Source organism: Lutjanus erythropterus, chromosome 2 (assembly GCF_056507025.1).
Source record: "Lutjanus erythropterus isolate fLutEry1 chromosome 2, fLutEry1.hap2, whole genome shotgun sequence".
NCBI classification, from domain to species: domain Eukaryota; kingdom Metazoa; phylum Chordata; class Actinopteri; order Lutjaniformes; family Lutjanidae; genus Lutjanus; species Lutjanus erythropterus.
The window spans coordinates 42,580,804-42,652,892 of NC_139318.1; the positions used below are offsets into that span (position 1 = coordinate 42,580,804).

Genomic DNA, 72,089 nt, shown 5'->3' on the forward strand with positions numbered 1-72,089 from the left:
ATTTGACGGTCTGCATGACTGACAGGAACTGCTCCACTGTGCACTCACTCACTGAGCTGGAGGATCAGTGGGAAGGAAAGAGCCTGAGGAGACAGATATTTTCACATCCGACATGGTGAATTAAGGGTTTATTTCAACCCAAACCAGAGTTGGTGATTGCTTTAACAGTGGAAAGGCAATTGGTTGTATTTTTAAGTTTGACAAGGAAAAAAGGTGTAGGAATATTTCTTTTCTTGACATTTTGTGAGTTCAATTTCTTATCACATTTAACTATAGTTGTCTTCAGGTTTTTTTTGACTGGCAGTGGCAGCAGGTATGTGATAAAACTTTTACTTCCTCTTCTCTTCTTTCCTTTGTTTTTCCTCCTTCGAAAACTGTGATGTGATCGTGATGTCGGCTCTGAAAGGATCTATTTGGTGACATCTGAGGTTAGGGCAAACAGGAAGGAGCTGAACTTAACAAAAGGGAAGCGAAGAGGTGTCATTTCCAAACTTTGTCTGAGGGGAGGCCCACAGTCTCTGACCCTTGGTATAGGCACTAAATAAAACAATAACACTAAATATAATACTATAATAATACATTTTATTTGTACAAGGCTTCATAAGATATTTGATATCCATTATAATCAAAGTATGAGTAAAAAATAATGTGTACAAATAAAGCAATATATAAAATTGTTTGAGCAAACTTATGCGTGCTAAAAGCTCAAAGTAAAATACAAACTTTTTCACACTTTTATTTGTGTTTTCATTGCAGTGCTGAAAGCAACCCTGTAAGATTTTAATAAAGTTCACTGTGGTGCAGTCCTCTGTGGTAAAGTGCCTTCATGCAGTGAATTTTAAACAAAGTTACAAACCGAGGACTGGAAGTGATTCATCTCTCACGGCGTTCACTTCGCGTGGTTTGCTTTGGGACGACGCTTTGTTCTGCTAGCTCGGAGCCGGGTCGGGCCGCAGCAGCCGTTCAGCAGCGAGGGTTACCCATTCGGCAGTAACAGACAGTTCTGAAGAGCCGACACTGGCAAAAGGCGCAGACGTCACAGCACACGTTGCCCGGAGATTTACAGTTTCCCCCTAAGGCGGTGCAGTTAGCAGGAGGACGAGGGTGCTTCTTCACACCAAATTTGTTCTGAGAGACAGAGAAAGAAGCAGTTACAATACATGAGATCGTAATGCAAGAGCTGTTAGCTTCTTTTGTTGGAACAGTAAGCAAATAAGATAACAGGGAAAATATGAGCTCAGAAAAAATAAAGATGTGTTTTGAGTGAAACTGCTGGTATAGCAGGATTGCGAAAGAATATGAGATATGCTTGGTTTTAGTAAAAGGGTGACAAGATAATCTCAGTAATAAAGTTCCACTTACTAGCTTTATCTCAGCTTTCAATTGCATCTTACCAGTCAACTCCATTGAACATGTCATGTGGACCATCTGCAGAGCAGTAACTGCAACATTGCACCTCCATAATAATGAATGAAACTGGCCACCAGCCACATTGACATATGCATAAAAAGATGGCAGCTCCATACAAGTTATGCCAAAACGTCTACACTTCCTGCCGTGGTACAAAACTAAAGCCAAAATATCCCGGATACGAGCACTGCCCTCTTGGTGACATCCTTTGGCGCCAAAGTGTGCGTCGTAGTGGCGGCAGTGTCGCAGCCGTGCTTTCGGGTTCCCGCCCACACAGCCAATGGGCTCAACAGTGATCAGAGCTCAGCCGTCAGTCGCGGCATGAAATCCTGACAACCAAACAGAAAAGCAGCCAACCCAACAAACATCAGTGTGATAAGAGCTGTCTAAAAAAAAAAAAACATCTTTGGGAATAAAAAAACATATTTGATGTGTACTTTGAAGTTTTAGTTTGGCTCATCGCCCACATTATTAACATCGGGAAGGAAGGATTTATGACTTGTACTGCAGCCAGCCACCAGGGAGCAATCGACATGTTTTGGCTTCACTTTTGGGAAGCTGTCATCTTGTCTATTTCTACATATAGTCTCTGCAAAGTATATGTTGAATGAAGTTTTTCCCAAACATGGTTTCGGTCCTTATCATGCTGATGTTTGTTGGACTGTTCGTTTTTCTGATAAGTTTGGTTTTAATGAGTTATTTGATGGCATAAAAAGCAGGTTCATCATCATCATGATTGACAGCTGAGCTGTCGGCTGGCTGTATGGGCAGGACCTCCAGTCTTCATCACCACTGCACAGACTCTAAAGTGGGACGAAGTATATGTGGGGATCTTAGTGGTGAAATTGTGCCACGCTCTATAAACATAACAACAGGCCAGTTTTCTACTTATAATTTTTACATAAAGTGTGCACATTCCTTGCACGCAGAAATGTATATATAAAGATAGATGCAAAGCGATATAAAATTTCTATATTAAACTCCCAGTATACAGGAAACAACCAGCTTATTGGCAGTTTGGGTTCGGGGGATTATTATTTATTGTTTCCTGTCATCAGAATCCATTGATAACACCTGACGAGAGAGATTGAAATGACTGAATGACAGGGAAATAATAAAAATAAATTAAAAAAAAAAAAAAAAAGATGAGTGATGTGGCATTTATTTTGTCGGTACAAGCAAGAGGTTGCTTAATAATTTTATCCCTTATGTAGCCTGTAGATATTATAACTATTACATAAACTCTGGGTGAAGAACTGAAGACAAAGCTCACCGTCTTCTTGTTTTTCCTGTGACTTACTCAACCCAAAACGTGCACTGCAGGTGTGGCCAGTAAAAAGATACAGCCTGCTGAACATATGCTCAGAGAACAGTCTGCATACATCATACGTGTTTAATGTAACCAAAGTGTTATGATCAAGACCATGAGCAGGACCATTACAAACAGCTTAAAATTTAGAAAATAGTTAGTAAGTGGAACTTTTGAGAAGATATTGGTACGTTGATATGACATATTATTGTTTATATGTAAGGTTTTTTAATGAACACAGCTCTTTTGTCACATACCTTTTTTGGTTTCTTTGTTTTCTTGTTCTTCTTTGATGCTTTAGGCAACTCTGAAAAAGAAATTACATAATGAAGATGCTTCTTAAACTTTCACAGCAGAAAAGAGGTGTATCATCAGCATACATGCTGATAATGCTACAGTGATAATGCACTTATATAATGCCATAATTCCACCAGGCACAGCTCTATCACATTGCATCTGTGACCCAGTTTTGTTCCATCCTCCACATACCATAACACCCCACCTGTAGTGTTTCAGAAGCTGAGCTTTTTGCCTCTCCAGTTTAGTTGACTTGTTAAATTTTTCATTGACTTGTGTGCTTCTACCATGGACAAGTAGGCTTTGCAATTGAGTGCTTGTTTTTCCTGCACAAGGTGTTTTAGCCTATATACAATAAATCAGATGCACCATGTCGTTCCTGCGTCTAACTTCCTGCCAAGCTGAATCTGCTCTCTGCAGCTTGATGCGACTTCCATCAGACATAGACAAGGCGTGCATTAGAAGCAAAGTACAGAAGGATGCTTCTGAAAAGAAGATCTCGCAGCCTTAAAGTGACGCTGCCAAGCCTGTTGGAATCAACAAATACAAATCACAATGGGAGAGATTCTGTTTGAGATCATCCTACAGGACTGTCCCAGAGTACAGAGAGGACACAGCAGCAACTCTCACTTGTTAAGTAACTGACTTTGCATCAATCGATTCGTGCTAGAGGTTAGCCTGCCACAGTTCATGTTGGCACAGTTTAGCTTTTCTAATTAGTTCACTAATTATCTTGCATTTTGTGCACACTGTTTACAGCGGTGGACACTAACAGAGTACTGTGCTTTACTTGAGTATTTGTTTTTTTGGAAATTTATGACTTTCACTCCAACTTTTCATATTTCAAAGACAAATCCTGTACTTTTGACTTCACTACATTTCTGCAAAGGTTGTAATTGCTCATTACTTTTAGGCGAAACAAACAACAATCACTTGTTTATTTCCAAGACTAGCTGGAATAGCTGCCTTGCAGTCTTGTGCATTTGTCAGTGTAGTGTGTGTAAACATGACCGGGAACATAAATCATGAATTGCATAAGTTAAAAAACATTGCGATATTTAAACAATACTATTCAATCTGGACTGTGACTGTAAACATAAAGTGAAAATACTTAGTTTTAAACTTGCAAACTTACCTACAATAACTACAGGAGGTGGGCCTACCTCAAGGCTTTGGGACAGAGACCCAGATACGACCCTATTAGTGGAGAGTCTGTCATCTGGAATCATGTGGGCGGAGCCAAGGATGTAGTCTGTCACAGCGAGAACGAAACAGCCGAGTAACAGGAGGGCATTCATCTTTCTCTGGAACGAAAGTTACAACAATGGATGCTTAGAGTTGATGTTTGTTTTTGTACGCAGGAGGTTAAATCTTTCCAGCAGGGGTTTGTTTTTGTGTTTTTTTCTTAAACCAGCGAGTCACTTCCAATCATCATCTTAGTACGAAGTTTGGTCACCAGTGAGAACGCTTTTCTACCAACAGGAGAAAAAAGAACTTGTAGACTTTTAGACGGAAGAACAATAAATTTGTCTAAATTACCATATTAGGTAACCTGTGGCTCTCCTCTCTAGTGGCTCTCTGTGGTTTTGACAGAAAATTATACGGAAATGAATAACGGTTCTTTTTCGCCATTTTAATTTTCATTTATCATTGTTACAGGCCAGGGGTCAAATACCTTTACTATCAAAAGAGCCATTTCTGGCTAAATTTCTTTTTAAAAATCTGTCTAGAGCTACAAGTACTCTTAAATCTAATTCTAAATCTTTATTTTCCTTGAAGACTTATTTTTTTGGGATATGGTGTCTGTAGCTTTGGGAGACTTAAAACTAGTCACCAACAAAATTCAGAGGAAAAGGTGCCAAGCTGAATGCTTAGGCTGGGACTCACATTTTAGTTGACGAAATATTAAAACATTTTTTATTTAGTGTATAAGCTACCCAGTTTACAAATTACAATGATAAAATATTGATTTTGTCTCCATATAATCATCATTCATCATAGGTCTATGGCTTAGCACCTTTTCCTCTAAATTTTGCCGTCAGCTGGTCTTGAGCTTCCCTTCCCAGCTATGTATGCCAAATAAAAAAAAAAGAAAAAGTAAAAAAATCCAGTGGAAAAGAGAGACATTAACAATTGTGTCTCCTGACAGATTCTTTCTTCTTTTTTGGTTGAAAATTGCTGTTTTGATAGTAAAGGTTGCTGACCCCAAAAAATGTCTTGGTTGAAGTTCAACAGTTCAGTTGAAGATGTTTGCTTTCAACATTGCTAGAAAAACATGAATGTCTGGACCTCATTTCCTGCCAATCCATCCAACAATCATGTCACATAAAATCACAAATGTTAACCTCATGGTGGCATGTGATGAACAGTCAGAGTGTCACCAAAGTCAGCAAGTTTCTAAGTGGTTCACCAAAGTGGTGGACCGACCAACAGACTAACATTCCCATTCCTACACTCTTAGAACATAAGAGTTACTGAAGGGTTCTTCCTGAAGGGCTGGGGTTCTACTCAGTACCATTTGTTTTTGAAGAGCCCCTTTTTGAAGACAGAGTTTTTGTTTGTAAGACTAAGGGTTCCATTAAGACTCTTTTCATCCAGACAAGCCCTTTTGGAAGAAAGAGTTCGTCAAGAATTGTTGAAACTCTTTCGTCAAAGATCCATCAAGACTTCCATTGGAATATAAAAAGGTTCTCACGAGAAACCCCTGGAAATGTTCTTGTTAGCACCCTTAGAAGGTGGAAGGGTTCTGGATAGAACCCTCATATGGCCTTTTTCCACCAAATTAGCTCTCAGTCTTGAACCAGTTCCATTCAAGATCCTTGGAACCATTGTAATCAAGGATATCATCAACAGAGGGGCGCTGAACAACGAAAAACAACCTGTTGAATATGACACACCCACTTTGGTTCCTGAGAAAAAAAAAAGCTTGTTTTGGTTCCATCTAGGAACCCAACTTTTCAGGTTCTGAACCAGTTTGGTGGAAACGCTATGAAGTATTCAAAATTAGGAATTTGAATCAGAATGGGGCCGGTTTCACGTTGGGGGAAAAAGGCCATAAGAAAGGGTTCTCGGTGGAACCGTTACACCATAGAAGAGTTCTCTATGGACCCTTTCATAGGGGCTTCTGAGTGAAACCTTTCCCAGATGGTTCCAGTTGTAACCCTTTATACTGAGTTCTAGGGAGAACTCTCTGACAAGGTTCCAAGTAGAAACTTTATAAGGTAAAAGGTAGCACCGCCTCCTGTAAGAATGTAGCACAGTAGTGCTAGTGTGGCTACTGCGGGTTATAGAGCAGATAAACACGCAAAGTAATAAAAAGAAATAATGTGACTAACCTTGTTTAACCAGTGTTCCCCAACAAAGGGCTAACTCATTTATACGAAACAAAAGATCATTGTTCTAGGATGTGTTTGTAGTTGCTGGACATATTTCAGCCTGGATCAAAGTAGTAGACCAACATCCAGAGAGGAACGCTATTAGAGTGGCTAAAATAGCATTTAAAATTTGATTTGATTGATTCGGGGTGATGTCATCTGTTGTCTTTTGCAACAGATCGACATGATTAGGTATCTCGTCTTTGTGTCCATGAATGTCACATCGCCGTCAGAGAAAGTTCAGTAGAAACCTGAATGTCTTGTTCAGGATTGTGTCAATCATCTGCATGTCTTCCTGCTCACCTGCTCAGCGTTGCATCAACCATTTGTTTGCTTGGAATTTGGAGGCATGTTTACAATGACAGTTGGATTTCTGCTGTTTCTGGAATCGCTCCAGTCTGTCTTGCTATCCACAAAATCTACCTAATAAATAGCAGGTGGTCCTTTGTTGAAAAAATAACCAGGCTCTGATGCGTCTTTGCTAATCTGACACAGTGCTTCTCAGTTCATCTCGTAGACAATTATGTGTTCAAATATGCGACAGAGTTCTGCTTTTCCTTAACAGCTGCTGTGTGATGATGTCACTTCCACAAGCGACGGTGCTGCCTGCAGGGGCTGCCTCAGACGTTGGAGAAATTAATACTAATCTTGGGTGCAGCTGCTAAAGATTGACAGCTAAAGCTAGAAAAATACTCTCTGCTTTTGTTGTCTTGTGCTGGCAACGACTGCAACTTTAAGTCATGCATCATGTGACTGCTTTAATTTATCATGACTGAACATCCGATCTGATTTCACATTTTGCTGGACAAGCAAACAAAGTCTTTTCTTTGGGTTTATTTTGTTGTATTTTATTTTAACAAGAGAACCACCAACATTCCAATACCCCCTCAAACTGCCGAGGGGAAATTTTTACTTGGGTCCTTTTAAGTCTAGAGTTCTTCACAGTTCTATTGTCTAAATGGACCAAAACAGTACCATGAAAGATCTACCCAACACAGATTAAGGGTTTTTTTTGTTTTTTGTTTTTTTTGAGAGACCCCATCCTGAAAGGACAGGAGGACAGTATGACTTTATCCAAATGCATTGTAGAATGGAGGATAATTAAACCCAATCAATGCACCAGCACTGGCAGAAGCATGGTTCTTCTCCATTAGACTTTTAGGACGTGATTTTTGTTATTTTGACAGTGACACAGTCTCATTCAGCTGCCCGGTTCACATGCACACAAGTGAGAAACAGCTTGTAGATCCAGATTATTTTCGCATTTAATGCAATGAATTAAGAATTTGTTTCCTCATACAAGGGTTGGTGTTTGTTGGAACACTGGAGAGACAAACCAAATCGTTTATTTCTAGCGTTGTCCCCTGACGGTTGATCAGATCATTATTCGGAGACGCCTCATTCGACTGAGATTCTTTCAGTTGAGCGTTCTTTTTTTTTCCTTTGTCAGTCAGTGTGCGTTATAATTATAGGATAAAATTGACAGGTTACAAAAATGCACAGTGAGGAATTAAGGGGAATCATAAATATATTTTAATGAGACAAGGTCTCAAAATCACCCTAAACCACAGAGCTAACTGTGATGGACACAGGTGACATATGGTCAGCCACTTCATCAGAGTGCACCGGTGGACCACGCAGAGCAGGTAATAATCGCTTGTTTGTGTTTGTTTTTCGCAACTGACAGGCTCAGCCAACATAAAGGATCGTGACAGTGAGATATCTTTTTTAAATAGTAAGATATGTTTTGTTTCACCAGAGACAGTTGTTTCATCGCTCTCGCCAAACTCACCAGACTCCTTTTGCAAATTCAACAGAAACAAAATAAAACTCACCAAAAATATCTTAGCTTGCATTTCCACTGTTCAAACGATCACCAACTCTGGTTTTAATCAATGAGGTGAAGGACCATGAAGCATGCATTGCAGGTGGCTGTCTGAGTAGAGAAGCTCTGCAGCTCCCCTGACTTAATGCCAGACTAACTTAAGGAGGGCACACACTTTGATTTTCTATGACTGTATGAAAATCTGATGTTTTCACAACATAAATGATGAAAAAATGCACTTTCAACTTTTCACTGAATTAAGAAAAAGGGCTGGGAACACTTGGCAAGTTTAATTTTTGTGTATTAACACATTCTAGCACATACTGTACACATAGTGAACTCGATGTTTGCACACAGCTGAAACTCATGGTGGTGTGGACACATCTAGTATAGCATCAATACACTGGCATGTGGGGTGGCCAGGGAACCCAGTTGGCAGAGCATGTGCCACATGTACTGAGGCTGGGACTCCTTTGCAGTGCCTGTGGGTTTGACTCCTACCTGTGGCCCTTTGCTGCATGTCATCCCCCTCTTTCCTGTCATATCTACAGCTAGCCTAACCCAATCCTCCACTTAATTTTTTTAAGGAGTAATATGCAGCATTGCATGTGCAAAAAATGAGTATTGCAGTCTAGATAGTGAGTTGGAGCCATACACTGTATTAAATAGGCTTTAATCCTGTTTAATATACGATCTCTGGCTGAGGCAAGTTTTTTTCCCCTGCCACCTCCTCCCGAGACATGGCAGAGACAGTCAGACCACAGGAGCCCCACAGGAGTGTGGGATGTGTGCAACATCCTACATTGACAATAACAAGCTGCGACAAGTCCTCGACTGTAAGTTTACAACTGTCAGTTGTCTATCATTGCAAAGTCAGACCTGTTATTCTCAAAACAAAAGCCCACTGCTCTGAAAATTACACACTCTGGACTCTGGCTGCTTGTCTCACTGCCTGCTAAACTCCATTAACAATTTGCTTAATTGAATAGGAAAACGCATCTGTCCTTTCAACAAGATTAATAATGATCTCTCAGGACGCATAAAAAGACACTCACTCATTTGGCGAAAAATTTGGCATTAATTTGAACTCTGAATAATGTGAAACAGACGTGCAAAACAGTTATTCAGAAATTTCAAAGGGGGACATCGAAGTGAGTATTTCAACATATTAATCTCTGGTGACACATCATGGTCATTTTATGATTTATTACAGTAAATATGTTGCAGATTTGACCTCAACCTTTATTTATTCAGGGGGTTTCACTGAGGGTAATGCTCTCTTTTTCAGGAACGCCCATTCACAGTTGCTCACACCTGGAAGCTGTCCAGATCAACCACAGCCTGATCTGCCAGCCACCGAGCAGAGCTGATGCTGCTTCACGTCAAAAGAGGCCTGTTGAAGCGCGTTTTGGCATCTGATCGTGAAGGCACCTCCCTTTTGAGGTTTTCTGGGTACATCCAATAGGTAGGAGACCCCGGGAAGACCTAGAAAACACTGGAGGGATTATTTATCTCATCCTCAGAAGGAGCTGTGAGATGTTGCTCTGGATAGGAACATCTGGATTACCTTGCTTGGCCTGCACATGTTGGTCTGCACAGGCTGTTATTCTGTCTTTTGACAAAAGGTGATGAAGCTAAGCAGAAGGTTGCAAGTGTTGCTTGAGCTGCTGGGTCGGTTTACTGCTTTCAGGCCAATAAAAAAGGTTCAGCCAGGAGGTGTTATTTCCTTCTTTTCTGTTTTTCTGCAGTTTCAGACTCTTGAAACAACCAGTCTCCCTATTAAGGACCAGTGATCTCCTTCCAGACTTTTATTTTCAGTTTTCTACGCTTTTAACTTTAGTGGTGTTTAGTTGTTAAATCTCCGCTCTTGTTTATCCTTTTCTTGGCAACAGGATTTTCTTGCTGTGCTTAATTTACTTTGGTTCCTGGCTTGTTGGCTGCAGGCCTTGTTTTGCATTACATATATTACCAGAGGGTCGACAAAATAAAAGAATGAAGGAACTTTTAGTAATTTAAATGTTAGGTGGCAATCACCCCTTTGCCAGTAATAACTATTTATTTATCTGTAGTTTTTTATTCAAAATGAAAATTAGCTAGAATATTTAATGTTTAGTTGCTGCATCTTTGCCACAAATCTAAAAATTTCTGGGAAAACAAGTTGAAAGTGTTCAGGTGGGGCTTTTACACGGTATACACGGTATACATATATTTATGTAAGGAGACAGTGATTTTCAGACTTAATTTCTGATTATTAGTTACAAACTGTGGACTATGGAGCTTGTGTTTGTCAGACAGTATAAGGGGGGTAGATAAGCATTTTATGTTTGCTGTACGACATCTGTAGCAGTGATTATTAATGGTGGGCTGCACTATCTGATTATTAACATCAAGGATATTATGTAAAAGCCAGGGGTACAAATAACTAGTTGTATTTAAAGTCTGTGCAAAGTAATTACCGTTTGATTCTACCAAGTACGGCGTGTCGGCCCCATGGTTCTGATCCATCGTCCGCACGGCTGCAAACCCCACCAGCGGCGTTTCAGAAGCATTTCAGCAGCGAAGCGTCTTGCCCGCCTGATTATGTTTACTTGCCCAGATTTTGTTGATTAGGTCCTCTTTCCTCGCTCTTTGTGCTTCTACCATGGATGAGCTGGCTATGTGGTGAAATGGTTTCTTTTCTGTCTGTCTTTATGATTGTGGGGTCTTTTATTTTGAAAATTAACCAGATTTTTCCTGCCTTTTCTGTGTCTGACTTATTGCCTGTTCGATCTGCTCTGTGCTATTTGACGCGGCATCCGTCAAAAATAGACTTGTCAGGTATTTGAAGCAGAGAGAGAGTTTCTAGGACGCGCTGAGATGCTGCTGGTGGAATCACAAACATTGTAGAATGGCTGTGATCAGCTCCAGCATAGTCGTAACGCGACGCAGCCATGAAACATATTATTGTTACATGTTATTAACCACCCTGCCGAATTTGGATGATTAGAAAAAAATGCCAAGTATATTGTTTAGATCATTTTAAATCATGAAAAAAGGGCAGATGCTAAGGGCATGTTTCACGCCAATGTTTCAGTGTCAGACACCACTATGACCTGAAAAAGACCTGAAACTTAAACACTCTAGCAGCTTTATTGGTCCTGTACAAACATCTGAGCCATGAGGATGATATTTTTGGGGGTTTCTGAAACTGATAGAGTCACTGAACACGTCACCAAGCCGTGTTTTAAGTCTGCCTAAAAAGTGCTGAACACAGAAATTGTAAACAACAAATTAACGGTCTAACTCCATGATTCACTGTTACAGAGTTCTCAGTCTTTTCACATTTTCTGTGACTATTTTCTAACATATATAATATGTTTTGGAGAAAAACTCCCTTTACACAGGCTTTAAGTATGGATTACACTATGTAATTGAGTACTGAATATTTTTTGAGAAGAATACTTTGCAGTTTTACGTAAGTATTTTTATAATACCAACAATTTTACAAGAAGTTGAGTAATATTCCAGTAATAAAACTTATTTCCACCACTGCCAAAAACATTGCGCATAAATTGCAATTTGTAACAAAAGTTAATTCCTTTTGAAATGTTTGGAACATTTTGTAGTGTTGACTCATGCAGTTCAAAGGTGGAAAATGTCACTACCAATCTGACAAAATCCTCCCCCCAAAAAAGCCAGATATACTGGGCCATGTATTTTATTCACTTTAGGGGGTTTTCTTTTTCTTCCATGACAACTTTGGAATGATTTCTATCTGACATGAAGCTGACCACATGTTTTTTAGTGAGACAGGAAACAACACAAGTCTTTACAGCACCTCTGAAGCCCACAGGCAGTGTTTGAGACTACAGATTTTCAACAGAGCATCACTTTAAGCATTAAGCAGTTCCTTTGAAAGCAGTATAAACACTGAATGTCACACACATTGTATTTGTCAAATAGCATCTCGGTCCACCTTGATACGTCTGGATCAACTTTAAAGCATCGAGCAAGGAAGATCAGAGTGACTGCTTCTCATGAGGTTTTGGAAACCCCACTTTAGTGTGTTGATCCGTTTCAAAGCAGAATGATTTGAAGAGGTGAAACAATTACAGAAAACTCTGCAGGGAATTTAACAAGCGGCAAAAATGCGTCCAGATGTGTGGTCATAAGTCTAGTTGCTCTACATGCTGACCAGATATGAGATGCAGGCTGTAAAATGCTGCAGAGATAAGAAAATATATCATTACAGTATTTTCTCAGTCGAAACATTAAACCACCCCAAGCGATTTGCAGATTAAAGTTTAGTTTTATGTGTTCATCTTTTGACATGCAGGCTCAATTCTTGTCTCAGTGTCTAATGTTTCAGACTCAGATGTGATGTTTTCCAACTCCTTTGAAGAGCTAAAAGCTGCGGAGAGTCTCATTTCAGATAAATCTGGACCAGATGGACACGGTGCTAAGACATTAAATGAAAATTTGATTTCTTTAATTCCCTGCGCTTTGTACAAGTTTCAGTGAAATTACGCGGTACGTGCACAACAGGCCAGCCATTAGGAATTATGGACAGGAAGACAAAATTTTCTGAACCGGGCAATTTCAAGTAAGCCTTGAAATGACACTGATGGAGTCTAACAGCCATTTCCAAATCCAGTGTTATAGACCCATCCAGGCCATGCGCTCTGTAGACTGTACAACCAGCGCCGCTCCCACTGCCTTTTCCAATCATCCTGTGACCAACTGTGATCTGATCTTACACTGCACGTGGCATGAATCTGCAAACAGCGTGGGCACAGTGAAAGGAGATGCTTTCCTGGCTGAAAGAAGCTTTGCGCGGCCTGTCTCCCGCAGCCCTTCATCTAAGATCTCACCGTGGCTGCTGCTTATTATTCCATTACTCCCTGCAGATATTTCAGACTGATCCGGTGTCATGAAATGCAGAAAATGACTGTTGTTTCATTTTATCGACGCACTTATAATGGACAAAGACGCTTCTGAAAGAAAAACAGCTGCACCAGAACGCTGTAAAGGTACAATGTTAGTGTTAGCATTAGCTTTATGTTAGCTTTTTCAGCTCAGCTTTCTTCAGGGCTAAACTCTTTCACTTTTACAGCAGTTTTACACTTTCACAAAACTTTTCTTGGTCTTGAGAAGGTGCAGCATTTATTAGCTGACTGATAAATTCAATTTGCCGTGCCCAGGGGCCACTTTCGTATTATGATAATAGCCCAGGGTTCAATTTATACACAAATATTTAATTATATCTATCAGGACCATGACTTGTCTTTCTTTAAAATTCTACATTTTCAAATGAAATGACTTGTTAACTCACTACAAGGATTGACACTAGGCCTATATGACACATAAATCAGATATTTTACTGCATTTAATAGCCACAACTGGATTTTAGTTGCAAATGATTTGGTTGCATTTGAATGAGTTTATATAAAACAATAAACCTCTTCCATCATGTAATCACTGACGTGTTGGAGTGATTCATAAACTGCTCCTGGCAGTGACAAACTTAATAATAACAAAATTTTAATTATTTTCATGTGTGTAGGATGATATGCAATTGCCCAAGCAATGGCCAAGAAACATTATTTAACAATTACTGATTGTCCAAACACAAAAATTCACAGAATAAATAAATCTATTGTCACAGAGAATTGCCGTAGCCAATCAGGCCACCTGCCATCTTGTTGGGGGCCAGATTTGCCCCACAGGCCAGAAGTTGATTATCACTGCTGTAACCTGTACAGCTCGACAGTTCTCTGCTCTGCTTCAATCTCAGTCTGCTGCTCGCTTTCACTCACACATTAAGCGCCAATCCATTCTTTAAACGAGTCTATGCTAATAACTGTACGCTTCAGTAAAATACAATCATATTTATTTGTTAAGGAAGTCACAATAAACTGCCATCTCGGAGGAAAAAGTCCATACTGTCACAGTTTGACATTCACAGCAAAATGCCACTTTTGTCAATCTTGACGGGAGACGGGTGAGTGCACCACGCTGCCTGCAAGAAAATCCAGAAAGTAGCTCTTGTGAACCAAAAACGGTGGCACTGTTACGGTCACCTCAGACACAGTGGGACGACTGCAAGGTCAAGAAAAAAGAAAAATTCTCTTGGATTCTCTCATGTGAAAATGAAGTGGACTTGTTGTAGTTATGTGGTGCTGAATGGAGAGCTCCTGCAAAGAGTAGTTTACATTCAGTTTTTAATATGCTGCAGCGTCCTTTGTAATTGTACTGTGACATGCAGAGAAAGAGTAATTATATTATGTAATTAAATATAAGTTTTCATAAAGTACCGTTTTTCTCTGTGTACCTTTTTCTATGTAATTTATTGACTTGTTAATGTCTTTTGCACGGATGGACTAGAGGGTCTTGAAAAGAACGACACAAAAATAACCTCTTGGACGCCCCGATAGTAGATAAAGTGCCTTCTAGGGTGTCCTTCAAGTGGAGAAACACAATGCAGTGCCATACAGGCTGCCGTACGTTAGTTAGCCTCTAAATGGTTAAACATTTAGTTGTTCCCTCTATGTTTTTATTCGAGGTATAGTAGTTGTTGTAGTTCAATTTTTAATTTAAACCAGGGATTAGAACTGCTTCACCACAAATGTATAAAAACTTCTGCAGCACCTGTGCCCTGCCTCATATAGGTGGTGCCTTTATTTATTTTTTATTTTTTTGCCCTCACCCCTCAGACAGCCTGCGTTCACCACTGGGTTTTCCAGATGTTTATCACACAGGATAATTTGGGTGGTTAACTTGTCAGCTTGTCGTACTGTTGAGGTGCATGATGTATAAATATGGGGTGGTTTCCATTTTGCAAACATTTTCATCTGATGGGATCAGAGCATTCAATATCATTATCAAACTTCTGGGGCATGAAGTAAGTGTGCAGGGGTTACCTTTGTTCTTCTTCACTGTGTTGAGACATGTCATCACTGTTATAGTGCTAAAGTTATTACTGAAGAGTTCATCATATTCAGGGAAAAGTAGTCTCTTTTTGTAGTGATTGAATGGTACAAGGTATTATTGCTGCAGCTTATGTTTGTACAGCATTTGACTGTTTTTGTTGTTTTTAAAGGGAAAGTTCACCCCAGTTCCCCAGGCCGTATCTTCTAATGCAGCTTTATGTAAGTCACTGTACAGGAGAACATCCTCCATTTCAACACCATCCACAGCTATTCGATTTGTATTTTTTTGTCCATCTCGGCTGCTGTGGCTGTTTTTTTTCTTTGAAACCATTTTCGCATTATTTCACCAGCAGTATGAACCTCAGGTAACACGGCATTAACATAATTTATTTTTCCTGTTCCTCGGCTTTCACGGGTCACTGAACTCCACTGCTGATGCTGTTTAAAGTAAAGCAGAACTTCAGTCTCCAAACTTGAAAAGTTCTTTTTATCATTTGATGTCAGTTACGTCACTGAACACCCCCTGACATACAGTACAGGGCAGGAAGTGTAGCCTTACACAGTATAATTACAGCCATTATGGTCATTTACAAATCTCATGCACATGCACTCAAACACACACAGATGGATCATTTACACAGTTATCTTAAGTTATGAGTGTTTGCTAAGTCTGACGTGGCCCAAAAGACCCCATCATACAAAAAAAGTCTAAGAAATTTAAGATAAAAATGTTTCTGCACGAGGCCCAATGATCTGTTGATCTTTATTAATCAAGGCTTGATAGTTTAATTGAAAAATTGGATTGAACATTGACCATAAACTCTAAAGTCAAATCAAACCACTGACTTCAAGAACTTTGACGCTTCTGATCTTAATCCATCTGGCTGTTTTGTTGATCTGGTGCCACATCTAGCTGTCAAACTTAAATTTCATGTCCCAAAGTTTAAAAAAAAAAAGACATTTTGATCTTGGAGGATGTATAAAAATATATATTTTGGATGATTAAGTAATAATTTTAAAATATTAAATAATAATAGTAAATTAATTGATGGTGGCTTCCTCACATAATTTCACAGCAAAGACCAACTAAAGAAAATGAAGAAAATAAAATTTCATGCCTCTTTACAGCATCTGGAAAGCAACTAAAAATGACTAACTGTTACTTCAACTTATGGCTGTCATGATATCGGATTTTCACTACATGATTATCGTGGCTAAAAGAATTCATGCTAATAATATTATTGTAAAAAAAAAAAAGACTTTGGAAGAAATATGCAATCAGTCAAATTAAACTTTAACTTTGTTTATTGTGTGTTTTGTACCTTTTTTGGCAACATTAATTACACTCAAGATATACGTGAAGGGAGATGGAGACAGAGTTTATAACCTTTACTGTGCAAAAGTGCACAAAAAGTGCTATTACTCTTAATGGACAGTGAAAAACAAGAACAGAAAGAAACGGAAATTATTTAAGATTATACAGCATCTTTAAGAGGTATTTGATTCTTTACACGATATTATCCTATGTATGCTATCAGTATTTTATTTTTTTAATATTACACTTATCTATTGCACCACCACTACTTCAGGGGTTATTATTACTACTATTAAGCTCAACAGCTTTTTATTTAAGTCTTGACCTGACTGTTTTCTCACACAGTCACAGGAAAATTCACAGAAGGATTGTGCTGCTTTTGCAAAAATGAGAAAAACAGAAACCACACAAGAGCCACACACAGGTAGAGTGAAAATTATTAGCATCTTCAGAGAGTTAGCGATAACGTAAGCACAATTAGAAGAGCTGTCACACTTTTCCAGTGATGACGACAGCGGTGATTGCAGCCAGGTGAAGCAGCAGTGCATCACAGATGGAACAAATAGTACAAAACCTGATATTCACCATGAGGGAATGAAAAGTGGAAAATAATACTAAACCAACAGCTGTGACTGTGCTGTGAGAAACTGAGACAGTCGTTAGCATTCAAACAGGTCCAGCACAGAGAACAGAGAAACAGATCCGTGCACACGAGGCATGAGGGGCGGTGCATGGTTACACGCTAAATAACAATTAGTCTGACAAAATGCATGATACAGAATGAGTCACAGGAAAAGAAAAGACATCCTGCATTTTAGAAGCACATGAAAGAGCAGGGGAGTTGTAGTAGAGTGGTATTTAGTTACTAGTTCAATTCTGCATGCTGGTCCTTTAAGATAAATTGTTCTTGCAACTGCATTTTTAACTTTTTTTTTCCACTCAAACGTAACTTAATTGCATCATGTGAAACTGCAACTTAAGACAGGCGTCTCAAATTGGCGCGGGACCACTGTTGTCTGCTCATAACGGGGCCACTTCAGTGTTCAAGTACTGCAACAAAGTGCAATATTTCTAAAAATGTATTTTTTTGGTTCCATATTTTCGTCAGACTTTACAGAAAAACGCAAACAGCAGTTTCTATACGTGTGGACACAAACAAGTGGCTCTGGATCGGTCATTAATGCCCCTGATGAAAATGGCTACTGAGGATTGTCAGTTTGGTCTCAGAGTATGCAGCGGTAACTCAAGCTTTGTTGCATCTGATCATTAATGTCACTTGATAACTTCTTAATTTAGTTGAGTTTAGTTTCTTTGATTTATAAAAGGACAGCGTGCAATGAGTGATCGTTTACAAGAAATGAAAACATGGTTGCACCAGATTTAGCGAAATGCTTATTTCCATCTGTAGTCCAACACTTAAAAAATAAACGCAATAAATAAAATTCAAGGTACAATGCAGACTACAGTAAATCCAGGACCAAACATTATAAAAGTAGTGGGTACACAATAGAGTCGCAGCTGTGTTCGCCAATAGAGAAATACTTTTTTCTACATTTATACAATGCATTTTTAAAAATTAGAACCGAGTTTTGATTGAAATGGTAAAACTGAAGAGAAGTTTGAATTGGTATGAGACAACTACAGGGAAAAAATTAAATACACAAAATAGTTACACAGGCCAGATTATGTAATGTTGTTGTCATGTCACAGGTCAGAGGAGGGTGTGGGGGATGAGAAAGCTGAGAAAACTTCAATTTAAACACTTTTGCAGACCTGTGATTGTTTTGTTGATATAATTTTCTTTTCACATTTGGATAAATTTTCATCTTTGAGTTGGAATTTATTTAAAGTAAGCATTAGTCAGCAAAACGTTTTCAAAACTCAAAAGTCCGCTGAAGCAAGTTGAGTTTTCTCAGCTTCTTTGTTTTTACAGTGATGCACGAAGAGCAAATATTACCGGGACTACAATGGAAAATTGCAGAACAACAATTATACTTGATAATAATATAATAACCAGATAACTGCAACCAGCTGCAAAACTTTATGGCTGTGTTTGAGTTCCATATGATGTCTTAAGTAATGTATGCATCAATTTACTGATCAGCACACACACACACACACACACACACACACACACACACACACACACACACACATGGTCACACACTGACAAGAAACATAATTTTATCCTTGGCCAGATGTATCTTTTTAGCTCATTATTTTACCCCCCAAACACATAAAAATCCAAACATGAACTACATATAGATCTCGTGACCACCCTGTATCCAGACTGGAAATAATGGTTATCCACCGTGGGACAGGCAAAGTCAACAGGATAATAAACCGCCTGTCGCAAAACAAGACTGATTTCAACGTATGATACTTTTTTAGGCCTCTTCTCTTCTCTTTTTCTTACTGTGTGTTTTCCAGTTTTTGCTTTGGAACACGTTTGACCCAAAACATCGTGCCAATGAAGCCAGTTAAATTGGAATCAACAAATTGCTTCTGACTGCACATTAAACACACACAACTGCTTCTGGCAAAAAAAGCTGTTAAATGGGATAAATAAATAGCTTATTAAAATATGGTAAAAGTTTTACAGCGTATTAACTACATTCTACTCATGCCCTTCCCCTCTGATCACACTCACTTCTCTGATTTCTGTAGTCAGTTTGTTAGTGGTGCGAAATATACCGAGCGCATAATGGCGTCAATGTGTCCACTAATGACCCTAAATCATGTATTTATTTGTAGACGGCCAGTCATTAGGCCTGGTTATACGCTGTCAATCTAAAAAGGATTGCAGCTGTGCTCAGAGGGTGCACGCTTTCATTAGATTAGACGCACTTTTATTAGATTACAGTGAAGAGAGAAGGTATATCCAGTCTAAATAATGGGCTCTCATCCTCAAACAGTTTACTACCACTAATAGGATTTATAATAAAGGCATTTAAACATGCGTGTTTCTGGACATCAGTGCTAAGAAGGTAAATGTGTAAAAAAATAAATAAAAGTCGATCTGATCATTTATCAAAGGTGGTCAGACCGGGTTTTATTAGCCAGACCAAGACGAAACATCTGACATGCACCCGGGAGAAATTAATCCAAGAGTCTCTGTATTTTGACTCTTTGGACACACACACACTGTTGCTGAGGTTGCTGGCTCTACTTACACACACACACACACACACACACACACACACACACACACACACACTGTGCTTTGTTTCCTTGGCTTTCTTTTTCGTTAAAAAACAAAACAAAACCAAAAAGAAAGAAAATAATCAGAACCAGCATGCAAACACTCACCTGCACTATTTCACGCTGAACAACAACGTTTTCTTTTCGGTGAATGAGAAAGTGAAACAGAAGTAATGAAAAATTAAAACAGAAAAATTAAAACAACGATTTTAGCATGTTTTTTTTAAAAAACAATATATCAGAAATTGGTATGAAAGAGAACTATAGTGGGTCAATAGTGATGCATGACAACTCAGAACAAAAAAATAACTAAAAAGCTGCGTTTTTGTTTGTTTGTTTTAAACAAGTGTTTTTGGAATTGGTTAAAAAAAAAGAACTATACAGAACTATTATGGGGCAATAATGATACAAGACAATTAAAACAATTGTAGTAATGAGGTTAAGGAAATTATGATGATGTTAAATGTTGAATAACTTTACTGTTCTCAACTTTTTCAATGAAAAACATTAAAAAAAACAAAAACAAAAACCAATCTAACAACCGTTTATACCTAAACAACAAAATACACAACAAATACACCGTTTGTCACTGACTTAAAAAAGCAACCCATGTGACCAAGAGTCATTCTGGGACGTTTAAGTCAATCAATAAAATTCTCCAGAAAGCAGAGCAAATATTTTCCTGGACATGTTCTTCCAAGTGTATTTTCTCTGATGCCGTAAGTTTAGTCGCTATATTTTAATTAATACATTTACATTGGATTAATAAAGTCATACCAGTATGTTTTGTACTTGTATTACATCATTCAGTAAAGTTTATTCTATGGGATCATCAGTATAAGTTTATTCTAAAGTTTGTTGGAAAAAAACTGACCGTTTGTTAGTGTCTTCAAAAAACAACCCTCATGACCAAGAGTTTATTCTGGGACATTAGTGGACACGTGTCCGCCGTCACGTTTCAAAAGTGAAAACTTAACTTTTATTTTTAACTAATAAAATTATCTGAAAAGCAGAAAGTAGGATAAAATAATAATTTAAATCAGCATCACTGTATAAGTATACTTGTATACAAGGCAACATAAATTAATCCTTATCCATATAAATGGTGGCACTGATAAACATGAATTTAAAATGAAATTATTTTAAAAACACATAAAACACAAGTAAATTGGCACTGACATAAATGTTGGCAACGATGAACATAAACTTGTTAACTTTTAAGTTAAACATTTCATGACACAGATATTGCAAAGAAACAAACCAACATGGTTATTTTTACCCACTGGTGCATCTAAAGGATAATAATTTCCTTTTGAACATTCACTGCATTCAACACTCACGCAAAATAATTTTAATCAGAAAAAAAACATTTTTCTATTCGATGTGAGCACTGAAAATGAAGCGAGAGTTCACGTTCTCTGCAAACTTAAAATCTTTTTTCTGTCAGTCCTGTTGTCCTTTTATCAATCTTTTATTGAGACTTCAGAGTTTTTTTTGTGTCACAGTCTCACAGTGAAAGACAGAAACAGAAGAGTTAAAATCATCGCACTGAAACAAAGAAATCTTTTTTTAAAGCGACTAATTCTCTGGAAAACGGAAAGCTAATTCTGCACGTTAGCAAGTGAATTTTCTCCGTCGTTATGTTGTACCTGCTCGTAAAAACTAATAGCTATTCCACATTGTTCATTTTCTCTGCAAACACATAACACCTCATAGTTTTGGGGTTTTTTTAACCATTGTCACCTATGGTGTACACTTTCTACAATCTTTTTATTGTGCTTAACAACTTTAGTTACGAGGGTGTGCTATTCCAGTCCGACGCACTTTTTATCAAATTCAGTGAGTATCTCGTCACGGTCCTCGAGCTCCCCGCTCTATGAGTGAGAGGACTGACGCACACAACACTTATTCCAGCTGATCAGCGACAAGTCGCGTTTGTGCCTGTGCACAGGACGAAGGGAAGGGAAGCGGGAGTGAAGGGGACAGTAAATCTTCTGAAGGAGCTCTGAAGAAAAGTTTGTTTGGTCTCTGTCCAGAATAGCACACGCCATCTTTAATAAAGTTGCTATGTGTTGGATTACAACATAGCCTATGACTTCATTAAGCTCTTTCAAAAGTTAAAACAGAGAGAAGAAAAGAAAATGATTCAAAGATGCTGTCATATAATAACAATAATAATAATAATAATAATGAGAAGAAGATCAGATCGCATTTATATAGCGTTCTATCATAGATAGTGAAAGCGCTACATGATGAAAAGGGGGAAACTCGCCTCAACCACCACCAGGGAGATGCACGGCGGCCATCTTGCATCACAACTCACATAAAACAAAATAATAAACAAGTCATCAGTGCAATAAAATTCTTGGCTTGCTATGTCTCTCCACGGTGTTCCGTTAATTATTCCATTAACGAATGTAAAAATACATTTAAGAGTCATTAAGTTTAATGAAGAAAGAAAGAAAGAAAGAGAGGAAGAAGACAAGATGAGACAGACAGGTGATAAACAATTTGGAAAGCAGCATGTAGTAGATTAAGGTAATAACGGCGTAAAAAACAGCATAAAGGCCTAGACAGAAGGTGACTGAGGTTAAGACAGTATAAACAGTGTAGAACAGTATGTGCAGGAAAAAACAAAAAAAAAAAGATGTGTCTGTTCAGTGTTCACTTTAGTTATTTGGAGTATGGGGTTGTGCGCAAAATGACAAAAGAAGTGTATGAAAATGTTTTTTCCAGTGTGTGCAAAGCAGAAAAAGAAAAAAAAAAGGGAAAAAAATAATAGACAAAGACAGAGAAGACTGATTATCCAAATGAGATTTTGCCCATTTTTGCTCATCTAAATCTAAAATCTCGAAGTCCTCGTGCTGACTTTAAGTGCCGGTGTCTTCCAACAAATTAATAAAGGAATAATAATGCAGCAATTACATTTTTTTCATATCTATAATGCAAAATGCGTTAACAATATCATTTGTATGCTGCATTTGCAGAAAATGAACGTTACAAAAACAACTTGAGTCTTTTCAGATTAACATTAGTTTGTCTTTGTCATATTTGAAGAATTACATGACTTTACATGTGTTCCAGTATTTTCGCCAAAAGATGGCTCAATACGAAGCTTTCGTCAAGCTTTTTTTGTCAGCGCGGCGTGTTTGGTGGGATGGTGAAGGCAGCAGAAACAGGCTGATGAGGCAGCTCACCCTAAACATAATGTAAATGTAAAAAAAGCTGAAACAGGTTCAGTAAACAGGTTCAGTAAAGCTGCAGCATTGATTGTGATTTAAAGGGGCAGTTCACCCCAAAATCTGTGGTGAAAAAGAGCATTCTGGTAGATTTTATCGCAGAAATAAAGTAGTTCCCGCATGAAACTGCTCACAACAAGGTCTGTGGATTATCTTGAGTAAATAATGATATGGACTGATGGCGTTTTAATTATTAAATTTTACAAACAAAACGAGCACACATGAACGTGTCCATAACCAGAATCCAGACGTGTTCAGCGACTCCGTGAGAGTTTCTGGCTCGGTCGTTCACATTTCTGGGCGACTGTAAAATTCCTCTCCAGAAATTTACAGCTGCTTTTCTGGCTGCAAATGTGAGCAAGTTCAAATTTGTTGTCACTGTGACCTCAGTTAGCTTTAAACAGGAGAGCAATGTTGATCTACAAACGCTGGCTCCTCAGAGATGTGTGTGTGTTGTTTTTTTTTTTAAAGGTCACATATGAGTTTTATCTCAGCTGTGAAAAGTCAGTGAACCCTCTCTGTCACAGTTTGGCTTGGTAACCTGCCAACTGCTAAACTGAACAGAGAAAATAATTAAGCGTGTTTCTAAAATTTTGAAAAGGCTGATAATGACGCTCACATCATCTCCCCTGTGTGAAGAAAGTAAAGTAAAGGGAGCAGAGAAAAACAGCACAGACTCTGCATATGGTGCGCACACTGTACCAAGTGATCTATCCTTTTAATCTGGCTTTGGACACATACAGCCAATGCAGGTGTGTGTGTGTGTGTGTGTGTGTGTGTGTGTGTGTGTGTGTGTGTGTGTGTGTGACCAGGGAAAAAAAATATGGAGTCAAACTAAGTTGAATGAATATGATTTATGCAGAGGAAATAAATAACCAAGAGTTTGCCGATGCTGTCATGCCGACCTTCATTTCATTAAATTTCGACTTGGATCCTTTTTAATTAGTTGCTTTCCCTATCACTGTTAATAATTAAAAAACAAACAAACAAACAAAAAAAGTCATCAACATTTTTTGGCTTCTGAAGGGCAGCCAGACAGAAAAAGTTTGAGAACCGCTGGTGTAATGTTATAGCCTTAAGTGTTTATTTTATTTATTTATTTATCTATGGACTTTTACTTATTGATTTTTAACATTTAATAGTTTTCTTGCCGTATATACACATATTATGCAAAGCAATTATCATGCAATTATCCTGTGCAATATATATTTTTCACTGTTGAATCATCATTTGTAATAATATCTTCATATCTCTGTTTCCCTGTGCAATTATTCATTTACACGGCAATTTTTTTCCTTACAATAATGCACCATGTGTGTATTTAGATCATGCATGCAATTATCATATATAGCCACATGTCTGTCTATATATTTCCACATATTTCCATAGGCTTATATCTGTATGAGTGAGGTGTATATTGTATATAGTCTGTGTGCGTGTATCACCCACTTCTTTTTTCTGTCTGAAACTTTTAAAATTGTTGTAACATGTGAATTTCCTCAATAAAGTTATTAATAAGTCTTATAAACGGTAAGCTGTGGGACCGGGCCGGTCGATGCCATGAACACTTCATCACAGGTCAGTTAATGATGTTTGTGAGTAAATTAAAATGTGCCGATTGCAGATCAAAGTGATTTGGGGAGGGAAAACAAAACAAAACAAAAAACTGTGGAAAAATTGCTTCCATAAAACACCTGCTTTTATAGGATAGGATTTGGTTTAATGGTCTGTTCGCTGGAAAGACCGCGGCTGGCAACGTTCATTATTCAAGCTGACCTACCTTTAATAGTGGACTCTGTAAACAGCATAAAATAGCTTCCCTCTGCTTGTACTAAACAGTCGTGTAAAAAGCACAAATAGCTATCAAAATACAGACAGTTTTTCCGTTTCGCCACAGGGATGTAATTTGTCATTAAATTCACATTGAACAGAACACCAAAACGGCTTGTTTAAGGCTGTAAACGTTATAATACGTGCCGCCTAGTGAATATTCTTTGACTAGTCATCTCTCTTTGTCAACATAAAAATCAGTTAAACTAACTAAACAATCATTCACAAGGAAAGATACAAATTTCTTACTTTATGGATTTATTTAAAAAAAAAAAAAAGGTGGAGAAAAGGCCAATTTCCAGAGGCTGGATGTTGTGTTGACTTTTCCTTTTTCTTTGTGTCTGTGTCACGTCTATTTTGACATCTGTGCACATCTGGGACTTCTCCACACGGCGCATTGCTTTCATCTGTCAGTGGTCCCAAAGGTACACAAATTATTCTAATATGAAAAATATTTGGAAAATATCCATAATTCCTTCAGCTTCTCACGTTAACAAAAAGAACTACACAAACATGATCTGAGGCCTTGGAGTTGAGTCAAAAACGCTGCTGTGTTTTTCTTAAAAGTAAAACGTGGTAGAACATTTGTTTTTCATTTTACTTATCATGTCCAAACACAGTCTGCCTCCGAGCTGGACGCGATTTTACTGAAAGAGTTGCAAAGTAATGTGATAAAGATAATAATCTGCTCTTTTCATGCTGGAACAGAAGACGGACACAGACACCAACATTTATCAGTGCCAACAGGTCACAACACGGACCTTCCTGTGTTTCATTTTCTGTTCTGTCAGAGCGAGTCTGGAGATGTGTGATAAATCAGAACGAGGAAGAGGGAAGCTCAGAGGAAAGAAAAAAAAAACACTCCTGACATCTGATTGGTCACCTCAAGTGCTTTCCGTTATCCTCAAGTATGATTGGCCCCTGAGAGGAGGGACCTCAGTTTGAACCAGCTGTTTTAATTTTTAATATTTGTAAATTAGGCATGGTAATAATCCTTAATCAATTGAACATGTATTTAAAGGTATTTCATTGATAATTTAGAGATGGAACTATTTGTGTTTCATTTGACATCGTCTAGCAGAGCCATTTGTTGAATAAGAAAACTTCAACTTTAAATGAGAGGAAAAATATTTAATGAAAATGAAAAAAAAAGTCTGCATTTTTTTATCTTATTAATTATTTATGATTTTCAGCTGTCAGTCAAGCAAATTCACAAATTTTACAACCCTATTTTAAATGTGCATTATTTCTTTCTTTTCTTTTTTTAACTAGGTTAATTTTACTTGAGATGTTGGTTGTGGTTCCCTTTACTCACAAGAACAATAACTATACACAAAAAAACTATGTTCAGAAAATGGGTACATACATAATAAATAAAAATAATAAATCATAAAATTATTGATGATGAACTTTTAATGGTGGAATGCTGGGGATAAATTCAGGAGTCTCACAGCCTGAGGAAAGTGGAACAATGGAGGCTTTTTCTCAAGGGCGGAAGTAACTAATTACAAGTACTCAAATTATTGTAATGAAGTAGTTTTTTTAGGGGGTACTTGTACTTTTACGAGTAGATTTTCAAGCTGTAATGTAATTAGTTACTTTTAAAATCATAGTTGAGTACTGAGTACAATTTGAGTTAATAGTTCTTATCCAAACATACATACAAATGAAAAACAAAACAAAACACTGCGGAAACACACATATGGAGTGAGGATGTTAATGATTAATCATTAATTGATTAATTGCTGTTAAGAATTTTTACCAATTAAAAACGTATTCATGGATATTTAATCAATACATGTGGCAGCAATTTGCACCGAGCCATTTGTTGAATAAGGACAATTAAACTTCGACTGTTACTATATTACAAAAAAAAAGAGTAATCAGTTGTTAGTGTTTTCGACTACTGGTTCAGGAAAACGCACAAAATTTGCAACCCTAGTTTGGAAAGATGACATCAGCAATTAAAAGTAACTAATGTTTTGAGTAGTTTGTGAGATACATACTTTGTACTTTTGCAAGTATATTTCTAACATCAGTACTTTTACTTGTAATTGAGTAATATTTTAACACTACTTGAGCACAGATTTTCAGTTGTAAAAGGATAAATTATGGAAGCTTTATATTACGTTTGCATGGTCTCTGTCGTGCTGTTGTTGGTTGGACTGTTTATCTTTCAAACAAAAAAATTAAACACAGGAATGTAAGAAAGTGTAAGATACTGTAATGTAAGTAATGAAAGTAGATATTAGAAATGGTAAATTAATGCTACTGTACGCAGGCGCACACACACATATATTTCAAGCCACCCCTGGATAAGTCAGAGCCCCATTTGAGTCACCCCGATCAAAAAGTCTGAACACGCCCCCGCGAGTGATGAATCGATGCGATCGTAACCTTCCGTCGAACTCCTTTTTCTGCTCAGAGGATGCGGCTAGCGTGTGTTTGCCTTTAAAGTCCGTCTGCGCGTTGAAGCCAGATGTCAGATGATTTCATTAACGGCGTTTGCCCCGTTAGGTTAAGGTTAAGGATAAAGGCAAGGATTAAGGAAACACGCCAAGCTGAAAATACTCGCTTCTCTAACAGTGACGCCACAGCCGCGGTGCCCTCGTTTGAAAATTATTTTCCTGCCTGTAACTGTTTCATGTTAATAACAGTTCAAATTAATTCCAAATGTTGGCCAAATGAGTAAGTGTCTGTTTATGAGTCATAAGAAATGAATAATAATCTTTTAGAAGCAGTTAAAATTGAGCAATGCGTTAATAGCAGACAGAGTGTGAACTTTCGAGCAGCAGGGTTTTATTTTCGAGATAATGGGATTTGTTTTTAATTGGCAGACATCTGATAGAGTTATAAAAAAAAATAACGGCTGCTTTAGAATTTGCAAACAACTGCTTAACTTACAGGGTTGGACTCACTGTTGCTTGTCATTGTCAAATTATCATGTTGCGCTCGTGCAGGTTCAGGGTCCCTGCAACCTGCAGCCAATACCACCACCAATATTTAATTTGAGTCCAATATTTTAAATTTGGAGTGCAGTACCTGCTTGCTGTTAAAGTTACATATGTCTCCTTTGAGTATATCCGATTTATTTACACTTCTACTCCACTGCACTTCTCTACATTTATTTAAGGAAGCTATATTTACTGTAATAAGTCATTAAATGACTTCAAAGGTACTCTTGATTCTCTAGCAAAAATGCAACAGCTTCAGTGTCCCCTTGTGAAATGTCTATTCCGGGCAGGGATAATGTGTTTTTGTTTGCCTTTTTCACTTCAATTAGAGTTCAACTTAATGCAGAACATTTGCCGAATGAGTAAGTGCGCTTTTATAAGTCACGAGAAATCACTGATAATCTTTTATTTGGCACAACGGTTAAATCAAGCAGTATGTTAATGGACTCTGGCGGGCAGGTCCAGAGCGTGACTTTTCAGACCTGTTAGCTTAGCTTTATATCAACAGACCACTGACAGTTATAAACAGCTGATCGATTTATAGTGTAGGACTTGATATTGTCCATTTACAATGTTGCACGTGTCTTGCGCTCTGCAGGGTTTCTGCAGCCTGCCTGAGCTTCATCGAATCTGGGGTGGAGTGGGCGCAGGGAAACAACCCGTTTTCAATACCTTTAATAGAATTTCAACCCATTTAACATACAGTCTCCGGCTCCAACTCACTATTAAGACTGCTGTGCGTATTTTAGCATGTGTAATTGCTACATATTGCTCCTTCAACTACTATAATTACTTTGATTTCACTATGATGCATCGCTGTGGATCAAAGGCCCCACAGACCCTCACAGGTGGTTTCAGTTATGTTGCTGATCAGACCTCCTCAGATCGGAGCTCTGCTGGGTGAGGTCAGTCCCTCAGGTCCAGAAAATCTTAATACGATAATAACTTCTGTGTACTAATCATTATCTTGTGTACATAAGATAAAAATGTATATACGTCTTTCTGGACCAAGAAGACTTAACACTCTGAAAGGGGCCGTATTGCCTTGTGAGGACCTTTACTTTTGTGTATTTTGCTGCTAATACACTGTATTTTTACTCAAGGAGAATTTCAAATGCAGGACTTTTACTTGTAACAGTATTTTTACACTGTGGTATTGTTACTTTTATATAAGTAAAGCAATCTGACTACTTTTTCCACCACTGTATTTGGGGCTCTAGTGAGTAGAAAAACAGTGCATGTGGCACTAAGTCAAACAAACTACAATGTGAGGATTCGGGGTAACAAGGCAACATGTTACCCAGTCCAGTAGTGTGATATGTTTTTTTATGGTTTTTGGGCAACAATCGAGCCCTGTGGCACAAAAGAAATAAGAAATCAGACTCTGCAGACAATATAAGACAGGAGGATTACTTTGTACTTGTTTCTGGTGTTTTTGTGGGATCAGATGACAAGAAGAAAAGTAGTTATTACCAGACTTTTCATTTCTAATCATCTCTTTTGGGGCTGTCAAAGTTAACGCGTTAATAACACATTAAAGCAAATTCCTTTTAATGCCACTATTCTTTTTTTGATGCACGATTAACGCACGTTCTGTTATACTGGCCTGACCAATAGTCTGAATCAGAGGCGAGTTTCCCCGTCATCCGACAATGTAAAGGCTCGTTTGTTTAGGCAACTGGCTCAACGCAAAGAAAAAGAAGTATATGAGATATATAGTAGATATGATTGAGCTGCAGCTCCACCTGAAACCAGGTAAAAGTAAAAATAAGGCTGAGCCACAGCAGAGAGAGATCATGATCATGATCTTAATTATTTCTTGCCGATCAGTCATAACTGCGAGGGAGGGAGGAGAGCGTGGGAGTAAAAACTATTGATGATGATCCTGATGTTGCTGTACAGTTCTGTGATTTCAACTGTACATTTAAATATCTGTAGCTGCAAACACCAAACTGACAGACGCTCATCTCCTCCACAAAACGTTTATCACTGCGCTGCATTATTGTCAGTCACGATGAAGAGTCCAGACTCTTCATCTCCTTCATCGGTGTGTGTCGGTGTGCAGTTTGCTGTCTGCTGTTGTCTAAAACAGTCAGAGTGACACTGATGTAAATGATCCTGCTGCATTAATACAAAAACGAGTAAGTGTCTGTTTATGAGTCATAAGAAATGAATAATAATCTTTTAGAAGCAGTTAAAATTGAGCAATGCGTTAATAACAGACAGAGTGTGAACTTTCGAGCAGCGGGGTTTTATTTTCGGGATAATGGGATTTGTTTTTAATTGGCAGACATCTGATAGAGTTATATAAAAAATAACGGCTGCTTTAGAATTTGCAAACAACTGCTTAACTTACAGGGTTGGACTCACTGTTGCTTGTCACTGTCAAATTATCATGTTGCGCTCGTGTAGGTTCAGGGTCCCTGCAACCTGCAGCCAATACCACCACCAATATTTAATTTGAGTCCAATATTTTAAATTTGGAGTGCAGTACCTGCTTGCTGTTAAAGTTACATATGTCTCCTTTGCGTATATCCGATTTATTTACACTTCTACTCCACTGCACTGCAAATGCATAATAAAATTTAGAGACCTACACTGACATTCAATATCTTCTAAAAGTTTAATAATAAGTAAGTTACCTATTATTATGGCACCCTGACTCTGTTTGACATGAATGAAACAAAACCTCAATTAGTATGATAGTTATTCTACTATTTCATGTCAAAATGTCTGCATTGAAAAAGGTGCACTGCACAGTAAATGCACCTTAAATACGGAGTGCACACACACAGACGGAAACACACACACACACACACGGAGTCAGGAACCAGGGTCGGCTATAATTAATGTATTTAAATAATTAGGTTATAATTTTAAAATTGTGACAAAACCTGCTGCATGTTTACTCAGATTTCACACCAGGTTGCAGTACGTGAAAACGTGCTGTCGGAGGCACACAGGTTAATCTGTATCATTACTGGGTATTAAAGGGGCATTCTCAAAAGGCTCAGTTATTCACAAGCATGAATAAGGCAACAGTCGCCACTTTGTGAAAAACTGCGTGGGCAAATGGTCCAACAGTGGCCATGATCTTTGACCCCGATGCAACACTGGATTAAAAAACACAATCTAATTCTATAAAGGATGCTACATGAGCTCAGGAACACTTTGGAAAACTATTTTCAGTAAACAGAATGTAATTTTACAAAATATTTGTGACTTGTATTCAATTGAATACAGCAGAAAGCAAAGATATTTAATGTTCGATCTGATAAATTTAACTTTTTTTGTGAATACGCAAACAGTCCAACAGTTTAAGAACAATGGGCCTCATGCAGGAACATTATATTTATTCTTATCTTACATTTCTCCTCTTTTCCTGTGAACGGCGTGTACAAACAAATCAGATTCAGCAAATGCTCATAACTTCAGACAACTGTGTAAAAGATCCGCCTGTGCGAAAAGCATGATTAACGCCCCAGTAACACCATATACGGCTGCACTTCCTGCTCCATATGTCTAGAAGAGTTCCTGCATGAAAATAGCAAGAAGGAGGAAAAAAGAAGAACTTTACGAGGTTGGAGTTTGAAGTTCTGCTGTCAGAGACCCATCATAAAAAGTTTATCATTTTAACAGCTTCAGCAACGGAATTACAGGACGTGCTAAACGGAAGAAACGGGAAAAACGAGCGCTGCTATCTCGTCTGACAGTTGGACTGTCACTGAAATGAAGAAGAAATGTCTCGATATGAAAATGATGACAAAGAAAATCAGAAACGATGACGACTGATGACCGCAGAAGGAGGGTCAAGGGGAAGTTTTGATCACGGACAGAATAAGTGAGGATGTTGTGTGACGGTGAACAGCAACTTCATGAACCTGCATGTGAAGATAAACACAGACAGTAGGTAATAATACACCATCAAATGAATGATGATAGGCTTTAGAAATAAATTTACTATAATTATAATTTGAAATGTAGTCAAATAATAATAATATATCGGCATAATGATCAAGTGTAATTCATTTTTCAAAGTCAAAATATCTTCAAACTAATGTAAAATACAGTCATTATTGAAAAAATTTGGTTTTGGTAACAGTGGACTGACTGCACATGACTCTACAACAGGTCTGGACGACTCGGAAATTATGTTTGAATCTGAAACAAAAGTCAGAATACTAGAAAATTGTTAAATGACACAAGCCCTCCCACACCACTCGTAAACAAGCACTTAATAAGAAATCTGTTCGTACGTGTGGTTTTTGCACGAGGCCCAATGTTTCTCAACACATAACTGCAGGAATTTGAGCATTTCACCATCTGCAAGCCATAATATTATTGAAAGAGTCAGAGAAATCGTAGTCAATAAACACAGTTTGTCGCTGCATCTACAAATGCGTGTTAAAACTACTGTGTGAAGCTGAGGACACAACATTCAGAGATGTTGCAGAGCTCTCTGGGCCCGAGCAAGACGGGAAAGTGTGCCTGACGAGTTTCAGAAATTTCTGAATTCATGGACGCCGTGTCCTCCAGGCTGCAGAGGAAAAGGACCATTCAGATTGTTACCAGCGGTAACTTCAAAAGCCAGCATCCGTGTTAGCGCCCGCGGCAGGGTTAACTGTCACATCTGTAAAAGCCCCATAAAACCTTACAAAGCACAGATTTTGGAGCAGAATATGGCGCCGTTCGGATTTTCATCGCCCCTGCTTGTTTCAGCAAGACAAAGCCGATGCACGTTCTGCACGTTACAAAAGTGTGACTTCATAGGAAAAAGTTTGTGTCCTAGACTGGCCTGACTGCAGTCCGGACCTGTCTAACACCGAAATTGTTTTGTGCATTATGAGGCACAATTTTCACTGTGGAACTTCAACAAGTTGTGTCCTGTTTTTTAAAAGATTAAATGATGTATCACAGTGGTAAACATGCTCCCACCCAAGCTTTTTCAAAACATGGTTAAGTGTGGAATAAGTTTATAATTATAAATATCAATAAAGTTAATCAGTTTGAACATTAAATACATTGTTTTTGTACTGTATTCAATTGATTATAGGTAGATTTTTTTTTTTGGAAATCATTGCATTCTGTTTTTATTTTTGTTTGACACCATGTCCTAGCTTTTTTGGAATTGGGGTTGTAACCAGAAAAAGTTTTTTGAAGAATAATTAAGATTGTAAAAGGCCAGTTCCTATCAATAAATGGTTCACAATTAAATTTAAATCTGTTTCAACCAAACTGTTTATATTTATATGTATATCTATATTTTTAGATTCACTATCAATCAGCAGTTCTTCAGCACATGTTGCAACAACACAGCGCCTGCCCAGACAGAAAACAGCTCCACTGTCAGATGTTTAAGACGTGACAGAAAAGGCTTCAGCACGAAAAAATGTCACACATTACGGCGTATGGGACGCTCATTTCCAGGACGTTTCCAGAGCGATCACAGCAGAGGATGCAAAGTCTCCGTGAATTCTGTTTACTACAACAGAAAGAGTGAGGAGCAGTGGCACACATCTGGGCATAATTGTTGAAGGGTCAGAGGACGATCATATCTATTCACCAGATCCTCCTTATTAGAAACCAATTATCAGCCAGCTATCAAAAGAAGATTTTAAACATATGTTTTGGTTATCTGAGTCTGTTAATAGTGGATAAATGCCTGCATGATACAGCTTGGATGTTTTGGGGTTTTTTTGTTTGTTTGTTTTAACCCTCCAGGAAAAAGCAGCAATCAGATTTCTGAAGGACGACTTCAATCAACCATCAAGTTGCTGATTGAAATTATGCTGTTCAGCCAGAATCATGATGACAAGACAGATTTACAGCAGACACAAGTCACATACACTTGTCAGTGACTCTTACTGTTAAATAAACCATGTCTACAATATGTCAGTGATTATTCATTATTATGCATTACAGGATTTTTTTTAAATTGTATATACTACCTTTACAACTTTAGAATTCTGATGTTTTACAGCAGCTACACCTTAATTATTATATTATTGTTATAGACAAAGATACAAGTTATAATCACAATGAATGACAACTGTTACACTATGTACCATACTTGCTGCTCATACACACATTTATTTATTATTGATTCAATTTTTACAGTAACAGTTATCTGAACCTGGATCTTTCAATAAAAAGACACATCTGTGTGCACAAACACAACTCACACAATTTTAGATCTTTTTAAGTCATGTGGCATTGTTTTCTCTAAATGTTTTTCAGCATCCTGAGTTCAGGCAATGAGCGCCTCAAAACCGGAGCGCTCCTTCATGGTGTTCATGTTCAAGTTCATTTTATTCTATTCACTTTTTTTAATTTTTTATTTAATTTTTTTTTATCACGAGCAAGATGGCAAAGAATCTCTCGCGCGCTCGTGTGTTGTTATTTTGTACCCTGTATTTTGTACAGGACATTAAAACTATAACCTCCTTTTATTTTGCGTTTGATATCTCACAAAATAAAAGCGGCTTACAATCATTTCGCAACCGCTGATTACAGTCGTGATGCATTTTAAAGTTTTTATAGGATATGAAGCACATAATGTTTTATTGACCTTCAGACTGACTTTTTGTAAAATCTTTTGCGGCAAAAGTTTTACGGTTACAGGTTTCACATTTTATCATTATAAACAAACAGAAAAGTGCACTTTTAATACAATATTGAAATCTAAATATTTAATATAAATGTTAAATTGTGCTCTGAGCGCCATGTGTGTTGGTGTTTTTCAGTGCAGCTGCTTCAACTTGTGTCCAAACCTTTAAGCGGGTTCTTATCTCTGAGACAAATCTGCTCTCTATATGATAAAACCAACATGCCATTGCTGCTAAAACACATTTAAATGTACTTTTTAACGTACACATTAGTCTTTTCTCCCGCCATTAATTCATTTTGACGAGGTTGTAGCACCGATACCCCGAGATCGCTGATTACGGACAGAAGTCGTGCAATCGATAGATGGAGCCCTGACAGCATTGTTGCTTCCCTTCAAACCGAATCAGGAATAACACGCTTGTGTTTTTTATTACTGCACACGCTGTCGTAAAGGAAAATGCGTTTAAAGGTTTAGAGCAGAAGTAAACAGTCACTATTTAGAAGCAGATCGACCGCTGGCTTTTTTCCCCAGTGATTGAGCCGAAACAGGTTAAAAAAAAAAAGATCCAGACACCAGATTCTCTGAACGAAGCTGCTACATTTGTATTTGTGTGTGTTTATTTATTTATTTTTTTATCAGTGGGCCCGGACATTTATGTCAACAAGTATATCCTACAATTTACAGGCCACAGCTGGGGAAATACTTTCACAGCAGCTGGCACAACAGCTCGGACAAAACTGTCACGGAATGTTTAATAAGCTCACAGAGGATGGCTTCCACTAAATTCATCTTTTTTTTTTTTTTTTCCTCCTCGGACACAGGAAATTTGTGTTAGTGTTTGAGCCTCCGGCGTCTGTGTGCTGTGCTTTCCTCGCCATGCTTTCCCATCACGCAACCGATTTGCTGAAACTGTCTGATGAAACATGACAAGATAAGATCAATAGTTTCAGTTCACCTTACCTGTGGTTTCCGGGGCAGCTGTCAGTCTGTCGCGCTCTGTTTTCCACTCTCTCACGTCTCGATGGTGCACTGATCTTCGATTCTTCCTTCGCCCCCCTTCTGCCTTCTTGTTGCACGTCTTTATTTCTCTGCCTCTTTGGTCCACAAGTCACCACTCTCCCTTCTTCTCCTCGCTCCTTTTTTCCCTCACTTCACCTCAAATATTGCAGTTTTTTTTCCCCAAGTATCTCTTCTTTTCCCACTTTTTCTATCTCACTGTCCCTGTCTCTCTTTCTGTGTATGAGTTTTTTCCTTTTCCTTTTTATCCTTCTCTCCTCTGTGCCTTCTTATATCCCTCCTTAAATAGCAGTACCTTGCACTGCTGCTGGTAATGAAGACATACCGGGAGGTTTGTACTGGAGGCGGGACCAGTCCCTCAGTGGGTTGGGGGTTGGGAAAGGTCAAATTATGCTGAAGATGGACAGATAAATGTGAACCAGACCCTCCTGTGGAGTGTTGTTTCTGGTTACAGCTGTAGCTGAGAGCGATAACGGCCCCACATCCAGTTCACCTGTTAGATCTGTCAGTGATGTTCAGTGATTTTGTGACTCTTTTTCTGTGTCTGGGACTGTGATGTCCGATTTTCCCTCAACTTCGCACGGTTGCTTTGAGGTCTGTTTTTGATGTCCTGCTTTTTACATAAATGCCATTCTGTACACACAACAAAACTACATCCAAATTCCAGACAACACGCAAAGTCTGACTCTTAACCCTAACCCTAACCCTAACCTGAAGTACCAGACATTAACAACTTTTTATGTCACATTGCTTTTGACAACAATGTCTAGGAAGTCGGGTTGAAACCTGTGCAGTTCAGTTGCTCCACCAGTCGCATCAAACTTCAACTTTGGAAAAAGATAAAAAATAAAAGAAACAGAATGCAAAATACACAAGCCTTTACATCATGAAGACTGTCGCTGTCCAAGACCAGAGACTAACCTAACTGAGAGTACTGAGGACCACAATGTGTCATACTGGATCAAAAATATTGACAGAAAGGAGCGTTAATACCTGATGAAAAATTTGAATTCATATGTATTTAATATATATTACACAGTAAAACATCACTTAAATTAGGTGGAGGTGGTCCGTTTTTTTCTTGTCTCCATTATACATTTTCTGGCTGTTGTCACAACCAACGTCTAACTACTATGTAACATCTGAGGAACGTTAAAATCGCCATCCTAAAAGAACCTTCACTAGTCACTGTTTAATGTCGTCAATCCAATTATCCGAGCTGTCACTGTTAGCGAGCAACAGCAGACGCAGTGTCTAGTCAAAAAACCCCAAATCCGCAAGATCTTGCAAGAGCAGGCATTTTGACTGAAGCTATGAAAACTCTCGAGAGAGTCTCACAAATTTTGGGTTCCCTTCACACCAGCAGTGTGACGAGCCAACGCAGCAATGACAGCGCCACAGGATGGCGGGACACGCAAAGAGATTGCCGGATTCGTCTACAAACACCTCTGTGATAGCTCCCATTACAGTAGGTGTGTCAAGGATGAAACACACACACACACAGACACACACACACACACACACACACACACAGACTCACAGGGTGAAAACAATAGCAGCCATGCTGTCGCAGCTGGTAACAAGGCAAAAGGCTTTGTGAAACACACATGTACAAAATTTCATGGTATTTCATTTCAGTCTGGACCAAAGTCACAGACTGTCAGACCAGAGCCATGCATCTATAAACAAAACAGCAAAACATGTCAAGAAGAGTGTGTGGAGATCAGGAACAACTTTACTGAACATGTTTAAAGTTTCTGCTGTTTCTGCTGTTGTTTCACTTCAGCTTACGTTCCTTCTTGTTCTGACACGGGCTGATAAATGAAATCAGTTCTATCAAAAGCCCAAATGATATCCAGCGCTCAAAATAATCTTTGTTTTTAAAATGACAGGATTGCAGCGAGACATTTAAATGTTTTTTTTTCTTCCATACTTTAGAAGGTTTACATACCTGCTGCCAGAAGACTCTTTCACATCAGTTCACAGTAAACAGGCTCTTTAATGTGAAGCACAGCTCAGAATGTTTTAAGATCAGCAGTCAGTCCCTGACTGTCTATAAATAATTAATAAATAAATAATACAATGGTAAAACCACAAAATTTTTTAAATGTTTTAAATAACTTAGCAAACTAAGATGATATAAAGGCCTATCTGTTCAAATGTACGCTAAATTTAGATTTTTTTTCACTACTTTACTTTGCTGCTAGACAGACATTTATTTTGGGACTACATTTTGTCAACCGTATCCTTCTGTATATTTCTACACAAATGAGTGCCTGCTTCTGCCAGTTCACCACTGGGCTCAGAAGGTTGCGAGATCAGACTGAAATCAAAATCAAACTTTACCATCCTAAAGATTTCAAAGGTGGTGCCTGTGTGTGTTTATATAGATAGATAGATAGATAGATAGATATGCACTGCCTGGCCAAAAAAAAAAGTCACACACTCTAATATTTTCATTTGGCCACCTTTAGCTTTGATTACGGCACATATGCACCATGGCATCATTTCGATAAGCTTACACACTGTCACGTTTATTTCTGTCCAGAGTTGAATTGATATTTCTCCAAGATCTTGTATTGATGATAGGAGAGTCGGACCGCTGCGTAAAGTTTTCTCCAGCACATCCCAAAGATTCAGATCTGGACTTTGTGGTGGACAGTCCATGTGTGAAAATGATGTCTCATGCTCCCTGAACCACTCTTTCACTATTTGAGCCCAATGAATCCTGACATTGTCATCTTGGAATATGTCTGAGTCATCAGGGAAGAAAAAGTCCATTGATGGGAAAAAAAACCTGTTTATTCAGTATATTCAGGTAGTGAGCAGACCTTATTTTTTCGGGCTCATAACGTTGCTGAACCTCAACCTGAGCAACTGAAGCAACCCCAGATCATAACACTGCCCCCACAGGCTTGTACTGTAGGCACTAGGCATGATGGGAGCATCACTTCACCCACCATCTCTGATCACGATCATTCAAGATTTTTTTCTGACTGCATTTCTTCCTTGAAGACGATGGTTCACTACCATCTTTCCAGGTTTGAATAATGTGTTGGACAGTTCTTAACCCAGTTTTTGTAGTTTCATCTCCTTAGTTGTTTTCTTTGTTTGATGCAGGACAATAATTTGACTCTTCTGAAACTGAGTAACATCTTTTCCACGACCACAGGATATGTTTTCTTTTTCACGGTTGTTTAAGAAATGAGAAACTCTTCACTGCATCAGTTAGGGTTCAATAACTTGTTAACAGCTGAAACATTAATCACTGCAGTAATGATCCAAGGATCTTACCTATTTGCTTCGTTAAACCCAGGTGGTTACTTTTATTTTTGTCCAGGCAGTGTATATAGGTTGTAGTTAGCCAGCTGGTTCACCCAATCACCTGCCAAGTGTTTTTTTTTTTTTTTTTTTAGTGCCTGTCCTTCCCAGATGGTTCTGTGTAACAAACCATCTGTTATGTCAGGTCAGCAGCAGGTAGCTTGTGCTCTTTCTCAGCCTCCAGCTCGACCTCAAAATTCTAAATTTAGCATACTTTTTTTTTTTTTAAGTTAGCCTTTATTTATGTGAATGTCTGCAACAGTATAATGCCAGGACTTCTCTCCTCTTCTACTGACTGGAAAAAACTGAACTATCCATTTAACCAAAGTGCTTATACTACCTAAACCAACCAAAATCACATTATTTTCTTACCTTAACCAAAGTGCTTTTCTTGCAGGGGTAAAGGAGAACGTGAACCCTGCACTCTGTACACCCTTCACCCACACCAGCCACCTGCTTGTGACTCCAGCACATTCATATAGCACATACTGTTTCATTCACTCCAAAAAACTTTGTCTCTGATCCTAATCCAGTAATTGCATTGTCAGCACAATGTAATCATGCAAACGATTTAATAGGCTAATATACAAACATAATCTCTAGGAGAAAGGGTTGGTATTTATTTAAGTTATAAATCTAACATAAATAATCTCACCCAGAGCTTTTATGCATACTGTTGTACAATAATAAAGCAGTGTGCCTTGACATTTATGGCAGGTTTTCATTTCCTCCTTTGTGAACAATGTTTTTTTTCCGCCCCCCAAATCAGAACCACGCTGTGGAGTCTGACTTAAATCTTGACATATAGGCAATGAAACAATTAGGGAAGTGGAGCATATGCTTTAATTGTCTAGCAAAACTTATTATTTAATTTTTTACATGAGATCATTTGGCACCCCCGCAGGTTTCCTTATCCAACAGCAACATTTTAGTGGGTATAAATTATTAGACTGCATTTTCAACTTTATCTATAATTTTCAGAGTAATTATTAATGTCCTCTTTCCAAATACTTTGCTGATGAGAATAATTTATGTCCACTTGTGAAGGCATTAACGGAGAAAAGGCCTGCAGCACGCAGCAGCTCCAGATGTCAGATGATGTGGCGTGACACAGATGATAAAACTACAGTTGGCCTGATTTATTTCCCCGAAGTTGTCCCCCTAAATCTGCCAGAGGTGTATCGTCTTTTAAAGTTGACTGAGAGAGATAACTAACAGAGCTGACAGATTCCTGGGTCTGATTTTCTCAGGTCTGAGAAAGAAAGGTCAAGCCACACGAGAGCGATTTACCTTTGACCTCTTCACGAGGGGAGTCTCGGGTTGTAAAGTAGGAGTAGGATGTGACCTTTGCTCTGCAGTTTGAGTCCACTGAGTGAGGAGAAGAAAATAATGAAGCTGACCTCTGAACTTCACACAGGGAACAGAGAAAGCACTGCCCATAAATTTTTCACTTTTAGAGTTACATTGTACAATCGTATTGATTTAGGCACGGTGTGCCATATTGAAGCTGCACTAATGAATAGTTTTTATATTAACAATGGTTCAAATGACCGTCCCCACAGAATTATCCCCTAAATCTACAGTCCACTAACTGCACTAACTTTCCAAATGGCAAACAGACAAAGATAACAAGTAAGAGCAAATCGTAGCAAAAGGAAAGTGAATATCAGACTAACGTCCATCAGGTGCCGCTAAGTTAGTAGCAGAGCCAGAAATTATATTGCATTAATTTTGTATTTGCAAGTCCCAGCAGAGAAACTTGGGATTTATGTTTCTCATTTGATGCTTGATGAATATGAACAGTGTTATTAAACATCTTAACATAATAATTATTGCGTAATGTGATTTAAGCAAATCTACAAAGCATTTTATGAGTCCGAATGCCCCTTTTATTCATGTTCCACAACTGTGCTCTCAATGTTTCTCAATTGCTTTTTGTTTAATGATCATCTATATGATTCTTTTTAACAAAAAAACCCAACCCCTGCTGGACTATTTAACGTATTCATGCCAAAACAGCTCAGTAATTGAGTATTTTGAACTAAACTGCAAAAAGAAAATCAAAGTTACTCTTGAATTCATGGATATTAGATGCTAACAGTCAAAACTAACACAGCGGACCTTGGTATCTGCCATTTACCCGCAACATTAGCAATGATGTAATTTCCGTAACATGTCAATTTCAAGGCAAACAAAGGGTGGCATCTGTATTTTTCAGTGTTGCACAAAGCTTGATTAAAATTCATGTAACTGTCTTAAAGTTGTACAGAAATTAAAAAGACAAAATGTATTAAATTAAAGTTATTGTAATGTTGCTGTAAGGACATTTTGTATTAGAACAAGTGTTGAAAACCATAATGTGTACCTGATTAAAATCGTGACAACTATAAGCAATTTTGGGTACCTGTTTAAATATATTACAGTCTCTGATGATTACAAGAAAAATTCAAAGAGGTTGCTTTTTTAATTTTAGAGAGTAAAAATGCCTGTAGTTGCAGAAATACCCCAAACAATCTGCCACTATCATGATACCTTTACTCACAGTTGTGTACTTAAGTAGCATTACAGCAACGGAGGTCTTCTACATCCCAGCTTTCGTCAGTGTCCTGGTATCCAGCAACTTCTAGCAACTCCAGATGTGCTTCACCCTCAGAGACTTCACAATGGAATGGCAGCTGTTACAAAGAATAACCTGGAATACTCCATCTCCTCCATTCTGTTCACGGCAGCCTTTCAAATCATTTACTCGGCTCGGCTCGGAAAGCTGCAGACTGTCAGACTGGTAAAACTATAGTCAGGGCAGACTTTCACGAGTTAGAAGGTACATGGATAGCATTACATGCACATGAGAATCCTGGTTTTGATTTTATTCAGTACATGATGTTTACATGGAACATGAGAAGCCTGGTTATTCATATCCCCATATACATGATTCTAACAGTATCCAGGTTTCACAGGAGGTGAAACACAGGAGGTGGTTGTCTGTTGGCCAGACAATCCATCCAGAGCCGAGGACAGCAATGAAATGCAGAAATCTCTGACAAGCAGAAGGGAAAAGCCACAGAAACTTGGATGTAATGAACCAGAGTTGTCTCCTGTGAAAGTCCAAGGTGTGGTGTTACACTTCACACTGTATCAAAGTATGATTTGGACAGTGAAGATGTGTGAAATTTCCTCAATGGCAACAAGCAGAATCAGGGCAGTGGACAAGATTTTAGGAATAAAAAGTTCATTAGTCCTAGCCATGCTAAGGGGGTTCAGAAGGCTAAGACTACAGTATACATCCATGCATTTAAATGCAGTTTGAGAGTAACAAAAATAATCTGGGTAGGAATGTCATTGTCAACACATGAATGAGGACTGGACTAGAATCCAACACAAGGAACCTGCAATTTCCACCTGCGTCGCATAGCTGGAGCGATCCGCAGCCATTCCAGACAATGCTTGCTTTCTGAGAGCCAGGACAGAGCGGAGCTTCTGTACGAAGAAACACTGATTTTGGTCTGACATGGACTCCTTTTCTGGCAGGAGGAGAGCCCAGAGTTACTGTTTCAAGCAGATTTGCCTGCACTCCTGTTTCTCAATCTGCCCGCAGAAGCAACCCACGGAGGAGTCGCGGACCTAATCACCCAGAAGAGGAGAGCTCAGTTTGTTTTTTAAACTTTAGGGATTAAAAGGTGAATTTATTTTAACTCTACAACCGACCTCACTCAGCTCTTTACTGTAGGCTACTCAGTCTCTCTAACCATTGCCGACCAGAGAAGTAATGTATTTTAAAGTTACTTCGTAGACCTGCAGAGAGGAGGGGGAAAGACGAGAGACAGGAGGGACCACACAGTAAGAACCAGCTTCCCTGGTGAGTGCTGTCAGAGGATGACATACAAACACATGAACACAGCTGATGACTGCTGGCTGGTGCTAGCTACTGCTAGCATGTTGCGCATTTGCTTACGGCTGGCTGTTTGGGGTGAATACACACTTGCACGAGTATCAACAATAACTACAAATGTTCTCAAAACAATCCGGCAATCACACTCGCACAAGTAACACAAGGTGCATTTTCACTGAGCATTACCCAATGTTCCCCCCCGGCCCAGGCCTGAAAACATTCCCTCTCCTTCTCCCAGAAATCAAACACTCCTATGCTAGTGGTGAATAGAAGAACACCAACACTTCCCCAGTCACAGTTAACTGCAACTGCCCCATACTGCAAGTGACTACCATGTAGTCTGTGCACTGCTTTCATGTTTTATCAGCGCAGCTGTCTGCACCAGCTTAGTGCACCTCACATCCTGCCTGCTGACATGACATTTGCAGCCTAGACAAGGGGCAAGACTCTTTTCACTGACTAATGGTTTGGTCAGCAATTAGGAAAGAGGCCTAATGGCCAACAAAAAAAGGAGATGGTTGTTAAGTTGTAACAAGGACAGAGTTGGAGCGGTATAGGATCAAAGAACTGTCACAGGTTTGACATGGAGAGGCCAGTTAGCAGGCAAAGCTTCCCTCTCAAGCCAACGCTGCCCTGCACTCAAAGCCTTTATCAGTGGTTTGCCAATGAAGAGGGCTCCACCTTCCACACTACCATCACTGGTATGATTCAGGACACTGAAAAGAATTGTTTTTCCCGTCATGAACAAACATCACGACACCAAACACAGAACCGTTGCATGGGCCTTGCACCTCTATAGGGCCTTGTGCTTGATGCAAATGGGCCAAGCCAAACTCTCAAGGCAACATAATGTCATCCTGCCCTGCACCCAAAACCTCCATCAGTGGTTTTCCAATAGAGAGGGCTTCCCTTCCTGCAATGCCACCAGTGCTAACCTCCAATATATCCTGTCAGGGTGCAAGATAATTTAAATATCTTCTCTGTGATCATTACACATCAGCACTGAAACTATTTTCCTATACTCCAGCGAGTACTCAGTTCTTTTTCAGGGACATGGTGCCAGGTTTTATCTGCTTGACAGCTGAAGAGGATGTTGCTGTTTATTTTGTCATGTAAGGTGATCATTCTTCCTGGGAAATGTCCCCTAGGCCTCCAAAGTCCCGCACTTCATCAGGTAATGGAAAAGTCCACTGCCTTTGAAAAGTGGCTGCTGGCAGGTTGATACGGGGTTGAATCAGCATCAACCTCCACATCTGGGGAAAATAACGCAGGTCACGCCTCAGCTATGTTTAAGAATGATGTTTTTCACAGGAAGCCAAAAAAACCATTAATGCAGCATTATTTAGATTGATGACTGCCTCGTGAATGTGTATCGCTTTTCTCCATTGTTGATGCACAGAATTGAATCAATCTGGTGTCCTTACACTGCATTTTCTACAAATCAACTGCTAGGGCGAGTAGTTTTGTTACTTTTTGTTGTCAGTATTTATAGTCGATGAGATGTACGATATATGTTTATATGAAAACCATACACTGCCTGTCCAAAAAAAAAAAAGTCACCACCTGGATTTAACTAAGCAAATAGGCAAGAACCTTAGTGTGATTCAGCTGGCAACAAGTTATTTAACCCTAACTGATGCAGAGAGGAGCTTCTCATTTCTTAAACAACCATGTCAGAAGACATATCCTGTGGTTGTTTCTTCCAGGAAGAAATGTGGTGTGAAAATAATCTTGAATGATCGAGATCGGAGATCACTTAAACGTTTGGTGAAATCAGATCGCAAAAACTCAACAGTAGAACTCACATTTATGTTTAATAGTGAAAGTAAGAACATTTCCAGACACACAATGTGAAGAAAACTCGAGGGATTGGGACTAAACAGCTGTGTAGCCTTAAGAAAACCAGTTATCAGTGAGGCCAATCAGAAAAAAAGGCTTCAATTTCCTACAGAGCATAGAAATTGGACTGGAGCGATGGAAAAAGGTCACGTGGTCTGATGAGTCCAGATTTACCCTGTTCCAGAGTGATGGGGGCATCAGGGTAAGAAGAGAGGTGGATGAAGTGATGCTCCCATCATGCCTAGTGCCTACAGCACAAGCCTGTGGGGGCAGTGTTATGATCTGGGGTTGCTTCAGTTGCTCAGGTCGAGGTTCAGCAACATTGTGTGTCCAAAAATGAGGTCAGCTCACTACCTGAATATACTGAATGAACAGGTTTTTAGATCAATGGATTCTTTTCTTCCCTGATGGTATGGGCATATTCCAAGATGACAATGTCAGGATTCATGGGGATCAAACTGTGAAAGAGTGGTTCAGGGAGCATGAGACATCATTTTCACACATGGATTGTGTGACAGCGGTCCGACTCTCCCATCATCAATACAAGATCTTAACGAAAAGATTAATGCAACTCTGGACAGAAATAAATGTTGTGATATTTGTGTAAGCTTCTCAAAACAATGTCATGGCGAAGCAAAGCTAAAGGCGGTCCAATGAAATAATGACTTTTTTTTTTGTTGGCAGTTTAGATGATTAATTTAACTTTGATTTACTGGGTGAAAACAAAAGGGGAGCTTGCTCTTCCTAAGCCGCTTCTCCAGAGTGTTAATTCTCAATCAGTCTTGTGAAAAGCAATGTCAGCAGGACCCTGTTTTCTTTTTTGTGTGTCATCAGCCACTTTAAGGTTCAAACTTTTCTGTTTTTGAAGGACAACCATGGGGGCACAAGTTAAAGTAACCCTCATCTGTATCATTGGGGCAAAAAGGCATTCAAGTATCCCAGATATATCATGGTTGAATAAAAGTTGAACTGAATTGAATTTGAGGACTGTACAGGACAAAAAACTATTCTGAGGATAAAGACTGAGTTCATCTGCAGGAAAGAGATTATTGGCCTTCATGAGTGAGTGACCGCTGAACAAAATAATATGTTCATCAGTGTTTTGGGGAACACACAGGTGCTTGGAACATCCTAAGCACACAGATAGATTGTGGAAAGCTGGATTGTGCTGCACCAGTTGAATTACAACTGTAACAGTTTGAAGAAAGAAACCATAAACTTTTTCAACCACCTTTCAAACCTATAGTGCTGAGTGTCTGATACCAAACATACATTATATACAAGCCTTTCAAATGTGGGACTGAACATCTGGGAGATCATAAAGTCATCACATCTCTTGATCTATATATTTTTCCCCCTTCAAGAGTCACTTTGGAACCTTCCACTTTTCAAATGCTCTTGATGTTATGTTTTTTATTGCTATATTGAAATGATGGCGTTTTAAGATTTACTTCAAATCAGCATTTTGGATCAGCCCATGTTTCAGATCTGCTCTAAAACAGCAGATCCTTGTAGTGCTTTTCTCCGCATGGGTCCATTATTTCTGTGGCAGAGCACATATGGACCAGTTCTGACGAACCAGTGGGGATTTTTTTCTCTTTCATATATGACATGTGTTAAGACTGACACAATTCATGTAGGCTTATTACTTGCAATAGGTGCATGTGCATTCCTCAGAGTTCATTCATATTCTCCAAAAGAAAAGTGATACATGGATGCTTGGAGCCACCAGTATTAATATTTCATTTTTTACTGATTTACGACCATTAGAGCTGCTTGGCTTGGTGTTAGTGCACTTATTCATTGACACATCGAACTGAAACCAGCATCCTCTCAGCCAATTCAAACGCTGATGAGCTAACTGGGAGCAGTAAAGTCTGAGCGAGAGTCTGAGACTCAAAAACAAAACCGAAGAGGCAAACCCTTGTCCAGGCTGCAAACATCACGCTCGTGTGACGACCTCATTCACACTAAACTGAAGCGTCTGTAGGATCTGTCTTGTCTGTGCTTTTCAAAGTAGCCAGACTTGCAGTTCGGTCTACAGTTTTTCTCTGATACGTGTGAATATTCCTGATCTATTTTTCCATAAACACGCACAGCATTATATGTGTGCATGGTGAGTGTGGATGAGCAAAGAGTGCTGGTCAGAGCAGGCGAGTGCTGCCAAGCAGAGCAGAGGGAATAAAGTTTTATGGTGAAGTTGTCCAGTGGCGGTAAATGAAGGGTATTGCAGTCAAGTTCCATTTCCAGTCCAAGACCGTTATTTTGTGCTTCTTTTGTTTCTGAAGTATCCATCCCCCATTTAGGCACCGGCATTGTTTTAACAGTATCAGGAAAAAACCCAAATCCAACCCTCATATTCAGTGGCTTTTTACTTGGCATCAACCTCACATTAAAGCACGAAAACAGACTCGAAATCTACATAAACCTTCCAGGTTGTGTTTACCCCTGCAAGACACAGCTGGAGCTGGTGCAGACAGCTGCATAGATTAAACGAGAGTGTGTCTGTTTCGTGAGATATGCAAGTGAAAAACGCATCTCACTCATTTGCGGTCAATACAGGGGATAAGACTTGAAGCAGGCAGCCACGAAAGCCCTTTCCCAAGAACTATGCAGCAAAGTTGACATTTTAATTGCTGTTTGTGACTTAATTTTGAAGAGTTGCAGCACAACAGAGAAATTAAACAACAGATGGTTTCTTGGGTGAAACCATCTGATTGATCCGAATTGATCCTTCCTGCCATGCTGGTTCTCCCCATAAAACATACCGTCTTGTTTTATTGGGTGTAGCTGACATCGTAACTTTTCTTTATTAAGCTGTCTGCACAACCAGAGAGCCTATATTTCCCAGTAGGATTGTTCAACTGAATCCAATAATTCTAAACATGTACAGTGTCATAAGAATATAGAAATTATTCAACATAGTCATTTACCTCTATTTTTCTATCTGTAAATCATGAATCAATCAAGTGCAGACCTTTCATACAAACCGCATGGATGGAGATCATTAGTTTTACAGATTCTTATACAAACAAATCCAAATCCCAAAGTGTACATGTGAATTGATGCAATCAGACTGCAATTAGAACACAATTATGAGTTGTTATAAAATCATTTACCTCTATCTTAAAGTCTGTCAATCATGATCCAACCAAATGCTGACCTTTCATACAAACCACATGTATGGAGATCACTAGGTAGTTTTTACCAAAGCCTGCAAAATGGAAGTCTATATGGGTCCAAAAACTGATGATTTCACAGCTGATTGCTATTAACAAGTTAATTTTCAAGTTGACAAAACAAACATTGTGTCTTATCTTGTGTGATGTTATTATTAGCCAACCCCCCTGTGTGTGGCTGCAACACAAATAATCCATCCTCCTTGCCAAGAAAGTTCTCTGTTATTCCTCTCTTGCAGATTCAAACAACACGGCTAATCCACTTGTCATTCCACCTTAAGACTACACACAATGTCATGGTGCCGAACGGGACTTGTTTTCAAATCAGCTTTGCAGTTTTGTTGCATCAAGCACAATAAAGATAACTTCAACTGTTTGCCCTTTTGAGGTATAATAATGTTGCTAACATTAGCATTTCTAATTTGTTATCTGTGCTGTCCAAAATGGGTCTGACCTCTTCGCTCTGACCCTTCACCTCCTGAGCAGTGGCACTTGCTAGTGCAGGTCATTTGACACCACTTTGTCGCCACAGATGCACTTTGCAGTTTGCTTCCAGTTGCTTAACATGGAGAGTTGCAACACACGCGCACAGCACTCCCACCTGTCTGACAGCTAAATCTTCTCATATCAGGAACCAACCTGGATCTGACTGACTATATAAAAGTCCTAGGGTTCGGTTGGACCCATGAAGACCTCTTCATCAATGTCTACATGAGAAGAGATGGTCAATTTTACTAAACTAAATAGTAGGAGACTACAGCTGGGCTAGTGTCTCTGTGAGGCTGTATTTATGCACAGCAGTGCCTTTAATCTCAGCATGCTCACAATGCAAACATGCTATTTTGGACAGCCAAGGCAGATGAGAATGTCATGTTCCTTATCCAGTCCTCTAAAGGACAGGGGACCAAAACGTCCTGCAAATTTCCATGGCCACGCCTTTCAATGATTTCAGTCTGAACCAAAGTGGTGGACTGACCACTTGACGCTGTCACCTGTAGAGCCATGTTGCTAGCACAGATAGCTGCATATAAATATGGGAAAGACGTCACGGAAGAACGCGTGTTTTGTCATTAAGGGAATGACGTTAGCTAAGCTTAGACGTTTCACAATATCATTAAGAAAAATCTGCTCAGGATTGCATTGGTGTTGAGTTTCTCATTCCAGAAGAATAACTAAATTGCAGCTCAGAACATATTGTTTCCCACCTATTTTCTACAAATGGAACCATGTGCAGCCTCATGGAGGTCCAACAGACATAAGAACAAGAAACTGATTCCATGCAAGCATTATTACAAAACAGTCAGAAAACTGAGAAACTGATGAGGGAACATTTTATTTGTTCTGCTAAATGATTGTCTCTGTCTCTGGTAGTCAAGTCCTATCCATAAACAAATCAGTCAGTGACAGTAAATTACAAAAGGACACATATGTTCAGCTATTTTGGATGGTTTACTGAGGGAATCATCCCGTTGGGTTAATCCCCCTGTTTCACCAAAGAATTTGGTTTCTGTAATTTCTGAGCAATTTATATTGATTTTGGCTTTGATACATTTTTTTTGTCATATTCAAAATAAGATGCATTTGTTGTTGTTTATTTAGCTCTGTAAAGGGACAGTTCACCCAAAAATGAAGATTCAGTTATTATCCACTCACTCTCTTGCCTTGAGCCAGAATTTGCAAAGTTAAACATTTTATTATTTTCCTAATTTTAAGTTCCTTTTCATTGGCACCTCAAAAAATACTCTCACGACTTCAGATAAAAACAATGCATCCACATGTGCATTCACACATACACACAACCTCTTCCATCTCTGTGGCTAAAGTATCAGGAGCAGGAGTCACACCAGTGGAAAAAGCAAGTATTTGCAAAATCAAACAACACCTACCATAAGGCTCTGAGAGAAACACTTCATGAGGTATAAAAGGGGGCAAGACTAAAGTATAGGGGGCGAGGCAAACAATCACCAGTGAAAAATTAACTCACACAACTGAAATAGGAAAACCCAGCTGAGTCGATTGATGCCTCCCACAAGAGTCGACAATAAACAGTTCATGAGTTTGGTCATCACACACAAATCCTTTTAGAACAGGGAGAACCGGCAGTCACATGTGGCTCCAGTGGTTCCCTGTGGCTTTGACAAAAAATTCTACGAAAATGAATAACGGTTATTTTTAGTGATTCTTACATTCTTCAGTTGTAAAAATGTGTAACCACTACAACAAAAAATATAATTTTAAATAGACTAAAATGTGTATCATAGCCTACATCTTCAACTCAACACCTTTTCCGCACAATTTCCGACAAGTTGTAAGTCTCTAAGGCTAGCTATGGATGCCAAATATAAAACACAAAAAGTTTCAGAGGAAATTAGAGAATTTAAAAGCTGTGTCTCCTAACACTTTTTTGTTTGTTTTATTGTTTTCTGTCTCATTTATAAAATGCTTCTTTTGAATCATCTGTTACTTTGGCTCATGACCAACGTTACCGCCAAATCTTGTGCGAGTCTGTGAATCCATTGGGAAGCTTTTTGTGATAGGCCACTCCCATTACCATTACCCCTGTCAGTCAGTTGGCATAACACAGACACACACACTTTGACTTCCATGCCAAATTTCAGCCTCATAGGGCGAAAAGACGAAGCTCATGGCGGGAAGTCATCCAGATACGCTGTTTTGGATTGTCCTCCAGAACAATCCACATGAACATTTTGTGATCTGACAGATCTGAGCTGGCATCCAGGGCTGCATTAACCGTTTTTGCATGTAGCACTTATGCTAAGAGGTAAAAAGTTTTGTAGCAGAGGCCGCAAAAAATGCAGCACCAGTATGAAACGTCTGTTACCATCTCTAAAAACCACTACAGTGTGCAGTTCATCACTTTTAACAGATGTGTGACCGGCAAAGGACATTAATGCTGCATACAGGGCAGACAAATCTAATAAATAATGCCTTTACTTGCCCATTGTTGTAAATTGCAAGGACATTATACCTCTTGTTATACAAACAATCACATAAGATGGTTCGAATGAGCAGTACAAAAAATATATAAATCATAATTGTAAATTTGTATCACCATCTATACAATAGTGTTTATATTGGATCATCATCACAGTGTAACTCTGTAAAGCATTTTTGTTGTTAATTAGTGATATACACAAACAAATATGGGAAGTGATATATAAACTAGAAACTAAAATCCAAACTACTTTTGCTGTTGGATTGGTTTATATCTATGCTACTTCTAATGTTAAAAAGGGTCACCACATATACTTTAGCAGCTGTCGATATGCCAGGCCATTTTCGGCGTTGACAATTCTGTTTCCGTAGAGCAGCTGCTTAGAGAGCCAGGAGACCAAATGTTTAAATACACATCACTGACTGCTCCACCATAAAAGCTCGTTAAGTCAGAAATTGTTCACAATGACTGTTGACAGTGAGGGTTGTGGATTTATTGAGACAACAATTATGGAAGGTCTTTTTTTTAAAGAGTTTATTTACTGTGTCTCAATGAAAATTTCTTCCAGATCTCACCAAAACCAGGGGCCAGATGCATGAGCAGAACAAATGAAATACTTAAAAGTTAAACGTTACTACAGTTTGATGGATTCTGGATGTGTTATGATCCTAATTACCCACCGACTCCACTCACCTGGTCTCGCTGCTGCAGCTCATCAGTAATCAAGCCAGTATCTAAGCCTCTCCTGCTCAGTCTCTGCTGGATTGCTCTTCTCTATCTCCATGCAAGACTCTCCAGTGTTCTCTGGACCGGCCGACCGACCGTGCTTTCCTCTGACTCTCCCGTCTCATCTGAACCCCGGAAAACATCTCAGCCTTCTGTCCCCGACAGAGTTTCTGTTTGTCTGTTCCTGTGGCTGAGGAACGTTTCCAGATCACGGTGTTATGGAGTGAGTGACTGTGTTTCCCTGTGGAGAGAATCTATGTACTTCACCGCTGGTCCTTCCGCCATCTCCTCAGTGTCTCGTGGACGACTCTCCTGCTCTTCTGGTTCCCCAACCGCTCACCTGGCTCTGACACTCCGTCCGTCTCCTCCTTGCTGGTTTGGTCACTCAGACTGCATACTTACCTGGGTCTCGACCTTCTGCCTGTTCGACTGTACTGTGAGCACAAGCCTGTCTCGTATATCCAAACTCTCCGGCTCTCTGGTTCAGCTCACTCGTCCCAAGCCTCCAGGTCAGATCCCTGCCACAGCAAGTGAGAGACTCTGCTTGCAAACTGTACTGCCATATTACCTGCCTGCTGGTATCTGCATATAGTGAAAATAAAGATAATTACCAACTGTCCTTGCTGCAATTGGACCTGTTATAATTGTAACTTTACCCATTGCATTTGCCTAATTATTTCTAATTATTCATATTTAATTTTAATTAATAAGTTTGACCACACTGACTGCTTACACATAATGTAAGAGGAGTAGTAGACTTCGGCGCTGTTGGCAGATAGTATCAAAATTTATTCGCTAGTCGCTTTTTAAAAATAAAATCACCCAGAGGGTCATGGGTCACTCGCCATTGTTTGTTTGTTGGCTGTGTAATTATGGTTAATGTGGTCACAATGCATTCCTGACCACCTCCAGAGATGGTTTACCCAACTGGTTCACAATCAGTCCACAATGCACCTTGGATGCATTTACACGTGTACTTTCATGCAGTCTAACAACGCGTTTTCATTCAAGGTTTAATAGGGTGTATGTTTCCTTCTTGTCGGGGCCCTGCAGCCAAAACACCTGGAAAAACAACTTTTACAACCGCTAGCAATATTAATATTATAACTGCACTCACCATAATTTCTGCTGTTGCTTGAACTGGAACACTGGATCTGGCGCCACGTTTCCCGGAATGGTTGGAGCCCAGTACCTCCTCAGGCTGCCATCACATCTGTGCTCAGAGGTTGGAAAGCTGTGCACCTCAAACTGTGAATGGTGTATCTCCTTGGGTAACATTTCCCCAGAACTGTGCCTCATGGGCTCACAAGAGCACCACACTGCTTGTACTCTGTGTGACTGTATGAGTGACAATAAAGTTAATCTTTAGGGGCGGGAGTAGCTCAGTCCATAAGGATTTGGTTTGGAAACCGGAGAGTTGCCGCTACAAGTCTAGCATGGACCAAAGTACAGAGTGTTGACTGGTAGCTGGAGAGGTGCCAGTTCCCCTCCTGGGCACTGCAAAGGTGCCCTTGAGCAAGGCGCCGAACACCTGACTATATGCAGCATGGCATCAGACAGTAAGGTAGTCACAGGATTTTCACAGGTGGGCCTCCTTTTTGCATTGCATGCATATCCAGCGATGTCATTGCCAAGATAAGTTGAATCATCTTTTCAGACCAAGTGGGATCACAGCTTCTGCAGGTAAACAAAGCCATTGTCAGTAGTGAAGTGTTAAATTTATTAAAGTGCCAGAGCGCACCTTTGATGCATCATTTTAACCTCTGTTCCTACTGCGGCTTTATTTTAATTCATTAATAGTTTCATCATGATGAGAATATTAAGCAGCTGCAGCATTAAGAGCTCTCTCTGCTGCAACTACAGAAAACAGCTGGAAACAGACAGCTCTCACTGTAAAAACTGCGCTCTGCTTGTGCTGCTACTTTGTGCTTAAAACAACTGATTATGGAAATATTATGTTTCCTCGCTTGGAGAAAAAAGTGGTGGAAGGACTCTACATGTGCCTGTAATACTGCAAATCTTACCTATGATAACTCTGAAACAAAAATAAACCTCCTAACTTAGTCCAGCCAACGCAACAAGCAAACAGTGGGAGGGAGTGAGCGTAACTAAACATAAATTTACCTGCATCTCATCAGGATTTATAGCACAGGAACACTAAAAGCCAAGAGCACAATAAATTCACTTGTACGCCATCAACGCAGCACAGGCACACTCAATTAAAGCCAACAGCTCATTCACAAAACACTCCAGACATATCACCTTCAACCACAAATAAGAGAAAGGTTTCAGCCATCACTAATATAAACAAAAACACAGCCTGAAAAGCAATTAACAGCAAGCACAGAACACTTCATAAGACGAAATTAATCACAAAACAGTCTTACCTCAAGCAATGCATTTTATCGTGGCCAGTTTATATCACAAGAGACAGTTGCCTTGAAGCGTTTTTGTGTCATAGGCCATTTTAATCTTGGACAAGTGTTGAGCCAAAAAGTGATTGTCTGCCCAAATTAAATCAGATTGTATCACCCAGTTTACAGATGTGCACCGCCACCTTCCTTGCTGGCATTGTTTTTATGTACTTTTCGACAGTCTCTTTTCTTACTGAGTTCCAAATAGTTTCTAGCTGTTCCCACAGACTTGCTTTAGATGGAACTTTTGTCTTTGAATCAGTCTTTGAACCTACTAAATTCCAAATTTTGATTCAAATCTGGATTTGGACTTGGCCAGTCCATCAGTTCCAGGACTCCAGATTCCCTTTTCTTGGTCGAATAGTCTGTGCACAGCTTTGAAGTATGCTTAGGATCTTTGTCTTGTTGGTATATGAACCCGCGATCAATCAGATTCAATCCAGAAGGGATTTAGTGATGCACTAAGCTCGTCATGATACTGACGACTTTCACTAATTTGCCCATGCCGTTTCCAAAAATGGAATCCCATACCATAAGAGTCTCCATCGTGTTTCACTGTGGGTGCAGAGCATCTGGCATCAAAATGTTTTCTGCGGACATAAACATGACAACGCTGACCAAGTCGTCCAGCGTACCTTCTTCCAGTCATCAACAGTCCAGTGTTTGTGCTCCCTGGCAAATCTGAGTGTTAGTTGTTTGCATGTTTGCAGGCCTCAATAATGGCTTCTTGGCAGCTAGTCTTCCCTTTAAGCCTTGTTCCATCAGTCGTCTGCTTATGGTCATTCTGGAGACGTTCTCAGACTCTGATCTAGAAGCATTTGTCTCTGCCTGAAGATCAGCAGTGGTCTTCCTTCTGTCTCTAGTACTTAAAACCTTGAGGTGTCTGACATCTGCTTCAGGTAACTTTCGTTTCCTGTCTCTTCCCAGGCACATTTTGTAAGTACCGGTCTCGGTTTTACCATTTTGAACAGGAATGAGGAATTTCAAACTGAATTCAATTTTTTATACCCAAACTTGAGCCGGCTCACTGGGCTTCTCTGAGAAGTCAGAAATTAATCGAGCATAACATTCAACCACTAAAACTAATTTTTCTGTTCAGGAATGCAAGTAAATAACTATAATTTTACATCTTAATCAAGAAATAATAATGTGCTTTACTATTTTTTCTGTTTTTTTGTAAAACAATACATTTGAAAATTTCGCACCAGGACCACAAAGGCTTAAATACTTCTTAAAACTAGAAGTCAAAAATATAAAAAGGACAATACACACCTCACACTGGGAGCCACGCAGTAAAGGACATCCAGTTTTCTCATCAGGTTCACTCAAAGCCTGGCAAGAAAAACATCCCCCAACATGATCAAATTTGAAATCCATCTTTGGGACACAGTGTGAATGTAAGTCATTTGTAATGTTCACACATTTGTCTGGTACTTATTTGAGTGTGTATAACTTTGGCCAAGTCACCTCTCTCCCTTTGCAAACACTTTTTTTTCTAGCTCTGTTAACTGCTTTCTGTGACTGAGAGCATAATTAAGATGGATCACATGATCCCGTGATGAGCTCGACTTGAAAACATCTGTTTTCATCTGACATCTGTCTCAGTTCAATGCTTTTGGCTCACCGCTTCAACTTGCATTGCAGTGTGAGACTAGCAAATCAGCCAATGTCAAGTGAAATTCAGTGACATTTTCTGGGAACTGCTATCACTTTAAGTTTACAGTGGTTTACTTGATCATACAGTGCCACATACCATCATAATAAATGATCAGATTTATACTAATACACCTTTATGTAACCAAGCCAGAAGAGGGCTACAGACCAAATTAACAACAATTCCATCCTGGGATTTTTACTCAGTATTCACTCACTAGATAGAGATTGAGCAATACATGTAGGGACCCCATTTATCATTTAATTTCTCCCCCTCAAAACAAAAGGGTTCTACATAGGCAAGCCTGCGAATGCCTTTATCGTCTCCCTTAGGGAACTTGTTGATATATCACAACTAAATCTACAAACATCAGTACATTCACATCAAGAATACTGAACAGTGCTTTACACCAAAATGTTGCAGATACCAACACAAACATACTGCACAGTGTTTGGCCACAGAGCCAAGCTGAAATACCATTTTTCCTTGTTGGATTCCAGAATTGAAGTAGTATTTGGCTCCAAATGGATTTTTTATTGCACACTAGCTGCCACAGTCAAAAAGAAAAACAAAACAAACAAAGACAACTGATGTATAAAAAATGAACACACAAACTGTCAAGAAAGGGAATTTTCCCACTCCTGTTTCCCTCATTAAGCAGTAAAATACAACCAATTACCTTGTTAGTTCAAGTTTTCTCTACTGTCAAAGTAAGATGAGCTTTAATTGCCTCATTACCTCCATAAAATACATTTAATTTAAACTCGACAGACAGGAACAAAATAAATCTCTTCAAAACCATCGTCCTCCAGCCAACAGCAGTGTCTTGAAAAATGTCTGTTTAATGTAGAAAAAAGGGGTCTATATATATTTTCCTCTCTAGTAAACATTGGATGTTAAAATATTGTTCTGACTTGTTGAAATCTATAATGTTTTTAGCTAGCTACTTTTGTTAGTATTTCTGTCCTTTGTTGTATATAGTGATGCAGACTTCACGATGTGCTGCATGAAAAATTTGTGTCCTTGATTTCTAGGAGGCCTGGTAAGTAAACAAAAACAGCTTCTCACTTCTAGGTGACAACCGTGGATTTTGTTTGCAAAACTAATGTCTTAAAAGCAGATTTCATGAGCAGAGTGTAGCTGGCTGATATGAGCTAATGCTAACTCAACTCAAGTCAGTTGAGAAGTTTTAAAACATAAATCCCATTAAAGTGTTTATGTAAAGTTACGTTAAGTAAGTTTAGACCTGAGACAGCGAGCCAGAGAGAGATGCATCGTCATCGAGCCACTTTGGTTCTCCATCAGCCCACATCCTCCTCCTCAAACCCCCGACAGAACAAATGCAGATGCAGTGGTATCTAACAAGTTTGTCTGGAGGTAAAAGTACTGCAGCTGGTAAGCTAGCGTTAGTAAGGCAGACATGGTAATGTTTGCAGCTTATGTTAGAACGGTTGAAGACAAGAGTTTAATCCATTAACCACATGCATGCTCTCGTGTTTCATGTTTTTGAGAGACTACAAAAAAGATGCCATCGTCCAGACTCATGAAACGCAGCAAATCGCTCTCCTCAGAGCCTCCTGGATTGCAGTCATTCATGACATACGAGAGTAGAAATGCCCCTCAAAAACTATGTTGGGAGAAACTGAATGTAACGAACAATAAATTAAAACACAGTTAGAGGATGTTACAAATGACTGAACTAATCAGAGCACCACTGTCTAGTGTCACAGACTTGGTTTGGCGATCTGAACCATCATGGACTCTCGGTAACCTCTGTTTGCTTATACGTTGTGTGACATTTACTGTGGACTTTGGCTCTGTCAAGACAGGCTGTTAGTGGTTTTGAATTTGCATGTCAAGTTAAACTTGACAAATAATCTCTGCAAAGATAAAATCTACTTCACCATTGCCATGACTTATTCCATTTATTTTGCTGTCATAAAGTTCTGTGTAAGAAATTTCCCTTTCCTAAAACTGGATTGTTTTGACCATAATCTTTAATCCTATTTGGCTGTAATTTCTGCTTTTCACTCCAAGGGAAATGTCTGAATTTCTAAAATGACAGTGCTACAGATGCAAGTCATTAGCGTCATTTTTTTTTCTTGTTCCAGCCCAGAAATTCTTGTAATAAAGGAATTTTAAGAATATTGGCTCGTCTCCCCATTCATACCTTTGGCAGTCAAGTCCCTCTTGGCCTTTGAAGAGCCACCTCAACACATCTCAATGAACATGGTTTATTACTCACACTGTTTCAATTTTCCAGTCAGTCAGGGTCTTGAACAGCTTAATCATATTCAGAGTTAAGAGGCTGTAGCCAATCCACCACAAGATTAACACAGACCATCACATGTGTAGAAGACTTGAATATTGTTTTTATTCTTTAAGGTTTTTCCATTTGCTGCCTTGTCGTTCATGCATCGCTAGATTAGCTGTTTAAGCTCCCTGATAGGAATCAGTGTCAGTAAGTACAATACAGCTCAAAACTGTACTACACAATGCTGTATGGCAAAATTGGGCCTGGAGAAACCTACTGTAGTGGAAACTACCGCAAAGGAGGTTTTGAGTACTTTGCATACTTTGAGTACAGGTGATCCACTTCATACAGGGTCAGCAAAGCCTTAAAAGTCTCACAACTTGGACAAACTTACCTTGAACACGGGAGGATGAGTACATCCCAGTCTTCATCAGCGGAGAGCGGAGAGAGTGTTCAGCTTCCAGGCATCCAGGTATTCACATCTCAGATGACCCCACATTGTCAAAATGTGTGAAACGACCCAGAAATGCAGACTGGGCGAGGAAGAAACAGTTCAAAATGAGTTTAACCAAAGAAACATTATACAGAAGGCTTACTTGTGAGGCCAAACTAGAGAACATCAAACAAACAAATCCAACAAGGGTAAATGAGGAGCAAAAGTACAAGAAGAACCAAATCCAAAGTCCCAACAAAGGTCGGAAACACGGGAGGACTGAAGGACTGAATAGACAAAGAACTAATCGGACACAGGTAAAACAAATCGTAATCAAAAAGGGTGGGAAAATGGCAGACAGGAAGTCAAGACACATGAAGGAGGACCAAAACTACAAAATAAAACAGAATGATCATGTAAACCCCAAAACCATTACAGAGTGAAGTTACCCTTGCTAAGCCTGCTAGCTTATGTTGTTGTTGGCTGCTGGGCCTCACACACTTGTGTCACGAGAAAGTATTGTGCAACTTAATGTAAGATGGCGACTGCTTCTGCGTGTTGACTGTATTCATACTCTTATGTGTGGGGACAACACTTGAAGAGCCTTTGTATAAAACTGTTATATTTTTTTTCACATAATTTAAAAAATAGGTTTATGGCAGTTTATTTGTTAGCATGTTAAATAGAGAAGCATAGTCCACATTTTTATAAACAGGTTTCCATTTCTTTGGAAACTTTCCGATCACACTGAAAAAGCATTGTAAGCTCCATGGTCCTCCTCTGTTTCACTGTCACCATCAACTGTATTTACGTGTTTATCCGACAGCTGCTCTGCTGCAAAATAAACGCCGTGAACCTAAGAGAAGTTGTCGATTGACGTTTTCAGTCTGCTGAGGTTCAACCAGAAAGAGGGGTCACGTGTTCCAGACATCCCAGCCTACACATCAAACTCTTTGATTAAAAATTGATAATTGCTTGTTATTGTAAAAATTCATTATTCTGCCTATGTGAACCCTTCACGGAAGCTCATAGGTCTGAGTTTACAATCCACAGTAATTACACCTAATAAAACACACATTTTCTAAACATGGGTTTCTAATTTGCAATTCCCAGTTATTAGGTCTAATAGCTGACACATTTTCACCACCAAATACTGACACTCAGTTGATGCCAAAATAGAGTGCAAATGAAAACCACATTGGTGAGTGTGGAAGAAAGCACTCAGTGGGCTGAGACTGTCAGCCAAAAGAATAACCACATGGAAATTCAGTGAAACCTTAACCTGCACAGACACAATGAGGGATGGAGGGCACGTTTGGTACAGGAAAAAAAATGCCATTGGTATCCAGACAAATGTGGAAAAATAAATAACTCTTCTCTGAATCCTGTAACGGTTTTTCCTCGAGTTTCTGTTTAACCTGTTCCAAGTGAACATCCCGTATCGCCTGTCTGAATAATTCAGAGAAGGCGTCATCAGGCATTGGAGGGCGACTAGAGGGAGCCACAGCAGAGAAGAATGCTCAGGGCTGGGTAGGTTCCAGTCCATTCGAGGTTTCACTCCGGAAATTGTATTGTTCCTGTTCATTTGTTTGGAGCCAGTATGCATTATTAAAAATATCCAATTTCATGCTACTCTACAAGAGGAAGTCCAAACCCAGCATGCAGGCTAATGTCAGTGTTTCAGAATGAAGTACTGCAGTAGATTGACTCCAGGTCTTACTATGCAGCCTCACATTGGCCCAAAGGTTGTTTTGGTTCTTGGTCCACAGTGTTAAGGTATTTCCGTGTGTCCTTCCTGATTCAGTATAATGAAGGAGAAGCCAGCATCCACAATAACCCCACATTTCCAAGGTCCAAGCGATAAGGACGCTATCAGCGGGACTGGTTATGTTTGGCTTAAAGTTGGAGGATTGTCAGACATTAAGGGGTGTAATTCTGAGTGTGTTAGTATGTAAACAGTGGGATGTGTCCAAGGTCCAGAGAATGCTTGATTGCACTTTCCTTTCTTTTGCATTATCAGCATACTGACATTTAAGCAGGAGATTGTGCCCCTTTGCAGAGCAAGCAGAAAAGACCAGGAGGTTTAGAGAGAGCTGGTGCATCTACAGGAGCAGTGGTTTTGAATTATTGTCCTGCTGTGTTTGCGGTTTTGACAGATTATAGTCTCTGCTTGTAGACAGTTTGATAATGTCTTTTTCCAGCTGTTTTTGCCATGCCAGACCGACCCATCGCCAAATCCCCAGTGGTTCTCGATTGTTGTTTTTAAGGATGAGTTTTATGGCCACCTCCTCTGAAGCTGTTCAATCAGTAATCAGTACTTTGGAGGGTAATGCATATTTTCCAACAAACCTCCTTGCATGCTCTCAGTAGGCATGTTCACATTAGTCCCTAATATGCGCCATAGCTTGTGATGTGGTAGCTGACCAGATGCCACAGAAGAACTCGTACATGGGGTGGTTTGAGTAGCTGTGTTGAATGAAGAGTCAGGACTTATGGCTTCTGTATTCATGGTCTCAATAATGTGTGAACATGTCAACTTAACCTCAATACTTTCTGTCCTTGCTCAGTCCTGTAAATAAACAATTCAATTTAGTTTGATTCTTTGAAAAATAGTTCAGGTCTGTTACTTTCCAAAAGGGATAAAGAAAAAAGTAAACTAAATTATTTTTCTCACTGATTTTACAAGAGTTACCTTCACGAGTCCAGCCCAGTCCAGTCCTGTCTTTGTGTTTTGTCAAGTCAGCCCGGGGTATTTCCAGCAGCAGCTGCAGCTTTAGGAAGATCTGACTCCACAGATGATCTGAAGACTTCATGGAATCAATTGTTCTGAGGCTGCAGCAGGAGAGGCACACAGTTTCACACAGTCTGGACTCTGAAGTGAGAGAATAAAGAAGACAGAAGCCAAACAACTTTCTGCTCCAGCTGGATGGCCTCACTGCTTCCCAGTAGCACTTGGCCATCTTAGATTTCGGCGTCATTGCCATTATGAAAGAAGGTGAATACAGAGATGGGCTCACGAGTGTGCGCTTGTGATTCCACAAGCAGCACCTCCGCCTGTCCCAGAATCGGCTCTCCGCTCCACTTCAAATATGCAACAAGCCTATTTCTGACGGATGCTGCATCAATTAGCACAGAGCCGATCGAACGGGCAGGAAGTCAGACACAGAAAAGGCAGGGAAAATCTGGTTAATTTTCAAAATAAAAGACCCCGTGCAGACTCATGATCAAGACAGAAAAGAAACTACCTAACCACATTGCCTGCTTATCCATGGTAGAAGCACAAAGAGCAAGGAAAGAGGACTTAATCAACAAAATCTGAGCCAGTAAATATAATCAGGTGGACAAAATACTCTGCTGTTAAAATGCTTCTGAAACGCTGCTGATGGGGTTTGCAGTCAGAACCGTGATGCAGATGTGCCATGCTTGGTGGAATCAGCTGGTTACAGTATATACCATGGAAATTATTCAAAGTCTTTCTTTTTCCAGTCTGATAGATGCAGCTAGACATGTAGAAATACAACAGTACTTATCAAGCCTGTTTTCTGCATCTGGGCACAAGATCTCACCAACATCAGATATGTCCAGACATCTACAATTCACAAGTCCAAGAAGGACATCTGATCATGTGTCCGGTCATCACACATGTTCCACCAACGTGAGGAAAATAATTCCTCTGCGGGGCTGAGGAATGATGAGACAGGTGGAAGGAAAAGTGACAACCTCCCGAGAAGGGCTGTGACAGCACTCTGTGACTGGAAGAAAACACTGAAGCATCATATGTTTTCAATCACAGAAAAATCTGGATTCTGCCCGACTTTAAGTGAGGGCGTCAGGGAATGAAAACAGATGTTCAGTGTTGTATGTCCTAATTAGGAGTTTATGCATTTGTATCTATGTCTTTGTAGATGTGGAAGAACACAGCAAATTGCAATCTAATTTATAACAATCAAAGTTTTGATCGTAAATTGAACGGTTTCCACAGTGGTATGTAAACATGCACTTGAAGTGGAGTGTCGTGCAGTTTGATGAACATCAACTTCTGTTCTGCTGACTGTGTTTTGAAAAAGTGAACTCAGTATTGAGAAATCTGGTACCAAATGTTAAAAAAAATACATAAACAAAACAAAATAAACAGTAATACACAGGCTTTGTAGAATAATTGTGTTCCCTGAGTCTGCTTCTGTTTATTGAGGAGAAAAAAAAATGTTTTAAACTGTTTTAAATAAAAAATATTATAATGAAATATCTGAAAAATGGAATGGCTTGGAAATACAAAACCTTATATTTTCAAGATGTTGATGCTGTAGGATTCTTGGGTGTCAAAATGAATCTCCTGTTTGCTGTGGAATTTGATGTTGGAATCAAAACTAAACTGAATACTCCAATCCTTTGGAAAACAGATAGATAGAGAGAGACAGAAAATCTGATTGTAGTGCTTTGTGAAAATGAAATGAAATAAATCGGACAAAATGCTGTAAGCTTCAAACAATCACAAATGATTTGTTCATGTCACCAGTGTTCCTGTGAATAATTGGAAGCTGGCTCTAATTTTTTATTATATTGTGCAATGTTGCACATTTGTTTTCTTGACATACTGAAAATTGCTAAATTTGCCCTTGCATAATTTTTTCCTTTCATGTTATTTGTAGGGCTGCCCCCCTGAAAGTCAAAGATTCAGATCTTCAGAGGCACCTCAGATGACAGAGATTGTTCCTGGCAGATACTTTTTTCTTTTGTCTGTCAGTGTGCATTACAATAACATGATAAAACATATAGGAGCTTAAAATATGCACATGGAGAACATTTCAATGAGGAATTATATATAAAGCTAATCATAACATATACTGCTGCATTTAGGTAAAAAAAAATCCTTATGACAGCATGCACTGGTGGTTAATTGGTGAGGGAGAAATACATGGTTGTTAAACAAGTGCTGCGATGCAGCAGCACAGCAGGCTGTACACTTTACAAATCAAGTCTCAAAATCACCACAAACCACAAGTGTGACAGAAGCGGAGAAGAGTGGTAGAAACGGATGACATTCAGGAGAGAGCGCTGGTGGAGCATTCAGGGCAGTTCATGCTTGCTTGTTTTTGCCACTTACAGGCTCAGATTGTTATCTGACAACTTACTGGTCTGGTAGCTCAGTTGGTGAAGCGTCTGTGAGTTCTCTGCAGCGGCCGTGGTTCCAACTTCCACCCACAGCCCTTTGCTGCATGTCTCTTTCCCTCTCCTGTCATATCATCAGCTGTCCTATCGCTTCAAGGCATAAAAGCCCCTTCAAAAAAATACAGTTTTTATGGAAAGGATTGCTGCAGTTAGAGACTTTTATTTTAAAGATATGTTTTCTTTAACCACAAACAGCCATTTTATTGCTCTCTCCAGACCAACCAGACTTCATTTGCAAAACTGTAATTCTAACATCATCATCAGCTTCATTCAAACTCAGCAATGACAAAATAAACCTCACCAACAATCACCAGCTGTAGTCTGGTTGAGATACATCCTTAATTCACAGCATGGAGGCACACGGAGGGATGCCGGACAGCTGCAGCCTGGGAAGAGAAGCTCCACGGGTCTGCTGGTTTATGACTTAACTATAGCGAGACATACACTTTTACTTTCCCTAACCATGTGGAAATCTGATGATTTCACATCACAGATAATGAAAAAAGACATTAAAACGCAAGTCTTAGCAGTAAAACATACTCAGGTAGGCTGATGGAGGAGTTAAATGTGGAGCACTGAACTGAAGAAAAGGAATGAATCATTGAGTATTTGTATTGTACAGCCAATGGCGGCAATTTAAAATTTTTGGTCGGGGAGAAGCATTAGGTTGTAACTGTGTAGGGGGCCTAGATTAGTTCAAACAGTGATTTATTTTCATTAATCCTAATGAAAGGTTAGGTAAAGCAATATTTTAGTGGTTTCAGGGAATGTGCCGCTGCCGCAAGAAGTCTGGAACAAAGTCACTTTGAAATGTGATGCTTCAAAATGTTCAGCTTACTTAACTAACTCAACAGCCAACCCTACTCTTTATAGGATCCATGTTGTTTCCACATTACATTTTAAAAGCGCCTGAACACACCACAGTCGGACAAACAACTTCCCATCTCGGGCAATGGGACCATCGGAGGACACATGAATGCAACATTTATCCCACTGGCTGCTTTGCTATATCCTTCTTTTTCATTTGCACGATCTTTGTAAATGCATTTGCTTCATTATTTGGCGTTTGTGTGTTTCCTCTTTGTTTCTTATAAGCTCACACCTTATCTTTTCTTCCTCTAAAGAAGGCTGTTAAATTCAGCACAGATCTTGCTATTGATGATTTATCAATGAGTCACTCTTGCGGTGCTTTTTCATCACTCAGCTCGGCTTTGGCTCTTATATGACGACACCTTGCTGTAAGAATGAGTAACTTCTCCACACTAAAGAATATAAAGCAGTTGCAGCTGTAACTTTGGTCTGTGGAGCAGCATGTCACAGGACACCAACAGGTTGTTAAATGAAATATACTTCTCTCTGTAGTTGTTTTCCCATATTGGCACAAAGATGTGTCTAACCCTAACCCACAACCACGGGTTGGTTTGGGCTCAGCTCAGCCTAATTATGAGCTGATGACATATTTTGCAAATCTAAACTTTTGGATGTTCCAGGTTACAGAGAGATCTGGACAGTGTTTCACTTGTCACACTTTAAGTCCTTATTAACACATCAAGGTAAATTGACTCCAGTTGCGTAGCTGGCAGCCTGTTTGTGTTGACTCCCTTTGTCATGGTGTACACAGAAAATCAAAAAAAAGTTATTTGATGTAATTAATGTAACACAGAGACTGACTTTCATGATCTGACTAGCAGCTGAAACTATGAGGCAGTGTTGGCTTTTTGTTTTATGTGACAGAAGATGTGATGCAGCTGTCACCGATTTGCAGGAAACAACCTCAGCCAGCTACCTGCCTACAGCCAAATGATAGAAAGTATCTAGCATTTAAATTTGGTGGAAAATATTTTATCCCAGAAGTCAGATTTTTTTCACAACAAAAAGATTTATTATTTGACTTTGGAACATTCTTTGGTGGTCGCAATGGAACTCAAGTCTGGCACTTGGACTTGAGTCACATACAGACTTGACTTTGACTCACCTCAAAAAAATGCAAAGTTAATTCCAACTCGAGGTTTGGGACCTGTGAGCAATCTTTATTTTATTTTCTGGCGCATTAATATGAAGGAACTAATGAGCTGCATGTCCTCCTTTATAATCATGCATATATCTTATGGATCTGCTGAGTGCGGACACATATGACTGTAAACTGCAGCAACAACACGTGCAAACACTCCTGCAAATGCCATTTGTCATAACCATTGGCTGTGATAACTAAAGCCACGTCTGCAGGGATAAAGGTTGTTGGATCGACTACATCGAACTTTATTGGGCACCTAAAAACACACCCAGTGACTCACTTTATAAGAACATTAACATCAGTTGGTGTAGCCCAGCATCAGCTAACTAACATTAGCTTGCTCGAATAGATTGCCGTTCACTGAATATTTTGAAAGGAGTGAGTGTTTGTTTGCAACGCTTCCCAAGCAGTGCTGCTTCGCTACGACTGTAATAAAATTTAATCTTTCCCGGCTTTGCACAGAGGAATGATGGCGGCTTTTTGGTGTTCTCGCGGCTCTTTCATTAACTTTTATCTGTGGATGTCTCCGTTTTTCTGTGACTCAGTGTTCCCAGCCTTCATCCCCTCATGAGGCATGTTAGATATCCTACTTGGCTGCACAACAGGGGTGCATATGAGGTTCTGTGATGACACTGTGGCTGAGCATAATTTCATACCGCACTGTAAAAGCCTGTTGAATTAAGAGACTTGAGACTTGCCTTAGATTTGTGACCAAAGACTTGAGACTTGACTTGGACTTGCAAAAAGTGACTTGTGAGCATCTCTGTCTTGTGAACTGAAACACAAGTTCAGTGGGATGATAATGTTGCTCTGTGCTGGATGTGTAGGGCAGCAGTTTTTTCATTCATGTGCCACGGTTCTGATCCGTCCTCTGCAGGGCTGCAAGCATAGCATTTTGCCCGCCTGATTATGTTTACTTGCTCAGATTATATTGATTAAGTCCTCTTTCCTTGCTCTTTGCGCTTCTACCATGGATTTCTTTTTTTGTCTGTCTTTATGATCGTGATTCTGCATGGGGTCTTTTATTTAAAAAATTAACTGTATTCTCCCTGCTTTTTCTGTGTCTGACTTTTTGCCTGTTCAATCTAATCTGTGCTAATTGATGCGGCATCTGTCAAAAGTAGACTCGGCGTGTATTTGAAGCAGAGCGGAGAGCCTCTTCTGGGATGCACCGAGGCACTGCGAGTGGAATCACTGTGGAAGCACTGTGTAGAATGGCTGATGTTGTGCAGCCGTAAAGCAACGCAGCCGTGCCTGGTAGAATTTAGCCTAAGCCTGTAGGGGAATTTACGTTGGCCGTGACACCATGCTCTTTTTTCCCCCAACAAATGAAAACAAACTTTTGAATAACATATTCCACATTCTGCGGATAAACCCCTGTAAATTTTGCACATGGGAGTTTTAAAGGTCCAACATGTAGTAACTGCGCATGCAGAAATACGTACAGCAGTCCCAATAGCGAGTTGGAGCCACAGATTGTATATAAAATAGGTTGAAGTCCTATTTAATACACAATCTATGGTTGAAGTGAGTTGTTTCCACCTGCTCCCTCCTCCCCAGACTCAGTGAAGCTCACACAGGCTGCAGGAACTCCAAGCAACTACGAGTCCTACACTGTAAGATCAACTGTCAATTGTCTGTCAATCTAAAGTTAAGCCCCTTATCCTGCGAGGAAAGGCCAACCGCTCTGAAAGCACACACACACTGGACTTCACCGTTATAAAAATTAATGCCTTCTACAAGATTATTAATGATTTATTAGGACTCATAAACAGACACTTACTCATGCAGCGTCCATCATTTTGAAATCATCCACAGTGTATTAAAAAGATGGCAAGTCCTTTGTAGGGATGACTTACTGGATCATGACCCATAAATTCAGCGATTTTCTCATAGAAGTTGGCAAAAAACACTCTACAACATCTTGTTCACTTTTTTTCGAAATCGCATCACAGAATCACCATCAGTGAACAGCGGGATCTACTCAGCTCTCCTTTCCGGATATGAAGGCTGTTTTCCGGTGGTTTAAGTGTGGAATAAAGTCAGTAGGGATCAGCGATTTTTCTCATACATGTTGCCAAAAACACCACCCATTGCCACATCAGTGCTGTTTGTCCTTATAACATAACTGTGTGGGTCATTTATTTTATTTTAAAAATTGACCTGAAGTTACTTTGCAGACTGAGATTCATTCCATCACAGCTATTTACAGCAGTTTGAGTGCTAGTTGTTGTTTTGTCTGGTGTTTTCTGAAATATGTTGAATCAAATTTGCTGCAGAGGCCACATATCTGGTATCACATTAAAGTGGAAATGGTGTTTTTCCACATTTGCGATTGACAATTTCTTTGCTGTTTGTGTAGATTAAGTAGGAACATTCTTATCCAAGTGAGGATTTTCAGTGAACTGCAGCAACATACTATAATTCTCATGGGGTTTAATTTGAACTCTAATTAACGTGAAACGGCAAACAAAAACAATTATTCTGTCCCAGAACAAGAATTTCAAAGGAGGCCACCACAGCTGTTTTTTCAATCTCTGATGACATATCAGGGTCAAGTTATGAATTATTACAGTGAATATGTTACAGATTTATTCGTTTAGACTTTTGGTGAGGGGAGTGAAGGCAGACGAATCTAGTTCTGGCTTTCTAAAACAGCAAATAATAGAAATAGAAAATAATCGATCAATTACAAACAGCCTTACTGTTTTTCTTTTTCATGTTTTTAGCACTGTAAATATTTCTTGACATGTCTTTTGTTTACAGTCAGTCAGAACTTTGATTTTAACTACTACATCTGGATTCTGGTTAGATAATCTCAAACCTATTTTTTTGTCAGACCAGTGGAAAACTAGAACAGTTTGTACGCAGGTTTAGTGGTTCCTGTCACTGGCACATTACTGTCTCAGCGGGATAAGTAGAAGAGTGTACGAGCACAAAGCAGGACTCGTAATATCTTTTTATTGTGTGAATGAATGCAGTTAAAAGGATGATTAATGTTGCTTTTCTGTGGGAAAAATACAGTGTTCTAACATGCCAAGTACAGAGGGACTGGTTAATGTAAAACATGGTTCGTTGCTTCCCGAGTTGTGTAATGCCTTTGGGACTCATCAAGGATTAGATTATCAGGTTTTTGTCAACATAAGGATTGAGAACAAAAGAGTCTAGGAGCACTAAGTACCGTCTTCAAAAAGCAACATCTACTGGAAAAGAGCTTAAAGTGGATTTTTTTTTTATAGTCTCATTTTCTTCCTCTGGAATGGGTTAAGACTATGCTGTCATGATGGATTTAAAATTCCATTTCAAACACCACACAACTACTGTTAATGATTCCCTTTACCTAAATGCCCTCTTCATACATTGTTCCACTTTGTTTTGAGGTTTCTTCTCATTAATGTCCCCTGGAAACGTTTCAGAGCTATGAACACTTAATGACCCGTAAGTATAAAGGTCCTCATCCTGGTTTAAGGTCAAATGAGGATAATCTGTGCGCACACATCGGCCTGGTGCAAAGTGGCGCACGGTGCAGTGCAGCTGTCGTTGCTGTTGTCCGACTGAGGCACTCATTTTCATGGCCTGCACCCTCGTTGTGTTAATAACAAATTTACTCTTGTCCATCTGTGTGTTCATGGTTTTGTTAGCCTAAAAAAAAAAGTGTGGTCATGCGCATTGTTTGCGCATTGCTATCTTGAGGCAGCAGAAAGTAATTGCACCATTTACAAAGAAAGTCCTGGTCAATGACTCAGTGTTTTCCTGCTAACTAAATGACGCATTATTCAGATACTTGGAGAAGACTACAAAGGCTGGTTTACAATGCAAGTACATGCTAGGGCTCTGCAATTAATAACATTCTGATTAACAGCAAATGATGTATGCGCATTTACACACAGCAGCTGTAACTTCGCTGATCTGATCTTAAATCTGACAGGAACTGTCAGGATCTAATATTAATTAATGTCTTGTGTTCTTATACACATCCAAAAGGTCTCACACACAGTCAAAGTTCATACACTGATATTTTTTGGAGTAAAATAGCCATACATATCTGACTTTCATCAGAGCTGTCTAAAAAAATTATTTCATCTGGAGAGTTTCCTCTGTCCTCTGTTCACAGCTTAAATATTAATGATGCAGTGACATCACTGCACGTACAGAAATGGAACTGAAAGCATCCTCTCTAACCATTAAATCATCCTTTAAATTATGTGGAGCAGTGTGAGCTTTTTCTGACTTTATTGAATTGATGTGAGTGTTTTCTGTCACGATTTACATTAATTATTGCTGTCAGTAATTAATGTAGTAATGATTCCATGTGCGCTGTCATTGTGCCTAAAAGCTCACACACTGTTAGGATACACTTCATCCACTGTCAGTCATAATGTTAATTTTTATGACCTGGCCTCCATGAATTCACTGTTAGTTACAAGAGGCAGGATGTTTTGTTAACTAGAGATGTGATTTGTGAGCAAAATTCAATACTTTTAAGACCCTGCAGGTACCCTGTGTTGTTATTACACTTCAGCCCTGGAAGGACCTGCCCGATACACTCAGACTTACAAAATCATCTTTTTTTTAATGGAAACATATTTTAATTGAAAGTCTTCTTAATAACCTCTTTAAAATTGCTTTTGAAACTGCAGATCCATGAAGGTGAGGCTGTGTTATATTTAGACTGAAGTGCCACTTCTTGGTCCACTACAGGATTATTCAACTTTCAAAGAAAAAAATGATTCCACTTCATGAATGTGTATGGGCAGTTTTATAGATCAGTCATATTCTGAGCTTTCACATGGACACTCCAAACACACACAGGCAGCTCACTGCCTGTAGCAGCAGTAAAATTCACAAGAAAAAAACACAGACAAAATAACAAGCCTCTGCACGGAGTCGACTGTTTCTTTGTACATTTTTAAAGTCTTATCTGTGTGTGTGTTTTGGCATTTTTTAGGGGCGATTATTCAGATAGCTGGAACCGGGCTAAAGCAACACCTGGGTTCTTTGGCGTGTTTTCAGAACAACTAAGGTGCTACATCCACACATGCTTCTAGTTTGAATGCCTAGAATTGCATCTTTCATCCTTTTATCTTCTGGGTGTTTTTTTTTTCTGTGAGTTACAATCTGATGATGTGTGAAATCTAACAGAAACATAATTCAGTGATTTAAAAAAAAGAAACACTGATGGAAACCAAGTCGCTGTCTTCAGCATCAGTTCTACATCAGTAAAAATGTCCATAATCTGAGTGGAATTTTTTTTTTTTGCCTCATCTGTGCAGTTTTTGTGCCCCCCACTACATGACCTATAGGTTTTTTTATGGGCCTTTTTACATCAGGCAATACAATACATCGTGGGTGATCTGATCACACATGGACGGTTCAGCACGTCGGTTCACGCCCGCCTGGCATTAGAATACGTCTCCACACGCATCTCGAGTAACCACGTGTAATGGGATCTCACCTCTGCGCTCCATACGCAAAACAACCCACAAATAATTTACATTTGCAAGACCAAGTTTTTTGACAAAATTAACACTGCCTTTGAGAAACTCTCCACTCGAGAGAAAGGTGTAAAGCCTCAAAGAGTTTTGATTTAAGGAGCAGCTGTGCTCAGTGATCAAAACACAAGAATGCATTTTAAATAAAAACCTAACATATATGCTTTCATACAACCCCTATTTAAAAAAATGGGATGCTGCACAAAGGGTAAATAGACTACAGCACAAAGACAAGATATTTAATACTCAAACTAATCAACTTTGTTGTTTTTCTGTAAATATACACTCATTCTGACTTGATACCTGCAACAAGTCTTGAAAGCGATCGGACAGGGGCAACAGGTTGTGGAAAAGTCATGAAATGCTCAAAAGACTATTGGCTATTAAAAGAGCATCCTCGAAAGGCTCAGCACAGATGGAGCGAGGTTCATCCCTTTGTGAAAAACTGCGTGGACAAATAGTCACATTAAAAAGAGTTTAAGAACAAATGTTTCTCCAAACAAAACTGTAAAGAATTTAGGGATTTCACCATCTACTATCCATGACATCATTAAAAGATCCAGAGAATCCAGCAAAATCTCTGCATTTAAAGGGCAAAATTGAAAACGCCTCTGGAAGTACTGCATTAAAAACTGCACTGAAAACCCACACTACTGTACAGAAGATACTACATGGGCTTGTGAACACTGTGTAAACCGGTTGTCAGTAAACACAGTTTGTTGCTGCATCTCCAAATGCAAGTTAAGACTCCACCACGCAAAGTGAAGTGGGAAAGCATGCTGTGGTCTGAGTCCATATTTTCAATTGTTTACAGAAATCGTGGATGTCATGTCCTCTGGGCTAAAGAGGAGAAGGTCTGTCCAGATTGTTACCAGCGCTCACTTCAAAAGCCAGCGTCTGTGATGGTACGGGGGCGTGTTAGTGCTCATGGAACCACGGCTAATTGTGAAGGAACCTGTTAATGCTGAGAGGTGCATACAGGTTTTGGAGCGACATATGCTGCCATCAAGACTTCTTTTTCAGAGACATCCCTTCTTATTTTAGCAAGACAATGCCAAGACATATTCTGCACGCATTATAACAGTGTGGTGTTGCAGTAAAAAAAGACTTCTGTTCTAAACTGACATACCGGCAGTCCAGATCTGTCCCTCATTGGAGAGAAAAAGTGTGCTGTTAAAAGAAAAGGTGGTGTATCATTGATCACTGATTTGAACATGAAACGTTTTGTCTTTGTGCTGCATTCAAATGAATATAGGTCGAAAAAGATTTTCAAATCATTCCATTCTGTGTGTGACTTATTATTTATATACAGCTGAAGACATGACAGTAAAAGGGGAGAGAGAGTCAGGGAAAGATGTGCAGCAAAGGGCCGTAAGCAGGAGTCGGACCCACGGCCGCTGCAGAGGACTCACAGCCTCAGCACAGCGGACAGGCTCTGCTGTCTGAGCCACCAGTCCCCCTGG

General features: G+C 39.3%; 1 protein-coding gene across 1 annotated transcript; it reads right to left on the reverse strand.

Moving 5' to 3' along the window:
• Positions 1–261: 261 nt before the first annotated feature.
• On the reverse strand, positions 262–35,578 carry asip1 (agouti signaling protein 1). Its single transcript, XM_084745874.1, has 4 exons — positions 35,230–35,578; positions 4,152–4,320; positions 2,977–3,026; positions 262–1,128 (listed from the first exon to the last, which is right to left on the reverse strand). The coding sequence occupies exons 2-4, from the start codon at positions 4,312–4,314 to the stop codon at positions 964–966; spliced, it is 378 nt and encodes a 125-aa protein (XP_084602000.1). The 5' UTR covers positions 4,315–4,320; positions 35,230–35,578; the 3' UTR covers positions 262–963.
• Positions 35,579–72,089: the final 36,511 nt, after the last annotated feature.

Coding starts and splice junctions, on each gene's coding strand:
- asip1 (XM_084745874.1), bottom strand. CDS start 4,314: ATGAATGCCCTCCTGTTACTCGGCTGTTTCGTTCTCGCTGTGACAGAC. Junction 3,027..4,151: donor ACCTCCTGTAGTTATTGTAG/GTAAGTTTGCAA, acceptor TTTCTTTTTCAG/AGTTGCCTAAAGCATCAAAG. Junction 1,129..2,976: donor AAACAAAGAAACCAAAAAAG/GTATGTGACAAA, acceptor TCTGTCTCTCAG/AACAAATTTGGTGTGAAGAA.